Here is a 63280-nt window from a genome sequence, read left to right on the forward strand (position 1 = left end):
GGCTCCTTATCGCAATCGATCAAGATGGTGAAAAGACTCTCCACTCAGAGAGCTTTAGAAATGATTTTAGAAGAGAGAGAACTTTTGGAAGATGAAGATGAAGATGAAGAGTTTTCACAATATTAGGATCACATTTCTGTCAATTCAGAGTCTGACAGTGAGTATGAAGAAGAGGATGAGACTGACCATTAGGCAGCTCAAAAACGAGCCCCTCAGCAGCCAGCAAGTGGAGAAATATGGATGTCAAAAAATGCAACACACACACAGTAAAACTCTGCCCCTCATGTGTTGTATAAGCTGGCATGAATAGGCTATGTGTTCAATGGGGTTGGTGTTGTGTAGACTGACATGAATTTCTAATTAAGTTCAAAGAAATAAACATCAATAAAAACATTGTTTCATTTATATTTGTTCAAGATAAATGTTTTTTTCCACCCATATCTTCATAATAATGATTTTTATTTTTTATTACATTTTATTACAAAAAACAAATAGCACTTTTGTTCATAAATAATATCCTACAGAAGTAAATGGCAAATATTAACCATATGCTGTCTATATTGCTTGTAATTGGGATAAAGTAAACATCTGTTAAGTATTTTTACATAAATTGTTATGGTTGTATTGATTTAAAAACCCAATAATGGGGTTGGTCCAACAGACGTATTGTAGTGGAGTAAAAAGTACAACATGTTACTTTGAAAGGTAGTAAGGTTCAAGTATAGAGTACGATAAAATGTTCACTAGAATGAATGTACTTGCTTACACCACTGTCTACAACATTAAAATACTTACATATATTAAATGCATCAGTCACTTGATAGTGTGAGATAATTATTCATTATGAGTCCTTTTTCGATAATCTAACAGTAAAATTCTGAATACAGCTTTTGTCACATGTTACATGTAGTTCTTTTTTACATGTTGCTACTTGAGTGAAGTGATTTTAGTGTTTTTTCCACTAATGCTCCGAGCACACTTCAGACGGTGGGCATGAGGCATCTGGCATGCAGATGTCCCTGCTGCCTGAGGCATGTGATGACAGCCACTGGCAATGGCTCAGTGAAGTAACCAAGTACCACATGCCATCATCTTGCCAAGTACAGCAGATAGGACGGTGCAGAGCCATGAGGGGTTAGGGCCACAGGAGAGAAGGGTAGATGCCACGCACTCACACATAATTAACCAGATCCAACCACCTGTTTTAATACTCTGTGTAAATTAGAAAGAGGAAATCTGTCAAAAGTGTTTCTGTCAACGTTTTGAGGAACAGTGTTCCTGTAAAAGTTAGACTTATTCTTCGTTCAGATACATGTGAGCTGAAGGTCCCCAGAGCACATGATTGTGGGGCGAGGTTACGGCCTGGAAGTGAGATGTTTTCCTGTGTCCGCTGTTTGTCTTCTGAGCTTTGCTGACTCACCTCACCATGTCATCAGTTTCTCTCTCTGTGTGTGTTTAAGGAAAATGCAGAGCGTGAACGACCCATGTGAATGAGGAGGGGAGGGAGAGGAACAAAGGAATAGCTCGGCTTTTCCTCTACTCTCAGCTTGCCTTTGACCTCTGCCTCCTGAACGTTACATCAGCACAAGTCAGGGACCATCAGGAAGCGAAAACAATGGCAGGGAAACTGGAAACACGCCCTGCCACCTTCACTTTGCATCCCAAACACTTAATGCATTGCGATACATTTGGGTAATCGTGTGAATTGGTAAACTGGGATGGAAGGAATTTCATTTGAACAATTGGGTTTGACCTTAATACATGTTTACTTCCTCATTTGCCTTGATTCTGCTGGCCAAAATAAGGTAAAAAAAAAAAAAAATTGTATGTGAATACATGAAAATATGGCAGAAAAGTACCTACGTAAATGACCCATAAGGCCTCAAAGACATACCGGTATACACATTCCACTGCTTCTGTTGTATCTACTTTCTTGTGGATTTATGTATAGATTAGAAACACAGGATGTTACCGTATAATTTCCTAGAGCATTATTTATTTTCTTCAGTGGTGTAAAGTAACTGAGTACATTTACTCAAGTACTTAAGTACAATTGTTAGGGATGCAGTGACACCGATACTGGATCTGATATCGGTGACAATGGGATCAATCTATTCAACTCAATTTAATGTTTTTATATATATATATATATATATATATATATATATATATATATATTCACTGATATTTTAATTTCTGTATAAGTTTTGACCAATTTGTTGCTGTATTAAACAATTTAATTGTAATTCCTGTTAATTATGAAGATTTTCCAAGTCGCTGGTGTACGATTTATCATTTTAATAATAAAGAACAATTAAATGAATTTATATGTATTTATTTGTTACATTTTGTTTTACAAAGCAATTTTATATCAAGCCTGATGTTTCCTAACACATAAAAGAATGATCCCAGTCACTTCCACACAGTGAGGCATACATCTTATTAATTAAACACTGGTATCGGGTCGATACTCGGTATCGGCCGATACCCAAAGCCCAGGTATCGCTATAAGTATCGGGAAGGAAAAAGTCAGATCGGTACATCCTTAACAATTTTGAGCTACTTGCAACTTTACTTGAGTATTTCCATTTTCTGTTACTTCATACTTCTACACCACTACATCTCAGAGGGAAATATTGTACTTTTTACTTTTTACTACATTTATTTTAAAACTTTATTTACGTAAATTTTGATTATTGATACAAAATACATAGTAAACTAATAAGTTATAATATATTAAAATTACTAACCAGCAGTATATAAAGTAATTAAAATGAGCTCCACCTTTACCAGCTGCATCATTAAAGTGATGTACACATTAATGCATCAATAATTATAATACAATAATAGAATATATACTATTCTGCATAATGTGTTCTCTTACTTTTGGTACTTTAAGTATATTTTGATGCAGATACTTTTGTACTTTTACTTAAGAAACTTTTTGAATGCAGGACTTTTACTTGTAGCAGAGTATTTTTAAACTGTAGTATTAATACATTCACCAAAGTAAAAGATCTGAATACTTCTTCCACCACTGCTTTTCTTTCAGTTACTCTGTCATACAGTGTATGATCACGCTCTACCTCAGTAACATAATCCAACTGTGAATAGAGATAAAACAAGCCCTGCTGTTTTACTTTAAACAGCATGTTAAGTGATCCCAGAGAAAACAATATATCTCTTTTATTGTTTATAATTCAAAGCATGTTTTAGTTCTTTTTCAAGGCTGCTGGTAATTTATAACGACTATCTCCCTCAACCACAGCCACATGGACAACTTATCCCCTTTACAAGACACACTGTATACATCACAGAACACATTGTACGGATCAACAGAGCTATACAGTGTCATATTCATTATGTTTTCAAGTATGCTTTATAAGAAAGGGGCTCATCCTTATTATATAAGCCGGACTTTTAGCAAAACATCAAAGACCACTGGAGAGGAAGCACATCAAAGTGACTGACCTCTGGCCCAAAAACACACCCGACCACATTCCACACAATTACAGACACCAGGGACCGACTGCAGAGGAAGCCCTACCCATGTATTGTGGGGATTTGTCAACTATGCCGAATTATGTTTACATTGCTATTAAAGTCTGATACTGTGCCAGCTGGCAACATTAGCCTCAACCGGTCACAATTTAAGTCTTTGAAGATTTCCATCAAACGAGATTTAATTACATCTTCAGCCTTTTTTTGGAAAGTCTAACTGCGCAGGATTATCATTAGAGGAAAGAGAGTGAACATACAGCATATGACACAATAAACATAATCACACAGGAACTCATTTAGTACAGGTGTAGGTTTCTGCCGCCATCTAGAGGTGGGATACCTATGTTATTGAAGTGTAAATTAACTGTATTTCACAGTAATGTCTGCGGATTATCTCCATCTTTGCATAATAAATAGGCAAAAATGAATACAAATCTGGCTTTAGTTGCTCACAGCAGCTTTACAGCTCAGCAAGGCTGACTGAAATTCAAGAAGGCAATGAGGAAAAAGCTAAAAATAAGACTGGTGATATCAGGGTTATACTTCCAGCTGTCATGGAAGTACAGGAATTGCTGACTACATTTTTTAAAAGTGGCCACTTGATTGAATGTGAACTTGTCCATTCACTTCCAGCAAACTAAAATGATTACACCGCGTTTCTTTCTGGATCGTTGGCGACTGGTACTTAAAGGACCAGTGTGTAACATTTCAGGGGATCTATTAGCAGAAATGGAATATAATATTCATGATTATGTTTTCATTAGTGTATAACCAATCACCTGAAACTAAGAATTATTGTGTTTTTGTTAGCTTAGAATGAGTCCTTCATATCTACATAGGGAGCGGGTCCTCTTCACGCTGTCCGCCATGTTGCTCCGCCATGTTTCTACAGTAGCCCAGAACGGACAAACCAAACACTGACTCTAGAGAGAGACTTTCATGTTTTTCCGCTACATGAAGGCCATCGTAGTTCTCCGACACGCTTGTGATACTGCGGTAACGAGAGCCACATAGTGCAAAACTTCTGACTGTAGAGTGCCTACTACAAACACTTCTGATGATTCTGAAGTATACATATTAACTTTGAAGCCGGGTCAGTGATCTTGAGAAACTAGCAAGAGTAGATTTTTTTAAATTATCCAACCGAAAAAAAACGAGCTTGATGTTGCCAACTCTTTTCCAATAAAAGTAGCAAGCAGCACTAGCTCCAAACGCCCCTAAATCTAGCTAGAAAGTCGTCAAGTCGGCCACCGCCTGACTTCCGTTGCTCCTAAAGTAGTGCTATTATGGTAAGGATGGCCTCTGAGCGAGGCGAGCGGCGTTACCACAGTTTTGCACTTAACTGCCCAAGTTACCGCAGTCCTGTAAAGGGAGGAGTGAGCGGAGGGGTACTCAGTTGCAATCTGCAACCACTAGATTGGTTCTGCCCAAGGTTTCTACCCGTTAAAGGGGAGTTTTTTCTTGCCACTGTCGCATAACAACGCATGCTCATGGGGGATCTCTTGTTGGGTCTCTAAATTATAGAGTCTGGTCTAGACCTGCTCTCTATGAAAATAGTCTCAAGATAACTTCTGTTGTGATTTTGACGCTATATCAAAATAAATTGAATTGAATAGATGCTGCCGAATCCTACACACTTTACCTTTAAATGAATTGTTCTACATTTTGGTAAATACGTTTATTTGCTTTTTTGACAAGAGTTAGATAAAAAATACTGGGTAACACTTCATTTTACAGGTCCACAAATCTCATAGTAATTAGGTGATAATTAGCAAGTGACCTATTAGGAATTTCTTTGTAATTACTGCCAAATTACCCCAATATTTACCTCAAAATGTATAGAAAATGACTTTATTATAAACATTATTTAATAATTATATGCAAAAATGGCATATAATCATTAAAATAGGGCCTTTAGGCTTGAGAAGCGGCTGTGCGTTGCTCTTCATTGGAGATGGAAAACCAAAACTAATAAAACTAATAGAAGACACTTCTGATCAGGGACAAATCTCACTATTGTGTGACTTATTGTCTCAACAAATGTTAACTGGTAGCTAATGTCATGATTCAGGGAGTTTTAATAGAAATTTCAAATAAGGTATTTGCTAATTATTATTTATTTATCAGCAGACATGGAAATAAAGCATATCAATTAACTTTGTATTCTTTTCCTGGAAATGTATTAAATAAATTACCAGCTATTGGGAAATAGCAGTATATAATTATTAAATAATGTTTATAATAAAGTAATTTTTGATAAATTTGAGGTTAATATTTGGGTAATTTGGAAGTAATTCCAAAGAAATTTCAAATAGGTTACTTGCTTATTACCAAAGATTGATACCACTCTCATGTCTGAGCATTCAATATGAAGCTAGAGCCAACAGCCGACTAGCTTAGCTTAGCATAAAGACTGTAAACAGGGGGAAACAGCTAGCGTGGGTCTGTTCAAAGTTAAATCCACCTACCAGCACCTCTAAATCTCACTAATCCACGTGCTATCTTGTTTGTTTAATCCGAGAGTACCAATCATGTCATCCAACTCTCGGCAAGAAAACAAATATGCTTATTTCCCAGGATGTTGAAATATTCCTTTAAATGTGCACCTTTTCATCAGTTAACATCCAAAGTAAGATGTGTATGAAACCAAGTAGTCAAATATTGTTATGTGTGATTGGACACAACTCAACGGTAACAGGAAGCAATGAACAACATCATAGAAAAATGCCTTGACTCAAGATATTCAGCTCAGTAAACCATTTATTCAAGTATTTCCAACTAAGAAATCTGATATTATTTACAATACATTATGTTCACTAGTGCAGGTCTGAGCTCCGGTAACTGAGACAGACTCAGACGTGACAATACAGAACATGACTATATATACAATAAATTTCACAATCCTTCATTATCCTACCCTGTAACTACATCTTCAGTCCCTCTCTCACACACAGTCACTCAAACAAACCTAAGTGCACACATGTACACATAAAGACACATACAGTTTCACTCTACGGCTCACAGAAGGCATAAACCATTAAAGCCTTTTCACATCAAGGATGTTTTTCCCTGCAAAGAAACTCACAAGAGAAATACAACTTCATTTGATGTATTCTGCTTACATATCAGCTGGGTAGTGGACACACAACCTGTACCGACACTACTTTTGTGAATATCAAAATATGGATTTTTTGTGAACAGGGCACCATCTGACCAAAGTTGAATTCAAATGTATAACATCTCATTCAATATATATCAGTTTTATACGACAGTTTGATTTTCCGTTTTCTCTCCAGACCACAGCTCCAGTCTTGACTTGAATGCTTGGACACTAGGACAAGACTTTGCTCCGAGAAGAGTACACCTGTGGATGCACTTCATAGTAGATCAGTCCTGTGCAACTTCTCACACCTCACAGAGGACGACGGGGAAATCTACATGTATACAGGGGTGGTCAAGCTTCACCATTCCCTAAAAAAATAAATAAAAATAAATATTAAAATTGACAAATTGTTCGAAACATCCTTCAACCAGATGGATTCTGCCAAACTTTGAGCCCAGCTCACCTGTGGAATCAGATTTTTCTGGATCCTCTTCAACTTGGACTTTTTTCTGCCATTTTTTGTCACCACCGTCTCTTCATAGAATTCATGGGCGAGGTCACCGTCCTCGTCGTAGTACAAAGAGCTGCCAACACAGCAAGTAACCGTCAGTCTAAAACTGCAAGTCAGAAAAGGAAACTTGCACCAGATCAGAGATAAGTGAATATTATATGGTCAGTAGTTTTGTCAAAAATATCGAAGTATTGAGACGTATTGATACTGAATATTTGAAACTGTTTCAATACTCATTTTCCACAGTATCAATACATGGGTACCAGCTGTCTCTCTTCTCTCCGACAGACAGTTGACACACTAATATTTATCACTCACTCACTCACTCACTCACTCAACCTTCAACCGCTTATCCGGGGTCGGGTCGCGGGGGCAACAGCTCCAGCAGGGCACCCCAAACTTCCCTTTCCTGGGCCACATTAACCAGCTCTGACTGGGGGTTCCCGAGGCGTTCCCAGGCCAGTGTGGAGATATAATCTCTCCACCTAGTCCTGGGTGTTCCCCGTGGCCTCCTCCCAGCTGGTCTTGCCTGGAACAGCTCCCTAGGGAGGCGCCCAGGGGGCATCCTAACTAGATGCCCGAACCACCTCAGCTGGCTCCTTTCAACACAAAGGCGTAGCGGCTCTACTCCGAGTCCCTCACGGATGACTGAGCTTCTCACCCTATCTCTAAGGGAGACGCCAGCCACCCTCCAGAGAAAACCCATTTTGGCCGCTTGTACCCGCGATCTAGTTCTTTCGGTCATGACTCATGACCATAGGTGAGAGTAGGAACGAAGATTGACCGGTAGATCGAGAGCTTTGCCTTCCGGCTCAGCTCTCTTTTCGTCACAATGCTGCGGTAAAGCGTATGCAATACCGCCCCCGCTGCTCCGATTCTCCGGCCAATCTCATGTTCCATAGTCCTCTCACTCGCAAACGAGACCCCGAGGTACTTGAACTCCTTCACTCGGGGTAAGGACTCATTCCCTAGCCAGAGTAGGCAATCCATCGGTTTCCTGCTGAGAACCATGGACTCAGATTTAGAGGTGCTGATCCTCATCCCAGCCACTTCGCACTTGGCTGTGAACCGATCCAGTGAGTGCTGGAGGTCACAGACCGATGATGCCAACAGAACCACATCATCTGCAAAAAGCAGCGATGAGATCCTCAGCACACCGAACTGCAAACCCTCCTCCCCCCGACTACGCCTCGATATCCTGTCCATGAATAGCACGAACAGGATTGGTGACAAAGCGCAGCCCTGGCTGGCGTACAGAGATTGGATGGCCCTGAGGACTGACCCCCTCAACCCATACTCCCGCAGCACCTCCCACAGTATCTCCCGGGGGAGATATGTTTTATCTTTTTATAGAAATCGAAAATTTGACGCCCTCAATGTTGTGTAAATTTTTTCCCTGTGGTATCGAAATCGATATTTTTCAAGGTATTGTATCAAAGTTGGAAATTTCAGTATCATGACAACACTAATGGTCAGTTTACTCAAAACACTATAGTAAATTTCTCCCTTACCCCCAGTGGCATCCAGCGAAGTTTAATGTGAGGAAGTTTTGAAATTCCCAACTCCTAGCGCTTTCAGTTGTTACTATGCACGTTTAACTTTTATGTATTTTAATTATTTATTGTATTATTTAATATTTTCTATGTTTTATTGAGCTGTGTGTGTGCTCTGCTATCTACTCTTTTTAATTGCCCCACTGTGGATCAATAAAGTTATTAAATTGAACTGATCTGCCTCTGAAACTCAGTATAATCCACATGCTTCACTGTGGACAGTTTTACATTGGGACTATTTTAGTTTAGGGCACCCTGGTGGCCTACTGTAGGGGTTAGGATGTTCACCATGGATCGCAGCATCCCTGGTTCCATCCGTCCGCCCTGAGACCTTTGTTGCATGTCATTCCCCATCTCTCTCTCCCCTCGCTTTGTGTCATCTCTCTACTTTCAACTAAGGCTGACCTGAATGCTTCAAAGTTTCGAACGTTGCCATAGTAATCAACCTCCAAGTCAGTTTTCGAATGCTTCGTTTTTGTTTGTTATTTTATCTAAGTATGTAATAATAATGTATAACTCCCCAAATAGCCCATGAAATAAAGTATAATCCCACAGCATTATTCATATTCAACGTTAATTATTATTAGTTATTCTCTGACGGATATCAACGTTTGTTGTGTGAAGAGGTGCGTTTGTGCCCAGTAGTGCGACAGCAGCGCTGTCTCGGGCATTGAAATGGGGGAGATGGAGACAAACAGAGAACATATCAGTCTGCTGCACTGCGTCGCGAAGCTTCGAAACCCCAAAAAAGGTATTCGGGGACAGCTCTACTTTCAACTATATAATAGAGGCATAAATGCCTTTATTACATAGCTGTTCACCTCCATTGTATTTCCCAGATATTGATATCTCGTGTTAGCGCGGGTTTTTCTCCGGCTTCCTTCCACAGTCCAAAGACATGCAGGTTAGGTTAATTGTTGACTCTAAATTTCCCGTAGGTGTGAATGTGAGCTTGAATGGTTGTCTGTCTCTATGTGTGTCAGCCCTGTGATAGTCTGGTGACCCGTCCAGGGTGTTCCCCGCCTTCGCCCAATGTCAGTTGGTATCGGCTCCAGCCCCCCCACAACCCTGAATGGGATAAGCGGTTACAGATAATGGATGGATGGAAAACCTCAAACCCAAACTACCTCCACTAGGAATACATAATAAATATGTTGTAATTTGAGTGAACCCAACCTTTACCAGTTTTGCAATCATGTATAATTTACCTCCTCCTGGTAAAAACAAACGGTGTTGCACTTCTGGACCCTTTGAGGCGGGCCACAGACTGCTCGTTCCCATCACTGGCTGAATCTCCTCCAGCTCCACTGCCCGAGAAAGGCCAGACACCTTTGGCTTTGGATCCACTTCCACCCATTCTCTCAGAGATAACACATAGTTAGTCTCCAGGTAAAGCTTTCAATCTGGTTTGGAGGCCAGACGCTCTCTCAGTTCCTAACCAAAGCCAGGATCTGAAAAGTAAAAAAGCACATAAAGAAAAAACACACATTCCCAATCAGACTTTATCTGCTTTACTGCTTAGTGTTCAGCTAGTTGTGTGATTACCTGTGAGACTTTGATGAAAGGCTATAATACACTAGATTTAATGCACAGTTAATGCTATTGTCACAGTGATGAATGATCATTTGACGCTGTGAAATGAGTCAGTTTGATTCAGAGACTGTACTGTACTGTACTATAACAACATCAGCTCACTAAACCTGACTGGTTTCTTAGGTTACGTTATGCTAGCTTAAGAGGAGGCTAACACACCAGGCCATACAACTAAGCTACCTGACCATAAACGCAAGCAATCCTATTAGTTACATGTGCATTTGCTATATTAATGCATAAACACAACATTCATGTTATACCTAAAGCACAGTCCATGCCTCGTTAAAGCACCCTCTCGATATGAGGCCAGTGTGGCTAATAACAGCTGGCTAACTGGAGCTAACGGTACCTGCATACTGAGGTGAGTTAGCCTGTTAGCTTCCTTAGCCACTGACGCAGGTTAGCTACACTAGCTAAGCGATAACTAGCTAAGGCAGGGCAGCAATGTGTCTCCTAAACAAACACAGGATCATCATTAAACTACATGTTTCCTGGTTAATGTCCTACCTTATCGAACAGGATTAAACGCCATGTCCTTTCATAACTTCTACCAGCGGCTACGTTGAGCTAGCGTTAGCTGTTATGGTCCCTTACGATGTGATCAGCTGATATGTGACAGACAGGCGGTACCTACACTGTTAAAGCAAACACACTGTATTTACTACTTAATGATCATCATGTCAGGGGGGTTAATATATGTTGTTTGACCTAGAAGCAGAGTCAATCGGGAGCTGTGTGTGTTTCTGATTATTCTCACTTTAACGTTGGCTTCATTAACACTTGATTTTAATGTGTTTTGTATGATATTATGTATTTACTTTGCATTTGTTTTATGTTGTGGCAGTCTGAAAGTTCAATGTATGTTTAAATGCTGCTGTCTTGGGCCAGGTTTTGTCTTGCAAAAGAGATTCTTAATCTCAATGAGTACTACCTGATTAAATAAAGGTTAAAAAATAAATAAATAAAGATAAACATGCATTTTGACTCGAGGTTTAGAAATGTGGGGGTTAAGGGTTTGTTTTCTGAGTGTTTAATTAAGGGGCAAGGTCATAAAATAGGGCACATATTTTACTTTTAGTGCTATTTTAACATTCATTTATGATATCTGAAGAAATACAAAAGCTTATATGAACTGGGAAATTCTTTACTTGAACGCAGTTCACGTGTCACGACAGTTTGAATTGTTGCTTTAACATGTAAATATGTGCATAGACGGATACAATGATAGTGAATATTTTCTTTAAAGGACAGAAAAACAACAAAGATATAAAGGAATGACAAACAGCTTCTAGTGAAACACATGTATACCAATATTCATTCAAGATTCCAGTCAACCAGAGTGACACTGCTCTCTCTCTGACATTCATAGTTGCATACAAATGTCCATACAAATGTTCATACATCAGTCAAACTCGCAATTTGACGGTAAAATAAAAAAACAACGAGTTGCACCCATCAGGGGTGTCGAGAGGACACGGCAGATTTTTTGAGGCCTGGGTCAAATGAAAATCCAAATACCTTTCAGCATCAAATGTGTATTTAACTTTCTAACAGGATAGATGAAAAATGTCAGTATTAAGAAGTGTGGCTTTCATGGTAGGTTGAGTTTATCTAAACTTGGCTGTAATGTCATGATTGGATTGGACACGTTACCAATTTCGTATTCTGGAAAAAAATGAAAAGGAAATGTTACTTCCAGACATGTGATTATCACATACTTGCCAACTTCGAGACCTCAAAAATAGGGAGGATTTCAAGACCAAAGGAGGGGAATCTGGGGGTCTAGAGTTTCAGAGACTTTGTTTCCTGCATCCTGATTCCGATTTAAAAGAATTAAAATAACAAAATAATAAGTATACTGCAACAGCATTTTTTGTTTAATAGGCCTACTTTTAATTTTACTTTTAATTCTCAGGAAAGAAAACGGAATAATTCATCCCTCTGGCATAAACTTGTGTGAATCTCTGAAATAAACTAATATTCATCAGTTTTCATTCATACATTCTTTGCCCGCGTGAGTATTTCCTTCTCTTAGAGCTCTCCATCTCCCTCTCCTTCTCTCACTCACTGAAGGCCCTTTCAGACGCACCACTGCGCTCTGAAACACGTTATTTCCAATGGCTTGCGCTAGCTTTGCGCCGGCTTTGCTGTGATGCTTTGATGTGCAGCGAGCACAGCTCAAAGCCTGTACACGCTGTACAGTGCCAGAAACAAATTGAGATAGCGGAAAAAGGGAAAAAAAAGGTGTGAAAAATTACCATAAATCGGGAGAAATGTGGAAGAATTGGGACCCCCGGGAGGAAACCGGGAGAGGGCAATGAAAAAGGGGAGTATGCCGGGAAAATCGGAAGGGTTGGCAAGTATGGATTATCAGCTCAATTACTACTCAGGGCTCGACTTTAGCACCTCATCTACAAATGTATAATAAGCATATTTTTTTTATACCTAAAAATGCCAAAACCTTCACTGACATTTTCTTTAAAGTTAAAGTGACACAGCTGAGGTACACGGGATAATCAGATGGTACCCAGTAGCAATTACTGGATACAACCAGCGTCTCATCTGCCAGTGTCGCTTCTCTCAACTCAATTCTCTCAGGCACATCAGGCACATCAGACTCTCCAGGTGTAAGGCACTTCTCATCTCTCGCATCATTTCACACGCACATTCGCGCTAGCTCTCTCTCATTGTCTTGCGCCCTGTCTCACTCTCTCGTTCACCCAAGAGGTGTTTTGAGTTGCATTATCTGGGATCTTTGGATGCAGCGATGACTGGTCATCTTCCAGATGATTTTCCAGCCAAGAGTTGCACGTTTAACCCCACGAACGCAGAGTCGTCTCAGCCGGGGGTTGAGCCAGCCAGAGCGTCCCGCATCTTAGCGCGGGCTATAGCGTACCGCTGCACTATCTGCTTGACGTGCTCCTCTTCTTCGCGCTGCAGCATGCGCACGAAGTTCTTCAACTCGGGCATGGAGAAGGCATGCCACTGTAAGGAGAGAGAAAATTGCATTAGGGTATGTACAGTTTATAAACTAACCAAATGGTTTGGATCCCTTAATTCTCGTATTCATGTTGCACTCACGTTGACTTCTCCAGTTTCATTCTCCTTCAGAACATAGCTGAGGACTTTCTCATTGGGCCCGGCATTCAGACGCAGCCGGAGGGGACGCTCATTATCAGACACCTTGCGAACATAAACTGAAAGAGGCAGACAAAAAGACTCAATTTAATGGGCACATTTTCATTTAAAAACACTGCAGGAGTTCAACGTGTGAACATAATGAAACGGGAGTGATACCTTGCTCGTGACGCTCGGTGCGCTCAAACAGAGCGAACTTGCCAGGATTGTCCACCACGGTGAACTTTTTCAACAAAGCCTCGATGACCTCGCGAGCCGAGGTGCGTGAGCTTATGTGCAGGTGCTTGGATGCGTCCTTTGGCAGGTAGAAAGAGGTGCGGCGCTTCACTCCGCTGCCCTTCTTCCCTCCAGCAGCATCGTGACTTCCTTTCTTTGGAGGTGGAACCGACACAGGTCGCGCCAACTTGAACTGCACCTTTATGAAGCCAGTGTAGGATCCATCCTTGTTCTGTAGAGGAAAATAAAAATGTTACACTGAAGGAAAAAAAACCTTCACATTAAAATGCATGGATTTGTTGTGACTCATCACTACCCACCATGTTCATGAACAGGTTGCTGTTGATTTGAGCATTGTATTCCTTCACCTTCTGCTGGATATCTGCAGTTGTCAACTCCTGCTTTCCCCATTCAATCTGTTCATCCTGGAGGGGACAGGGAGGAGTTACAGTGTTAGACCACCAGGTGTCAGTGCTCACCTCCAAACCACACGGCGCAACACAAACAACACACCAGAGTATGTGAATGGACATTGGATACGTCCACAAGTTGTGACATTATGTTCTTAAAAACGTCATGTTTTGTAAAAATCTCTTTACAACATGCTGCTGTTGTATAAAAACATTGTATGTCTCAGAACAAGTTTTTCAGGAATTGAGAATGGGTGTTTTTATTGCATGACATTTAACACAGGAAGTTGGAAGAAGGTGTGGCGCTATCATGTTAAAGCAAGTCTGTAATCCAAATTTGATTTTAACAAGTTCTTCTTCCAAAAATATTGCTTAATGTTACTTAGCAGGGATGGGCGGGATACTCACAAGCTACTCATATGGTATCAATTACTTTAAAAAAAGTATCGATAATAAAATTATATAATTTGACACACACCTGTAGATAAAAATACGACAAGATGCACTATTTGTGACAATAAAGTGCCACACAGCAACGCGAGTAGCCTCTTCAAACATTTAAAAACAAAACACCCTGAAAGTTATAAGGAGGCTCATACATTTGAATCACAGTATTTCTATAAAATAGTGGAATTTTTTTTTTTACACTCACAAACATTTTTTTTTTTTTAATTATTGTAGTCACATTTGCTTTTGTAATAAATCTTTTGTGATTTGCCTTTAAGTGTAATTATGGGGTTCTTTTTCTCTAAAAATTAATTTTGAAAAATCACGTACCCATTTAAGAAATGATCAGTATCGGTATGGGTATTGGTATCAGTGAAATTGTAACAAAAAGTTTGGTATCGCCCATCACTTTTGGTTAGAAAAGGGAAGTGTTGCTAATTGACTCTCTGGTAAGCCCCCGTTATTTCTATCAGCGAGCACCAGTTGCATCAAACTCTCAACTTCCTGACAACGTAGCAGAAGCAAAAACGATGATGTCAGCTCTGTCCAATCCCATTGGACTGCTCTGATTCCTCTTCCTATGAGGGGGTTAGAGGAAGGAGGGGTTCGTCCAACTTGCAGCTGTTTGCCATGACTGCGACAAACGGTTCTGCGTTGCATTCCTAAACTTGGTATTCATGTAAAAATAGCCTCCCCTCTCCGGCTCCCACAAGTGGGGGGGAGACAAAGCCCTCCCTTGTTTTACAGACACATCCTGTGAAGTCAGCTGCCTCATCAACCGCACAATCGCAGTCATGTTTCAGTCATGCACATTTGGCCTATACCATCTGCATGACCGTTAGCTCTATTAGGGCTTGTCCTGAGAGTACTGACCAGTTGGTATTTCCTGTGTAGAGAGGAAATTCAACAGAACTGTGAAGCAGCACTAATTTATTTTCCACACTGTATGCCAGATAATTCCCCGAGGGAGGAGCAGGGGGTTTCCTGAGGAGTAAAACACAATTTCAATATCCAGCATCTATGGATGCTGCATTGATACTTTTCTTATACAAAATTGTGAAAATGCATTGAACTCTACCCTGCCTCCATCTATTTTCATGACCCCGGACTGTCTAATGAAAAACAAATCAGGCAAAGTTGCAAGCTTTAAAAGGGCCGGGTAGCTTATAAATCAACGTCAAGCAGAACAAGATCAATAGCAGCAATCCTCAAGCAGATTGAAGGACTGCAGAGTTAATGTGCTGCTGTTAACAAGTCAATAAATCAATATGAGGAGGGCCATGTTGAGCTTTCTCATATGGTAACAGGAGGAGGAAAAACAGATGCAACAACTGTGTTCCTACATGCCCGCAGAAGAATTGTGTTATCGAAAACACAGTCGACAGTGCCAACAACGCAAATAATGGCTTCTGCACAGAGACAGAAAAGGTTGAATGTTTCTACAATAAACCGCATCTGTTTCTCAATAAAGAAAGCCGATCCCTTAGTGGGTGTGGGTGACTAAAAGGAACAGGACATGAACATCTCCAAAACAATACATGAATCATCTGTGATTGAGAAATGAGTGTGAGAAAAACCTGAACGGTGGGTGTTGTTGGCTGGAAACTTGAGATGTGAGGGTGTGTGCGTCAGAAAACATGACATTTGGGTAGTTCTAAGCTGTGGGTGCTCCTTACAATAAAAAAAGATGCACTGACTGATTGAGTTTCTAAGCTAAAACCAGCAACTTCCTTTTTTCCCAGTACTGCTTTTTATTATAGGTTCCCACAACTTAAGTCTGTTTCCTCAAAACAGAAAAGAGGAACCTGAACTCTCCTGCAAGCTCACATGGCAAGCACCCTGTCTGCTGGGGTACCTTTGAGCAAAACACACACACAGCAGCTCCACATGGGTGCTGCTGAGCAACACATCATGACATTTGACCCCTAAAAGTGCGGATAAAGTACTCAATTTAAGTCACAGAGCAGACATGTCAAATATCGCGAGAGTAATGTTAGTTATGATGAACCACCCATCACCCATCTCTCTGCTCTCACTTCCCCTTTTTTTACATTAAGGCTTTATTAAAGCCCAATGTTTATGTTAGTCATATTTGTTAACTTTTCTCTATTTTCCCAGTGCTCAAAGGCTTTTTATTATAGGTTCCCTGGAGGAACCTGAACTCCCCTGCAAGCTCACATGGCAAAAGCTTCCCGTCTGCTGGGGTGCCCATGAGCAAAACACACACACACACACACAGCAGCTCCACATGGGTGCTGCTGAGCAACACATCATGACCCCTAACAGTGTGGACAAAGTACTCAACTTAAACAAGCTGTCACAGAGCAGACATATCAAATATCGCGAGAGTATAACGTTAGTTATGATGAACCACTCATCACCCAGCTCTCTGCTCTCACTTCCCATTTTCACATTTTATTAAAGCCCAACGTTTATGTTAGTTAATTTACTTTACTTTTCCTACTTTCTCACCTTCTTCACGTTAGCATTAACGTCAGCTTTAACGTTGTCTTTCCGTGTTTTGGGGAAGAAGGAGGTCCGGGCGGTGAAGTACTGCTCGAACTCTGACTCGGGCTCGTCGTCGCTGCAGTAACCGGAGCTGGTGGAACTGCCCCACGTCATCTCGAAGGACGGAGACTTGTCCGAGCTGCTGGCCGCGTCTGTCATGCTGTCTACCGGTACTACCTTTAACACTAGAGCCCAAAACTAAAGATACGACGAGTTAAAGTGTGAAAAAGAATCACTCAGTGAGCTCAATACTGAACCTTACGAGCACAAGTCTGACTGGAATGTTCTGATTAACGGAAATAAACGGCTAACTTTCAACGGTTAACTGTCTGGTCTCTCTAACGGCTGAATATCTCTGTATCGCCTTGACAACAACGGTCTAACCGACTTTTTCTTCTTCCGCTGACTTCAACCGGGCCACGTTTCACTGTACCAACTGAGTCTGTGTGAAACAGGATGTATATTCAGGCCCCCGCCCTGTTGCTTCCTTCCCCCGCCGAGCCGAGGCCCCACCCAGACCCGGAGCTGGGGCCGCCCCATGGGGTCGCCGGGGCCGTTGAGCTGAGTTTGGAAAATACACAAAACCCCCGGAGCCGGTCTTGATTGGACGGAGAGGGGCAGTACCAACGACTTCATCCCTCCCTCTCATCACGGGGTCGTGTCCAGAAGGGAGCCCGCAAATTGAAATATCGCGAGACTCGCTGCCCGACAAACTAACTATTCGAGCCCAACTTTAACAATCTCGCGAGAGTGCCCACAGTTTGCTGGCTCCCTTCGAGCCCCCACCCTCAACGGATGCTGCTGCTCCCTCCAGTCTGTCATGTGATGATAGGTCAGTGTGGTCACACCAGCGCACACACAGCCACAGACAACACGTGAGTCTTATTATGCCTCAATTTATGAGTTTGTAAGCAGATATGTGAACTCATAGACACCAAACATAAATTCTAAAACTTAGACTGTCGAGTAAAGTTAAATTTCTCCTTATCTAGTTTGAAAAGCTTGAGTGTGGTGAAAACCATGCCATTAATACCATAAATATGCGAACAGAATCACTTGGGCCCTGTTCAGACCTGGCATTAAAGGGACTGTTTGTGAGAATCAGAAATGCTTGTTAACAGCGACACCTGTGGCCGTTAACTCAACGAAAGTCAGCGTCCTGTTGCTCGCGCTTGTGCTCGCTCTAAATAGACATGAACGAGCATCGCTCAAAACAGTGAGGCGACACACGTCAGCTAAAACCATAATATCACTCTATATTTTACCTGCTTGGCAGTAATGTTAGCTGACCAGACGAAGGTCTCTCCATGAATCAATGCTGATCCTAGTGTTGGCTTTTCCTGCTTCAGCCTCCCGACCGCGGCCGGAGGGAGACACCGGCACCCGGTCGGAGACGATAACGTTTCTCCCTGTGGAGCCCCGTCACTTCACAAGACACGGAAAACCTCTGTTGGTCTGGAGGAGCTGCAGCATTTATTTCTGCACAAACGTACACTGTACATTTACTAGATATTCTCAGAGCTAAACTAACTCTTCTGCAGTGTGTAGTGTGCGCATATGCACGTGAGGTGGAGCGAGCTGGCCAACACTGTTTTGCAAGACGAGCTTCACCAGATAGAAATTTGCGGTTTTGGTGCTTCTGTGTAGTTTGTGTTGGCGTCTTGCCTGAACAGCGTAGCCACGCGAGAGCGCACATGGGACACCGACCCGGATTGATTTATACGTGGAAGAAGTTACAAACAGTCCCTTTAACATGTGTCCTCAGTGATCGGATCACAAGTGGACAGCTTTAAGTACGTCTGTTCACACCTGGCATTAGAATGCGTGTCCACATGCATCTTGAGTGACCACTTGTGATCATATCTCACTTCCCCGCTCTACATGCAAATAAACACTTAGTAAACAGATTTTACGTTGTGACATAATATTACATGAATGTCAGTAGTAACATCCTTTTGATAAACATACAAATATAAGGTTATTGTATTAGCGGTCCCCGGGGACCCCAGTGCCGCCGGCACCGCTGCCTTTGCCCGGCAACAGCGGGTTCAGAGCTTCAGAGAGCCGAGGATGAGAGCGAGCAGGCGGATGTCAGGTCCGTGCAAGGCACCCGAACAAAAACACTGACACATCTTCGACAGTATGATAATAATGCACTTCCTGTGCCTAGTCTGATAGTCTGTAGATATGTAGCCTATAGATAAGATATATTTTAATTAAATACATTTGTACCGACAGGATACAGTAGAGCACAGAGCCTGTCTAGTCACATGAGGAGCGCAGTGAGATCCCACAGATCCCAGCGGGACATCAGTTGAGTAGGCGATCCTTAATGTGGCCCAGGACACATTCACGTACACACTGCTAAAAGAATGTGGCCATATGTGGCTCAGACCACCTCTCAATGTGGTCTGAAAGATCCGATCTGAATCCGTCCTCAATGAGCCTTGAGTGCGTTCACACCTGTAGCCTACTTAGAGCTGTCCACTTGTGATCCGATCACTGAGGATGCATGTTAATACCAGGTCTGAACAGGGCTTTAGATATGCAAACAGAATCACTGAGTTGATGTGGTTGTGATATTTCTGTCAATGAATTGATACGTCGATCAACAGAAAATAGGGGTAGGCCTACCACAGTGATTAGACTTCCATACTAGGGGACTCAAGGAAGAGGAAGACAAAAAAGAAAACAAAATCAAAGCAGCAGAGGGCGAGATATCCTAACTTTTACTGCTTAGTAGCTCTTCAAACACTGGATTCTACAATTCCCATAATGCAACTCAATAGGATCCTTCATTATGCCGCCTAAATGTTGTGTCCGACTTATTGTAAACAAGTAATTACGACTGGGAAACTGATTTATTTGAAAGCTCTGATATATACGACTTGGCATGGACTGATAGGGAAGGGCCTGAAAACCAATTTCTTTTCATTTTTTTCTATCATTATATGTAAAATATTTTGGAGTTTTGGACAGTTTGTCGGAAAAAAAATTTGCAATATGAACGTTACTCTGGGAAATTTTGAAAGACATTTGTCATATTTTTCTGACATTTTAAAGACAAACAATTAATCCAACAATTAATCAAATAATTGAGAAAATGCTCTGGAGAAGCCAAAGCCATTGAAGTCAATCTACTGTATATAATTAAATCAACAGGGATGCCAGATTTATATTGATCCACAATAAACAGTTTCTTTGTCAGTGTCATAAAATGATATGTTTATGTAATCAGTTATATTCCCGTTGACTCATGTTAAATAAAAATGATTCCAATGAGTTTGAAACAGTGAGATATATAGATTTTAAATCTGTTATCAGATCAGTATTCAACAGATAACAAATAAACACAACAAATAAGTTACATCCCTAATTTTCAGTTTGCATATGCTGCAATGTAAACTCTTTTTAATCTGATACTGTGACTAAGAATACTCAGTACCACGTTTATAGCTTTTGCATTGAGAATCTGGTTACGGAAAACTATGAACAGGTATGTTGATTAAAAATTAATTTCTGCATTTAAAGCTGAGATAAAACGCTTTTTTTCAGTAACTATGGTTTTGACACAAATAAACAATCCCCTTTTTTCATTTGTACATCTGGAACAAGCCACCCATAGCGTACTCTTTTAGTTAATTCAAGTAATAACACTGAGAACATAAAAACCAAAGGGCACATGTCCAACAGGTGAAGACATTTGTACATTGGGCATATCTTTTTTGGCTATCAGCACCAGTATTGGCTAATGTGTACTAGAAGGAAATACTCCCAAGTTATGAGTTCACATAGTTACACCCAGAAACCCTCCAGCTGTTCTTACATTAAACTCTGATTGAACCAAAGGTGAAACATCTCAGTGGTACAAACCTTGACGTGAAAATAATTGTCATACAATTGTCTTGCATGTTTGTTTTTTTTGTTAGTTTGTAAGTTTTGCCTTTTTGGTAATACAGTGTTTATTGCAGATATTTTAGGGCATAGCAGGACAAACACAGATGTAATTTAATGACATTAATTATGGCTCTGGTACTTTAACTAGCACTGCACTATAACAGAGCCATCATCAATGGAGTATATTAGTTCCACCTGTGCTTTTTCCTGCTATGTCAAGTGAAAACATCTGTTGTGTAAAAGGCCTATGCAAACAAAAACACAAGCACTGAGAACATATCCAGCCATGTCGTCATACCGTTCATACACTGCTGAACAGCTTTCTGGAGTTTTCACATTCCAGTCATCCTCTAATAAGCAACAGGTGTTTTGATAGAGACGGAATAAAAACCTGTTACCAAGAGACCAAACCCTGCTGCCTTGAACAGCTACTGGCTCGTAGCCTTGACTCCCCTCTTCATAAATAACTCTGTGGTGCAGAAAAGCACAGTGAGGAGTCTTCTAGTAAGATTTTAGATTCACAGAAGCCAGGACTTTATCTGACTGTTCATCTGGATTGGGTGTATTTCAATGTTTTTTTGCCCCTATAAAAACTAGCAAGGGCTAATAAAACATAAAACTCTACAACTAACAACACATTTTATGATACAATCTGATAAAAAATGTCATCTGATTTTTATAATTTAAATTTGTTGTTGAGTTTGCTTTCATAAATGTATAAAACAATGGGTGTGACAGCATGCTCATGGACTCTGCATAAGGATTTTTCACTGTAGTAATTAAGTAAGGGATAATGTACAGCAAGCTGGTCATTGTTGAGAGAGTTTATTTCACAGCAATGACCTGCTCGCTGTACATTATCCCACTTATTACACAGCTACTTACTTAAGACATCAATAATTTGAGACAAAAACTGTCCACCAGAGTCCGACATCAGAACTGCGCCCATAGCAACGGTCTGTTATACATAGCAACATGCTGCTATAAAGAAATAACAGACTGTAAAATGCCATAATTGACCAATCGGAATCGAGTATTCAGCAAAGCTGCGTAATAAATAAACTGAACCAGGTCTTGCAGAAGGTGATCCCTGTAACATTTTGTGTTGCTCAACAATAACAAACTTCCCCAGTTTGCAGTTACTGGAACTGGATTTATTGCCATGTGAAATGGTTCCCATTTTTGGCCATTAAACAACTGATTTTGTTCCCTAAAGCAGTCCAGCAGAATTACCAGTCAGCACATAATCTAACATGCAAACTAGAAGCTACCAGATTCCTCACTCACTGTCTCATTTTGATGGTAACCATAAGTGGCACAAGATGTTGAAAAGCAAGTAAACACAGTGACTACGACCACTTTTGTGAAGAAACTGCTTATGATAGAAGATTACTAAGCTAGTCATACTGCCAAAATACAAAGGTCCTTACCACATTTGTGTCTGTTTCTATGGTGTGCTCCACAACGCATGTGTGGTCGGACACGGAGCCTCGGTCCCAGCTGCAGTCCAACCGGATCAGGGCACGACAGCGGTAGTGGCACGTGAATCTACAATCTGTACGTGTAGAAGGTCACAGAGTTAGGGCTTCCATAATAAACAAAAGTACTGGACAAAGTAAAATGTTGACCTGATAGTGGTGCGATATATGAAAAGTCAGAAGGACACCAAAACCAGTATACATTCTCTGGAGACTATGAATTTCTGTACTAACTTTCATGACAATCCATCTAATAGTTATTACTGTAAGATGTTTCAGTCTGGATCAAAGCGGTGGACAAACCGTACTGTCCAATCTCCTGCTATTGCTATCACCTAGACAAACACTGCCATATAAATATGACATCGTCAACAGTAAACATGCATGTGTATTGTACTGTAGAGGGCAATTCTCAATAGATGATGTCCTCCTCTGGCCAGTACTGGTCACTGCAGGTACTATACAGAAAGTTGGCTTTCCCCTGCATTTTTGTTGACATTGTTGGAAATGTGTAAAATCAAATGTATGTTTGTTATTGAGGTCATAGTTAAAGGTGGTGTTGTACTGGACGTCTTTATGTAGTGTTTCTATTTTTTTGTCCTTCCCATTTACATAAATGAGGGGGTAGAATATTAGAATGACCTCTGAATATAATGCATCTCAGTACAACACCACCTTTATATTAAACGGCTTTGTTGAATACTCGATTCTGATTGGTCAATCACGGCGTTCTATGGTCTGCTGTTTCTTTATAGCAGACATTTGCTGTGGACACCGTTCTGATCTCGGACTTAATATCCCTTAAATATGCTATGACCTCAATAATAAACATACTGTATAATTGAAATTACATATTTCTGACAATGTCAGCAAGAACTGAACATTATAGACATCATAAAGGTAGACTTTATGGTAGAACAGTTGTATTGGATTTAGGGCTATCAAAGTTAATGCGATAAGACTGTCATGGCCATTTTCAAAGGGGTCCCTTGACCTCTGACCTCCAGATATGTGAATGTAAATGGGTTCTATGGGTACCCACGAGTCTCCCCTTTACAGACATGCCCACTTTATGATAATCACAAGCAGTTTGGGGCAAGTCATAGTCAAGTCAGCACACTGACACACTGACAGCTGTTGTTGTCTGTTGGGCTGCAGTTTGCCATGTTATGATTTGAGCATATTTTTTATGCTAAATGCAGTACCTGTGAGGGTTTCTGGACAATATCTGTCATTGTTTTGTGTTGTTAATTGATTTCCAAAAAATAAATATATACATACATTTGCATAAAGCAAGCATATTTAACCACTCCCATGTTGATAAAGAGTATTAAATACTTGACAAATCTCCCTTTAAGGTACATTTTGAACAGATAAAAAAATGTGTGATTAATTTGCGATTAATCACGATTAACTATGGACCATCATGCGATTAATCACGATTGAATATTTGAATCGATTGACAGCCCTAATTGGATTGCATTAGATTGTACGGGTGTACCTGATTAAGTGGCTACTGAGTGTAAAATATAGTATAAATACATAAAGAAATAGCAAATACTTGTCTTCAGATACACAATTAGCAACACTGCGTTTGTTGAGTGGAATTGTGAAATAGAATAGAACTAAGATATACAATACTGGGATCATGACAAAATACCAGGTGTCATATAAATGTCCAATTGTATAAATATATTCACCGGGTGGTCAGAGTTATTATTGTGATTTCATTGCGGTTTAATATTTAGATTACTGTTAAAAAAAACCATTTCCTCCTGCACACTAAATGCTTTACACAAACCGCAGCTACATTTCAGTGGGTTTCAGTTGCTGAAAAGGAAGTTCAAGTCTATTGCAACACTAAGATGAGTCTTGAGCAAGAAGAGCGTATAGGCCTGTAACCAACCAGTCTAGATAAGGATCACATCACCAAAACCACTAAAGCAACTGCATGCATGCATGCTCCTTCCGAAATAGAGAGCATGTATGGCGGGATTTCTATGTTATCAGGCTGAGTAAAGGGTTATTCTGGCCTGCACCTACATCTTTCTCTGTCTAACCACAGTTCATCCTACTCTCAGTGTTGCTCTCATTTCTGCTCATGCATATGCACACACAGGCTACTCACTGACACAGCGCAGGCTCTGCTTGTACAAGCCCCAGATGAAGTCTCCACACAGGTCACACCACGTGGGCTGAGCGTGGCTGCAGGGCTGGAAGTTGTGTCCCTCTCCCTTCTCCTCAGTGAGCTGGGGGTCCTGGGTGCTGCTCAGGACTCTGATGATGCCCACCCGGCTGAGCAGGTCCGGGACCTTCCCCGGGCTGATCCTCAGGGCGTTGGCTCTCTCCAGGCGTGGAGGCGAGCAGGGCGATAGTGTGCCGTCCGTCAGCCTTATCTGCTCTGCCCTGTCCAACCTCAGGTCACGGAGCTCGATGAGCTCCCCGAAAGACATTGTGTCACTCAGAGGCCGGTTTCCTCCATTATCACTGACAGGCAGAGAAACACACAATAACACACGCTGGTACCTGCTTACGACGATTTGGCACCTCTTTAACATTTTAAGCAATGTGATCTATCTGGTTTCACTTTGTGGGTCAGACACGTCAACCTGTCAACCTGTTGTTGTTCATGTGGTGTTTCCATTTGACATACATTTGAGTTTCTGAATGTTGGGTCTGCTCTATCTGGAAACAAAATGTGTTTTTAAAAATAAACCATAGGAACTATATACAATAGTGGCAGTCAAATGCAGTTCCTATACTAATTCTCTCGTTTTTGTTATCCTTAATGGCCTCTGTTTTTAATTTCACTAATATATTTTAGCATCTACAGTCCTCTTATTGTGTTATTTTATCGCCAATATCATTTGATTGAAAGTGTGTCATTTTTATTTTTATTGTATGAAAAGTGCTCTATAAAGAAAGCTATTATTATTATTATTATTATTATTATTATTATTATTATTATTATTATTATTATTATTATTATTAAATGTATCAATACCACAATTTAAAAATACTTAATTACAAGTTAACATCCTGAATTCAAAATGTTACTTTAGTAAAGGTGCAGAAGTATTATCAACTATAAAGTACTCATTAAGCAGCAGAATAGCCCTATTATATTATTGAATTATTACAGATGCTTAAACATAATTTTAAGCTTATAGTCTGTCAAAGTGGAGCTGATTTTAACTCATTTATATACTGTTTGTTTATTACCAATACATCATATTTTATAAACTGTCTATAAGCTGTCGTGCAGTGGAGTAAAAAGTACAATATTTCACTCTGAAATGCAGTACAAGTATAGCAGTCTAGCATTGAATGGAAATATAACTGTACTGAAGTTCAGTGCAGGGTAGATGTAAGTTACACTGACGATATATTGCATACGTATTATATAATGTTAGTTTCGTTTTGGCCAATTTCATATACTGTATATAGGCTACAATAGATTTCATACATTAAATTGACATACTATTATTTTGTAGGCTATAATAGTACATTATTTTGTAGGCTATATGATGGTTCAACCATGTTTTGTATATGACACGTTGGTTTGTCATACATAACATACTCTATACATGTAATTATATAATATTTGAAAAGAAAAGCAGGGTATGAAAGTAGCCATAATAGCGAAATGTAAAACATGTGAATGTACAAAATGTTCTGTACGCTTTACAAAACATGAGCAGCAATAATTCTTATTATATTATTATTATTTGTATTAATAAACAACACCACAATTTAAAAATACTTTATTATAAGAACATCCTGCATTTAAAACTTTACCTTAGTAAAAATAAAGAAGTATCATCAGCTACAAAGAACTCATTATGCAACAGAATAGCCCCTTTAAATATTATTGAAAAATGATTACTGATGCTTTTACGTGTAAATATAATGTTATAGCTGTCAAAGTGGAGCTAATTTTAATTTTAACTCATTTAAATAGTGTTGGGCAATTTTAATTTGTACCAATACATCATATTTTATAAACTGCTCTTATTCTGTACAGCTGTGATGCAGTGGAGTAAAAAGTACAATATTTCAATCTGAAATGTAGTATACAGTACACTATAGTATGGAAATAGTCAAGTAAACTGTAGGAAGTACAGACATTTAATTTATTATTTTGTAGGCTGTATGATATTTAATAACCATAGTAACCTAATCATATAATAGGCCTGTTGGAAAAGAAAAGCAGGGTATGAAAGTAGCCATAATGTAAAACACGTGGATGTATAAAATTGACAAAAAGTGATGAGTGGCAATAATTCCTGAGAATAAAACAAAGCATTTACGAGCGCTCGTGGGGTGAAAACTCAAATGTTTAGTCCCAAACAACAACAGGCTTAATGGTAAATTACTCTCATTACTTTATGAAACTTCAAAGTAAAGTGAAAACTTCTTACCAAAACAGCCCCGCCGTGGCAACCGCCTTGTCTCAAAACTTCTTCCATCCGAGGAGAAAAACTTTCCGCAGAAGAAAGCCCCGGTTTCCCAGCAGCAGTTACCGGAGGTGTGCAGCAGCAGCCGCGGTACATCTCTGGAAATAACCTCTCATCATCATTATCAGCGGCTGCTCACAGCGCCTACTGTCCTCTCTAACATCAGAGGAGCACTTCTCAAGAGACTAGACACATCTTCTGCTCTGATCCTGTCACACTGTGTTGCAGGAGGAAGCAGCTTGTCATGAAAAACAGAGAGTAAGATGATCATGAGGCTGCACCGACATCCGGCATGTTTTCACATAGGGGGTGATACTGAGTCCGGAGCAGCTGAGTGGGCGTGCAAAGTCCCCCAAAACCTCTGTCTCAAGCTGGGGTGGATCTGAGTCTCATTTACCAACCACAGCAGGGAAAACCTTTAAAGCTGCAGTGGGTGGAAATGGAGCAAATATGATTTAAAAAAGTTGTTTTTTATAAAACCGTCACTATATCGTGACAGTAGTGCATGAGACAGGTAATCTGAAAAAATCATGTTCCTCTGGTGTCCTCATTCTCCTAATGGCATCTGCAAGATTTCACAGATCGCAGGAAAACAACCAATCAGAGCTGAGCTGGAGCCTGCCATCTCTGAGCAGCTGTCAATCACTCGCAAACTCCGGTCAAACTAGTCAGCGCTGATCAAATATGAATCAATATTCTGTTACTGTAATGCCTATCTCTTGCATACAATGTTTTCAGAAGAAGAAGAAAGAAGAAGAAGAAGAAGAAGAAGAAAGGCACTCTATTGATCCCCGAGGGGAAATTACATTTTTTCACTCTGTTATTTTACATATTACATAGTACACACAGGCCCAAAATACACACACATGCACAAACAGGACCTATATACATGCATGAATGGAGAGATGTCAGAGCGAGGGGGCTGCCCCTGACAGGCGCCCCGAGCAGTTGGGGGTTTGGTGCCTTGCTCAAGGGCACCTCGGCAGTGCCCAAGAGGCAAACTGGCACCTCTCCAGTGACCAGTTCACACTCAGTACTTGGTCCATGTGGGGACTTGAACCGGCGACCCTCTGGCCATGTTGAGACCAGTTGTGGAAATACCATGGATGTATTAACAGAACTGGATACAGTGTTGGAGGCGGGGCCCCGTTCACTCCTATGAAAGTTGCTCAGTGGCGCATGAAGCTTAAATGGCTCGACTTCCCTCTGGGAAAGTACTCGGATCTTGGGTACATGGAACATGCGCAGTAGCGTCCGCTCGGTCACATGACTCGGTCACGGGGTCCCAACGTCAAGCTGTCGTCATTGCTTGCGCTCCAGCCTCGGTCTGGGTCTCATTCACATGAACGGAGGAAGGGAAATAACTCTGTATTCAGCTATTAGTTGATTTTACATCTTTAAAAACTTAATTTTTAAATAAGGGCTATTAGAGTGTTCGTACTGGGAAGTTGAATCACCTGAAAAAAATTATCCGCTGAGTTACAGACGTCTCTTTCCCAATATAAGTCTAACGGAAAAAGTATTTTTGGGCCCAATGCATCACGTGACTGACATGGAAGTTGCAGTACCGCCGTTTTGCCCCTTACGAAAGTCGGAATCGACGACCGGCGCACTTCCTGGGGGCTTGAGAAATACCAAGCACCAGCCGAAGCAAACTTTCTCATTTTACAGCTAAACAGTACACTAAAAGATGTTTCTGAAAACATTTGAGGAGAGAAATAGGCATTACAGTAACAGAATATTGAGTCATATTTGATCAGCGCTGCCTAATTTGATCGTTTGATCGTAGTTCGTAAGTGATTGACAGCTGCCTCCGTTGAATGAACAGCCAATAGGAACGCTCTCTCTCTGAAATGACGTGTGATTGGTCAAAGTCTCCCGTCACGGGCTAGATTGATTAAATCCTGAAAACAGAGCCATGAGGAGGTGCAGAAGTTTAGCTTTCTCTCAGAGCACTTGAATTACAATATGCTGAAAGGTTATTATGGGATTTTTGCCCAATGAGGCCAAAAATATTCTGCCTACTGCAGGTTTAATACATAGCCAGCGTATTATATACTGTATATAAACTGCAAAACTTCTTTGAAATATGTATAATGCTAAAACCCACAGCCAATGCCAACATGTATTTACTGACAGAAAGTCAACAATCCAACATTCATTGAGGGTAAAGTCTGAACATAACTAGCAGGAATATTAACCAAGAAGAGGAACCACTCATTCACAGCCACTTTAACTATGTGAGACTATAAATAAGTGATTCTATCTGTTGATGTTGTCATTTGAAAACCTGCTTACCTACATGCTTAATAACAATGGGCAAGAAGACAAGGTTGCTGCAGGTGGTGTGTAATGAAGATAAATGGATCTCCATTGTGTCAAATAACACAAAGGATAAAATCTCTTGACAGAGAAGGAAGCTCTTTTATCAATTAGACAATTGATTTATTGGTTAAAACAGTACTCCACAGGGTTAACATAAACAAACACAACAGTAGACTATCCAAAACAAAAAGGAACAACAATCTTCTGTAACTGGGCATAAACTTTTCCCGCTTTAAAAGAAAGATTTTAAATGTACAGGAATGCAAATTTGCATCGTGCACATGCAGATTTCTTCCCCCATCTTTTGACTCAAGAGTCTTATCTCCTGTCCACCACCAGTCCTTAGATGAGCTTCAGCAGACTCTCTCTGTTAGCTGTTGATGTTTAAGTCCCTCTGGATCTTCTCTGTGGCCTCAGCCATCAGCTGGCAGGCTCTCTTGTGTTTAGACCAGTGGTTCACCTGGCATTCTCTGTGAAAAACAAGAAGATGAATGAGGCTTTACATCAGCAGAAAACTAGGGCTGTCAAACTGTGATTATCATAAAGTGGGCATGTCTGTAAAGGGGAGACTCGTGGGTACCAATAGAACCCATTTTCATTCACATATCTTGAGGTCAGAAAATGGCCATGACAGTTTTTCCTCACCATAATTTAGCGTAAATTTGGAGGGTTATTTAGCCTCCTTTGCGACAAGATAGTATGATATGGATTCTTTAGGTTTTCTAGTTATATATGATACCAGTATCTTCACTCTATCTTTAAATCTGAGCCTGCAACAACCTCCAAAAGATCGATAGCGTTAAAGAAATTAGTGACGTTAAAACAAATTTGCATGTTATTATCGCATTAACTTTGACAGCCCTTGTAGAAACCTATCACACATTTAGTGTATGATATCAATATAACAAAAACATTTATTTATTCATTTATTAAGATATTCAGTATTACAGGAAAGTATGTCTGATGGTCATGGATCAGATGTAGGTTTATGTCTGATGTAGAAACACAGACTTATTATAGTTTTTCAGACGGTTGCCGTGGCAGCAGGCTAAGCAACGTAACCCCTACGTCCTTCTCCCCTAGCCACGTCCTCCAGCTCCTGGGTGATTCACGCCATCTGGGATAAATTATCCCTCAAGCATGTTCTGGGTCTGTGTTCTACATGAGCTCTATCTGGATGTCGGCACAGGAAATAAATTCGGCAGCTTACATCCACGATCTCATTCTTTTAGTCATTACCCAAAAGCTTGTGATTATAGGTGAGGATTGAAAAATACATCCACCGGTAAATTGCGAGCTTTTGCTCTCAGGATCACCACGACGGTCCGGTACAGCTTTCGCATTACTTACTCATATCTATAGGTATGTCTTACCTGTGACAGTACCATTCTCCCTGACATCGAGAGCATCTCTTTGCAGCCTCTTTCCCACAGCATCCACACTTTGGCTTCTCGGGGAGTAAACTCTCCATCACATCCAAATTGTACACCTGGTTCAACCTGGTAAAAAACATTCTCAATAATAATCACAGAGCAATTGGATTGATTTCTCTGTATCTCAGACTTGTGTTTTACAAGTATTACCTCTGTGCCTGCAGCCTCAGGTCACTCTCAGATGGGCTGAACGCTTCTTTGACTTGATACTTTGCTATTGCCTTCCACTTCCCAGAATTCTCTCTCACAATATGGCTCCACATTTCTGGGATCTGTACATAAAGCAAAGCTGAGGGTAAATACACAGGGGACATAGTTACTGTAGGTATAGAGATACTGTATGTGTGCACATGTACTGTACCTGCTCCAAAACGAGTTCTTTTTTTGGAGGGGCAGGGTCTGTAACGGTGAGATGAGCCAGGAAACGCTGCAACTCCACCAGGTTTGGCAGCTGATCGATCAACACCTCTGTTAGGAAACCCCGGAGCTGTGGCACATGAACGATCAGCACACAAATAATACAGCAGCCACAAAAACAATGTCAACTGCATCCGAACTTTCTACAATAAACTACTCAGTCTGCGTAAGAAACTAGATTACCGCCTTGCGGTTGTTTGCCTCCGCCAACCAGTCAAGTAGCGCTTTACATCCATGTCTGTTCAAAATGTCATCACCTCATCTTTTTATCCTGTTAGACATTTCTGTGAAATTGTCATAATTAGCATATGAATTCTTGAGTTATGGCCAAAAACATGTTTTGTGAGGTCACAGTGACCTTGACTTTTTACCTTTGACAACCAAAATCTAATCAGTTCATCCTCAAATCCAAGTGGATGTCTGTGCCACATGTAATAAAATTCCCTCCAGGCGTTCCTGAGATATTGCTTTCACAAGAATGGAATGGATGTGAGGTCACAGTGACCTTTGACCACCAAAATATAAACAGTTCATCCTTGAAGTCCAAGTGGACATTTGTGCCAAATTTGAAGAAATTCCCTCAAGGTGTTGCTGAGATATCGCGTTCACAAGAATCAACCGTCCGTACATCCATACTGTACATATGTACGTATGGACATAAGGACATGGCTGTCACCGGCATGGAGGCACAACAACATGTGATTACAGGAGGAGGATGCACAAGGCTCTCTGGTTATATAATTAATGCAACAGGAAGAGGATGAGAAAGCGTATAATAGGAGGAAACATCTTAGTCAAAACAACCAAGGGAAACTGAATCTGTGTTTTAACAAGCGAGGAGATCAGATATGTTGTTGGAAGACAATGATCTGGCACTTGCACACTTCCTGAGCTTCAGTTTACAGCTAATGTACAGGAGCCAGTTGGATTCAGGAGGAGTTGATTGATATAAAATCATTGATTAACTAAAATTACTCAAGCAGCACAGCACAAGAAGATAAAGAAATGATGAAAATGGCTGTCAACATTTTGTTGTCAGTATACCTTTAGAAGCTGGTTCTTGTTGAAGTTGTTGAAGTCATATTTCCTCTGGCAGTCTTCCTTCAGCAGCAGATTGAAAAGGGAAATCCACACCTGACCATCTAGTTTTGTCATCTTCAAATGGTCCTCAGCAGGAATCTTCTGCCATCTGCCATTTATGTACTTTTCTACTTCACCTTCAGCGGGAGACAGAGAGAGTACAAAACTGAATGAAGGGTCACTTTGAAATTTGTTCATGCACAAATTTAAAAATGTGTTTGATATGCAGGAGTTGTGATATACCTTCTTCACAGCGACTCCAAGGGCAGCAGTCAACCAGCTGAACCAGCACACAGGGCATGTTATGGGTACACATCATGCGATTGATGACACTGATGCTGTTAAGAAAAGAAATGTCCTTCTGTCAGCAGCAGAGGTGAAAGGTACTGGTAAATTAATAAATTAACAGAAAACTAATCTGCAACAATTTTGATAATTGATAAATTGTTCATTTTCAAGCAAAAAAAAAAAAGCAGAACAATCCCTGATCCCAGATGAGAATTTAAAATGTTTCGGGTTTGCTGTTGGTTGGACAAAACAAACAATTTGAAGATGTTAACCTTTGTTAAAAATCCCAACAAGCATTTTTACAACTGTCTCATGTTTTTTTGTGATCAAATATGTTTTAAATTAACTGTCTCATGTTTTATAAACAAAATGATTAAAAACGTATTTTAAAACAATTATAAAATCAATAATGAAAATAGTTAATTCTCTCCTGTAAACTTCTAATCCCTAAATGTATTGACGGTTCAGACCAGTGGTTCCCAAACTTTTTCACGTCAAGGATTCCTAAACTGACAAAAATTAGACAAAGGACCCCCATTTGATTTTGTCCCCAGTTTATTATTTTGCTTTTAGATATTTTATTACTAGGGCAATCGATTAAAATATTTAATCACAATTAATCACAAGATGGTCCATAGTTAATTGGATTGATCCCAAATTAATCACACTTTTTTTATCCGTTCAAAATGTACCTTAAAGAGAGATTTGTCAAGTATTTAATACTCTTATCAACAAGGGAGTGGGCAAATATGCTGCTTTATGCAAATGTATGTGTATATTTATTATTGGAAATCAATTAACAACACAAAACAATGACACATATTGTCCAGAAACCCTCACAGGTACTGCATTTAGCATTAGAAAATATGCTCAAATCATAACATGGCAAACTGCAGCCCAACAGGCAACAACAGCTGTCAGTGTGTCAGTGTGCTGACTTGACTATGACTTGCCCCAAACTGCATGTGATTATCATAAAGTGGGCATGTCTGTAAAGGGGAGACTCGTGGGTACCCAGAGAACCCATTTTCATTCACATATCTTGAGGTCAGAGGTCAAGGGACCCCTTTGAAAATGTCCATGACAGTATTATTAACTTTGACAGCCCTAAATCCAATACAACTGTTCTACCATAAAGTCTACCTTTATGATGTCTATAATGTTCAGTTCTTTCTGACATTATCAGAAATATGTCGTTTTTCCTCGCCAAAGTTTAGCGCAAGTTTGGAACATTATTTAGCCTCCTTCATGACAAGCTAGTATGACATGGTGGTGGTGGATTCATTAGGTTTTATAGTTTCATATACCAGTATCTTCACTCTAGCTTTAGAACTGAACCCGGTACAACCTCCAGAAGATCAATTGCGTTAATACGTTAAAGAAATTAGTGGCGTTACAACAAATTTGCGTTTACGCATTATTATCGCGTTATCTTTGACAGCCCTATTTATTACAGAAAGTGTATGAAACCCATGACCAGAATAGTAAGATATTCTCTCACTGTTATTTATGGGTGGAATAATAGTCAAAATAAATTCTTCCCCTTTCCTGGGGACCCCCTGCAACCTCCTAAAGGACCCCTGGGGGTCCCCAGACCCGACTTTGAAAACCACTGGTCCAGACATTGCCCTACCTCTCGGTGTGATCAGTGATGAAGCGCAGCACAGACACAGCCTTCAGGGAGATTTCAAACTCCTGTGCAGCACTCTGCATCTGCAACTCCTTCATCAAGTCAGATCCCAGAGGGTCATGAGTCGTGGCGCCCTCCCTGGTCGCTTTGCTGGCCAGCAGGGTGAGTTTGCGGTGGCAGTAATCCACCAAGTCAAGAACAGAGTCACCAGCTGCCTCACATGACTCCTGCACAATACACAAAACTCTTTCAACTTATCACATAAAGCTTAATTTATAGAGAAGAAAGAGTCTAAACTGCCTTGCTGCGTGATCACTTCCATGCTTTAACATGTATAAAAATATGATGCAGATTAATATAATTTCGGGGTATGTATTTGTGTACACACTGACCTTATGATACATTATCGTTTCAAGTAGGTTTATGATCGTGGCTTCATGGTGGATCTGAGAAGGAAACATTAAAGTGCACACAACATCAGTTATGAGCGCTGCAATCTGATCATCATTTTACATCTCATTTCACACTCACCACCATGTAAAGAGGAAATGTGTTCTTGGGATTAAAGTCCTCCAGCTGACATAAAATGGGGAACACTTTGTGCTTCCACACTTCAACAAGGATCATTTCATGGACCAGAACAGGTATCTAGAGAGGGGGAGGGGGAAAAGATACCGTCGATAAAAGCTTGTTTTGATGTGTTCATTGTGCTATCAAATTTAATTCTAAACAATTGAAACAACCAGAAAACTTGATTTTTGCAGGGCTTCTTTAAATTCCACTGACTTTAACATCACATGTAGAGAGGTAGCATTCACCTTTCCATATGACACCAGGAGCTCCTTGACAAACTCATCGTGCATGGCAGAAGCATTCAGTATTGCCTGCATGTTAAGTTTCTCGATGTGCGCATGCTGTCTGAACCACCTGTCAACACACAAAGAGAGAAATCATAAAAAGCAGTGTTAGGCTTTATGAACAGGTACTTTATGAACCGTGTAGACATCTCATGTCGCCTGTGACAGGTCCGCTTACTGTCCCTAGAGTCAAAACTAACATGCAACAAGCATCATTCAGTTTCTATCTGCCACATATCTGAAATAAACTCCCCAAAAAACTGAGGTCCACTCCAACTTGACTATTAGTTCATATCATGTTTATATCTCACTCATTCACATATTTTATATCTAATGTAAAGCACTGCCTTGTTGAAAGGTACAAATAATGCATCACATATATGACAAAAAAGGCCTGTTTTTACTGGACAGTAGCAATTTAATATCAAGGATCCAACATTTATTTATTCTACCAGTCAACAGAACTTATAGTCACAGTAAGAAATGTCTCCTGGAGACTTTATTTCACAATCAGAAAATGTTACCAATGTATTTATTTACAAATCTGTTGTATGTGTGTGGTAAAATTGATCAAATATACTATTTAATTTCAGTTGTTTAATTTGTATTATCAGGTAGCAGTTTTTATTTAGGCCTACATTTCACTCCTAACACTCATATTGGCTATACTGCAGATATTACACATTGCTAACTACTACTACTACTACTACTAGTAGTACAACTACTAAGAATTGAGTATTTTTGTGTGTGTGTTTTTGGATATCCCAACCCAAGATCTATCTATCTTCAGGACATTGTTAACTACTACTATTAGCTACTACTACCACTACTAGGATTTGAGTACTTGTGTATGTGTTTTTGGATATCCCAACCCAAGATCTATCTATCTTCAGGACATTGCTAACTACTACTACTAGCTGCTACTACTACTACTAATACTACTACTACTACTACAACTACTACTATTGGTACTGCTAGTTGGATTTGAGTACTTGTGTGTGTATTTTTGGATATCCCAACCCAAGGACTATCTATCTTCAGGACATTGCTAACTACTACTAGTACTACTAACGTTACTAGTGTTTGTGTGTGTGTGTGTGTGTGTGTGTGTGTGTTTTTGGATGTCCAAAGACCTATCTATCTTCATTTAGAGGACGGGAAACAGTATGTGACACAACACCTGGTTTAGGTAGCTATGTTAACCATATATACACGTATGTATACATATATGTAATTTATTAAACACACTCACACACACACATAAAAAAGTGAACATCATCTTCACATATCACCTGGAATATAACCCACTGCCACTGAGTCAGGGCCTCATCAGTTGGAACATGTTTATATTGACAATGAGAAAACATAAAATAATGGATAGAGAATTAATTTCTTAGTACAGTTTTTCTAGTTTTAGTATTATTTTGTGTTTCTGCTGCTAAGAAAGCCATTTACAAACGGCCCCAATAACAGAATCCAATGCAAGGCTCTGAACATTCTATCAGATACAAACTGCATATAGTTACGTTTATTCTGATAAGAAATGTTGTTATTGTTGTTAGTCATATAATATATTATTTTAAAGCTCTTTTTGTGCTCTTTATGCTGGAACTATCCATGGGCACATCCGATCAATATGGAGTTAGTTATAAGGGCATTTGGAGTTGCATTCAGAATTTGCCCCATTGCAGCATTAGAGGTCAAAGGTCAAATTCTCTTGACCTCAGTGTCATGACAATGTGACTGAAGGATAGATTGTAGTCTAAGCTTTACAACAATATATGACTTCATGATATGGTGTGTTGGTTTCCCTCTTTTATACTGGATCTATGTGTAAAATGGTGAAAAAAGATGGAACAATTTAATGATGGAGGGATGAAAAAAGGAGTGATAGCACATAGAAAGCTACCATTGCTGTAATGCTATCATGCATTTTCCAACACTAAGGATATAAACCTTTAAAAAAATCACTATGAGACATGGTCCCTCCAGAGTGGCACGACCAACCCCCTGGCTCATGGACTGTAAGCTCTGTTGAGTGTTGTGCTAAGCTTAGCTTAGGTGTTGATCTCACCTCTCAGAGCCCACCTCCTTCAGGGAGAGAGTCTCCAGACTCTCAACAAACCCCTCTGCTTCCACAGGGAGAACTACAGACGGGTCCATGTCGTTGTAGGAAACTACTCAACAAGCTATCAAGCAAAAGAAAGGATGATTTCACTCTCTATCTCTTCAGTCAAGTTGTTGTGGAGTTAACTTCGTTTCCTGCGGTTGTCATGGTGACTGTAAACCAAGCGCACCCAGGCCAGGCAGTTCCTCTGAGCCGCCGGAGAGGGGCGGTGCAGCTTCAACATCAACAGAGAGGGGCGGTGCAGCTTCAACATCAACAGAGAGGGGCGGTGCAGCTTCAACATCAACAGAGAGGGGCGGTGCAGCTTCAACATCAACAGAGAGGGGCGGTGCAGCTTCAACATCAACAGAGAGGGGCGGTGCAGCTTTAAAAGAGAGGGGCGGTGCAGCTTTAAAAGAGAGGGGCGGTGCTGCCTCAAGTAAGGAGGTTTAACATCAACAAGTACAGTATCCACAGCTGCAGTGCCACACTGTAAAAATACTACATTACAGTATTACAGTGCTAGGAACATGTAGCCTACTTCAAGTTCAGGGTCCCGAGGCTGAGTCACTTAAAGGTCCCATTTTCAGGTTCATACTTGTATTTTGTGTTTCTACTAGAACATGTTTACATGCTGTTATGTTTAAAAAAAACCTTTATTTTCCTCATACTGTCTGCCTGAATATACCTGTATTCACCGTCTGTCTGAAACGCTCCGTTTAAGTGCATTTCAAGGGAATCGAAACGGAATTGCATTGCTGGGCAACAGTTTGGGTCCATGTTTACTTCCTGTCAGCTGATGTTATTTACATACACGAGTCATATCTCGAGGGGTATAACACATGCGCAGTAAAATCTCGTCCGCACTCGCCGAAATTGAGCCAATCGCAACGCACGACTGCAGCTTCAGTTACACTGCGCATGTGTTATACCCCATACCACAAGACCGATGCCCGCCCGTGACCCAGCCTCCTTTCCATAGGCTTTGCACTGCAACAGGAAATAAACTGGGACGCATTTAGAATGCTTACATTTAAATCTGTGTAATGGTCTATATATTGTAGACTTGTGACATCACAAATGGACAGAAATCCTAACGGATTGTTTCAAATGCACAATTTCTGAATATGCGCTGTGTGTATTTCTCCGTATATTGAGCGTTTTGATAGTTTAACAGTATTTACAGAGCACTTTAACTTACTTTATAATATGAAAAACATGAGAATCTCACTTTTTACAATATGGGTCCTTTAAATCTTTGGCGGAGAGCCTTTCCTGACTTTCTTGAGTTTTAATTTCCTTTGAACTGTCTTTTATTTCCTTTTTTTTCTATTCGTACCTTTTACTACACTATGTTGATTTATCACTTGTTTGTTTTATTTTGTTGCCTTTGTGAAGCACTTTGTAAAATGGACTTTGAAAAGTGCTATTGATGTAAGTGTAAGTTACATGTTTGCTGTTTAATAAATTGCTAGGTAGTTTAATCTATAATAATGTATCATATTTTATAAGCTTATAAAATGATATATTACATTATGATTTTATACACCAAATTGTTTATCTGATCTGTTGGTTTTATTTTGCTGCCGTGGTGAAGCACTTTGTAAAGAGGACTTTGAAAAGTGCTCTATAAATAAGGACTATTATTATTATTATTATTATTATTATCAAGTATCAAATGTAGAAGTACTTACTGATGTAAGTGTTAGTTACATTTTTACTGTTTAATAAACTGCTGGGAAGTTTAATCTATGAATATATATACATAACGATTTATAAAAGAATAAATGTTGTGGTGTAAAAAGTACTTTTTCCTCTGAATAATTGAAGACATGATATACAAAAGTGAAGTACAAGTACTTTACATCTCTACAGTACAAAAGTAAAAATTAATGAAAATTAATGTTGATAATGTTTCTTGTTGTAATTTCAAAGATAGATAATTATTTTTTTTCCACAGTCTGATAACATGAGATCTTCTGTATTCACTTGTTCCAGTGCTTCAATGTGAGGCTCATTTTTTATGGCTTTTTATTTAAGACAAACAGTCACATTGTGGTCTAATATCTTTTATTAATCACAAATGATCTTTTGTACAATATTAATAAATATCACCTTCCTCACTTGACCTAAACAGAAATGTATGCTTCTTGATGAGATTTGTTTAAAAAAAACACTAATCTAACCTAAAAATTACAAAATACTACTTCACTTCCACTCTTCCCGTCACTGAAGGCATCTTTGGTTGAGGCATCTCTGTATCTTTCAGTCTGTTTTAAGTTCACGTCACTTCCAGCACACCACGATGTTGGGATCATTTTCCAAACGTTCGTCCAGCTCCTGGTAACTGATCCCTGTAAAATGACAACATTGTAAGCAGACTTGTTTTCTACCATTAGTTATGAGTTATAATAAACACACAGAGAGAGAGAAAGAGCGTTGAATGAAACCTGCCTGTTTTGCAGCAGATCTCATCATAACTATGGCAACCGGTATAGAGTCGAGGCAGCCTGCTCCTCTCGTCACGGATCACCTTCACCGGATATTTCTGCAGCCGTCGAATAAGAGACTTCATCAGTCCAAATTGGATCAGCCTCCTGAAAGGCAGCGCATGACATGACACACAAGTCAATAAATGTCACTCTAACCTGACTTTTCAAGAGTCAGGAGATTTCAGAGATTGATAAGGTGATTGATGGCGACCTCTCATCAACCCTTTGAAGCTGCTGTGCGTAGCGAGAACAAAGGTCTCGGACTGTGGTTCCTGGACTCAGACCGCAGTACAGCTGGAACACATCTCTCAGACTCGCACGCTTCTGACCTGACAGACAATTAAATACATGTCAATGACAACAGAAAAAGATAAAAAAAGAACACTTGTGTTCAACAATCGTGACATTTGTTTACCTTGCTTAGTGACGTAGCTGAGGCACTCCTCCTGAATGGACTTATCATCTATGAGGCTCTGGACTTTGGGGGTGGTGCAATACACATTAGAGTACTGGAGGTAGGTAAAAAAAAAAGGCACAAGACGATCAGCAAACTAAACAAACCCTCTAATAGTTATGAAGGAGAGTTGGGCCACTGTTAGGAAAAAGTAGTAATATTACCAGAAAGAAAGTTGTATGTATAAAAAGATTATAATTGTATTTTTTTTAGGATTAAAGAGGAAAATGTATGAGAAAAAAGTCATAATATTTCTAAATTTGAATTCTCTTAAACAGGAGAGCATTGACATGTCAAAAGAAAGATTTGAATGACCTTAAGTTATGTATTCTTTTTCCATTATCGCATCATGTTTCCTATTTATATTACTATTTCATTATGCTTTATTTTAACTTTATTTTCATATTTAAGTTGTGCTTGTTTTAGTATTTCTATATGCACTTCTATATATGTTGCACTTTTATCTGTTTTGAATTCAAGAATTTGTTCTTTCATTGGCACTTTATCTGCTTTATATGAGATCGCTTCTGATATTTGCCTCTTATTTTTTATATATATCAGGTTATTTTCTGTACTTAAATTTCACCTGCTTTATATGGGCTTATTTCTCTTATCCATATCTTACTTACCTATATGAACTATTTCATTTATTCTGCACTTGCACCTCCATCTGTTTCTAAATGGGCTCAGTGCTGCTTGATATACTCTATGTTTCATTTTATATCCTGTAAACTGTTTCTGGAAAGCACTTTGTGCTTATGCTTGAAAAGAGCTATATAAATAAATAATATTATTTTTAAGTTATAAGTTTCACCAATAACTTTTCTCTCACAATATTACAACTTTTGCTCATAAAAATCAGACTTTATTATGAAATACTATGACTTTTTCTCGTAATATTACGATTATACTCTTTAAATCACAGTGGCCCTAATATAAAAAAATAGTGCTGCCATACTTGGAATATTGACACCAACGTCACGGCACCATAATACCTGTGAAGGAAAAGGAGGATTTCAGTGTCTCTCTTTCTGTTTCTTTTGGAAATAACAGTCTTACAACACTGAAGTGCAACACACAAACACACACAGCATAATTCAAAGAGAGAAGATGTGTGCTAACGACCATCAGCGTCACCACAGATAGTGGTTTGTCATGACGTGCTGGTGTGGATCAACCTCCGGGCTAACTGTACATAGAAAACAACGGATGAGGGTGTTTTAACGCACGTCAGCTGCTGCTGGTGTGTGTTGCCCTTTATTCAATGAAATGTACTCACAAGAGATTCTGCACCGCAATGCGAACAAGATTCAGCTCTACATCCGCTTCAGCAGAGATTTTCTGGATGTGTCTAAATCCATCAATATATGGCAGGATCTGCAGTAAACAACACGCAGTGGAACATTACTGGCTCCTTCTAAACTCCATGACCTGAATTGCTGGGTTAATAAGAGTACGTTGTACCAGCAATAACACATTATTGTACCGATAAAATGCCACCTTCTCCTAAACTTATGCCTCCTTTTCATCCATAAAATAAATGGGATGTGAAACAAGACGTCCATATCACGCCATGTGCCACTGATAACAGACCTTCTATCACTAATCTTTCTCCTCTTCTTAGAATTTTGGCACATATCTTATCACAACGTCCCTTGATATCAGCCACAAGGCTTACAGTACCTGTTGAGTGGTGAGATCCCATTGAGATTTGATAAAATGGTCTTTGCATTGGGTGAAGACGGGCACATCGTACTCCTGGACAATCGGGGGGTCCTTTCGTAGCTGGATCAGCTTTAAGTGGATGGTGTTGGACTCATCTAACAGCACACACAGAACAGAAAAAGAGACTAGATAAAAATGAAATAAAAAACTATTGTTGCCCCCATACCAAAATGAGGTTTTCAAATGCCAAACCATGAACTTCAGTGCTCAATACTTTTCAGTTAGAAGTCTCAACTGAACATTTACTGACATGTCTCATTCTAAAACAGTTATATTGTATATATTTGTTTTAGTATTTTTTATAGTATCTTTTTTAATACTTTTATTGTAATTTTTCTATATTTATGTTCTTGATATAGTATTTTTATTGTATCTTTTGGATATTTTTACTAAGAATTTTCTATTCTATATTTATGTTCTTGTTATAGTATCTTTTTCATATTTGTATTGTAATTTTTTCTATTCTACATTTATGTTCTTGACTTCTGCAGTACTTTGCCTGTATTTTCATTTTCTCTTAATATGTTTACTGTAAGCACCGAACACCAAGGTAAATCCCTGGTAAGTGAATAACCTACTTGGCAATAAGCCTTATTCTGATTCTGCGCTTTTTACCGAAATGAATCAAAGTTAAAGATGAAAATAAATTAAAGCACTGGTTAATAATTATGTTTACACTTTTGAAGGATCAATATGATTAATAACTGTTTCGAGAAAGGACATCCATTTCTTATAATCAGTTTTAGAAAAGGGTCTAATTAATCTGTTAGATACCACATCTTGAACATATATCATTGTCTGTAAATAAATTATGGAATATTGTAGGTTAATTTTTCATAAAATAATAAATTTGAGTTTGAAAGCTGTCTTTAAACAGCTAGAAAAACAACTAGTATTACAAAATACAATGAGTAAACTGCCGAAAAAGCAAAATTTTGTTGTTGAACATGTCTTTACAATACGCACTTTACACTACTGCTTGCACCGTGGTGGTAATGAAACCGAAGTATCACTAAATAAAATTTATGGTCAGTCACTTTTGGTGCTGCGGTGACAATATCTTCAAAACTAGTTGGAAGAAAATGAGCAGCTGAACAACATGTTTTCTACTAACACTTTTTCAAAACACTTTTACAGTCACTCACTAAATCAGAACTGTTTCCTGCAAAACACACACACACACACACACACACACACACACACACATACATATAATTTGCATTTCACCACCACCCTCCGCATGTATATTAAAGAGTCAAATGGTTGTTTGTCACAGATAAAACACAGTAAAATACAGAATAATGTACCTATGGGTAAGGTGCAGGCTCCTGTGGCATTAAGTTCTTCTAACAACGTCGACATAATGGGTAAAAGTTTCTGCTTGCTCTCCTCATTGGATATAAAGCCACTCTCCAGCTGCAACACAGCGAGGCACAAAGATTTAAAATCATCTCTGAGATGTCTGAAAACTATCAGCAAAACATTAAAGCAACCAGATGTGACAAGTACAGATGTGAAAATGCATCATTCACTACCTCCAGGGTCGTGAGGTACCCAGACAGCTTCTTGACAATTGGCTCCAGAGCACACGTGTTGGTTTGGGCGTCACAAACAAGGCCAAGGTTAAACAGGAGGGCATTTCTGCTGTACTTTTTATGCTCGATGCACACAGGACACCCGATTAGCTTCTTACCCATGGCCGTGCTAAAACAATAAGATAAAAAGAGCATAGAGAGGATAGTTTGATACTGAAAAAGAGCAACATATGCATAAACATAGATCTCAAAGGGGCAAAAAAACAAAACAATGAATTATGTCAAGGAGAAAGAGTAGATTACATACACTGTTATCAATTTGTTTTGCAGTTCTGGCTTGGTGATGATATAAACCTGAACTGTGTCAAAGAGCTCCCGTGATATGTATTCCTCTGGGACCTGTCACGAAAGGACATAGGGGACATAATACATCCTATAAGATACCATAAGAAGATTATGTACTTTTCACTTCCAAGGTCAACACCACAATAAGAAGAAGAAGAAGTTGAGGGTTTGGTGCCTTACTCAAGGGCACCTAAGCAGTGCCCAAGAAGCATTCTGGCATCTCTCCAGTGACCAGTTCACACTCAGTACTTGGTCCATGCGGGGACTTGAACCATCGACCCTCCGGTTCCCAAGCCAAGTCCCTATGGAGTGAGCTGCAGTGGCTGAGGTGTCCTTGAGCAAGGCACCAAACCCACAACTGCTCGGGGCGCCTGTCAGGGGCCTCACTCTGTCATCTCTCCATTAATGCATGTATAAAGGTCCTGTTTGTGCATGTGTGTGTGTGTTTCTCGTTCCTGTGCATACTATGTACTGTGTAAATATAACAAGAGTGAAAAATTGAATTTCCCCTCGGGGATCAATAAAGTGCCTTTCTTCTCTTTATGTTTCTGATATCAGAAACATAATCAATGCCTTTATATGTAAGGCATTGATGTATGTATATATCTATATTAATATTTATATTTTTAATATCTTTTAATCCTGACTTTTTACAGTGCTTCCTGTATTGTAATGAGATATATGTAATGTATTGGTTTTCTTATCTGGACTTTGACTCTGCAATAAAGTTTGAATTGAAAAAAATTGAATATCAAATTATGACTTAACAGACATAATTTAACTATCACAACAATAATAATTAGGCCATGTTTTATAGTGACTATGGTAATTATTAATAAGACAGTTGTGCTCATTTTATTACTTCTCACCTTGTTAAAAACACAGTATTTGCACACTTACCTGGTATGTTATCTTTGGACCCAGGGTGGGGTGAAACTCACTGAAGAATATACACTCTATTCTAGTGGTCATGCCCATCATAACCCCAGATACACTACCAAATGATCAGCTTAACACACTTTAACCAAACCCTCTCAGTCTCCTGTGTGTGTGTGTGTGTGTGTGTGTGCGTGTGCGTGCGTGTGTGTGTGTGTATGTGTGTGTGTGTGTGTCTGCCCTGATTTGCCTCTAACTGTTATTTAGCATCTGAAGCTAGCTTCCTGTTGTGACGTCTTATAACAAGCTAGAGACCTCTGGTGAAACACATTTAGCAGTTCTTACATCTGGACAACATCCGTACAAATGTGTTAAGACTGTATTTTGGGATTTAAATGCTGTAAACCTAATAGCAAACTATAAAACAACAACTCTCCAGTACTCGACTCACTCACACACACAGCAGATAGAGGAACAACAATACTGGTGTCTTCACGAGCCACTCGGAATTTACTAACTCAGATAACCGACCTCGTAAATACTACGTAGACAGTGAATGAAAAAGCGGAGAATGCGTCTTTTTTACCAAACAAAAAATAGTAAGATTATCTCAATGTATAAAATCAAAAAAATGTCCGGGTTTTCAGCAACTATCACCACTTTTCAGATGGTCAACATGCTAAAATAATATATATTCAATAGTCCCTAAAGGCAGCACTAGTCACCAGGGTTAGAGCTGCGCAGGTGCGACGCAAGTGGAGACGTATTGCGTCATGACGTCACCAGTTGGAGAGGCGTGCTGGCTGCACCATGTGTAGTTCAACCTTCAACTAGCTCTCCATCCGGTTATAGAAAATGTAGTTTAATGTCCATTTAACCGATTTAGGGCAATACAAGTGACCCAGACAGTGTTCATACAGGATAGCACAGCTGATGGCTACACAAACGATGTGTTCCTGTTAAACCAAAATAATAATAACAATGTAAAAAAGGGTGTGTTTGTTTAGTTTGTATCTGTCATGTGGAGCAGATCTGTGAGTGCAGGCTACCGATGCTTTGGGTGCAGGAGTGTTGGACCAAAGGTAACTATCACATAGATTTGTGTTGTTGTTTTCAGGGAGTCCTCTAACTGTACAGTAGTTTCAGATGAGAACTGCATTTGGCACAATGGAGTAAAGCAGGCTGTTCAAAATATAATATTACACTAGACGTACATGCAAAGGGAAGAGTAAGAAATTAGAGACAAATGATCACCAAAGAAAAAATTGCTTTCCCTACTAAACTTTGAGGGCTATAAGGTAAGTTATTTGTAGCAATAGACTATGGAGGACCACAAGAGTCATTGTAACAAGGCATTTAATTGAATAATAACTAATTGTACAGTAAAAATAGCCATTCATACATTTTTACTATTTTTTTATGGCCCATTAAAATTTCAAATAATGAATTACTTTGTAATCTAGTCCATTTATTCATAGATTTATAAATCAATTTTTAAACTAATTTATTAATGCCCATTTTTTTATTAGTTATTAATCAATTAAATGCTTTATTACTATTTACATGACTCTAGTGGTCCTCCATAATAGACAGCCAAACTTACAAACTAGTGCACATACAAGCAGAGTGATCATGCTTTGTTTATTACTTATTTATTGAGCCATTTATTGGACGATGTGCATTTACATATGAGTAAGATCTTTGTTAAGTGTGTGTGCGTGTGTTATATATATACACACACAATGATCAAATGTGGGTAAATAATTACACTAACAGACCCAGCAGTCAATCCAAAGATAAAGCTGTTAAGGAGTAATAGGCATGTATGTATGACAGAAAGTGGGATGGATGTTTATTAATCCACAATGCAGTGATGTAGGGTCTAATACTAAAATTAAACCCTATTTATTTGAGTTTAATTTATCAAAATGGCTCGACAGTTCAGTAAATTGTTGATATTCAGAGTACTTTCAAACAAGTGAAGGAGGCGCTCATGTGTTTGAATTAAGTATATGACAGACATTTTTTTTACCGCTTTTAACCTTTGAGGGTCAAGACTCCCTGTGTGTCCAAAGTTACAGCTGTAGGGCTGCAACTAACACTTCATCATTGATTAATCTATAAATCATATTTTAATAATTGTTTACAAATTCCCACCACATGTTTGTAGAACCCAATGATACGTCTCAAAATGGATTATCTAGTTTGACTAACTCCCAGAGGTATTGTGATGGCTCAGAAACACAAGCTTGAACCCAAAAGTAGTGATCGTCAAAGACTAGATGTTTTCCTGTCATTTTACAGAAAATCCATTTACACACAGTACATGAGAAACACCTCTCTGCATCATGCAGTTTTGTACTAGATTGCATTAGATTGTGAAGGCAGGCCTCTGAAATTTTCAAATTTGACTCCTCTGAGTCACAAGGGGCCCAGGGGAAATCAATAAGTGCCTGTTAAACCACAGCTTGAATGCACGATAGCTGTAGATTTGTGGTTAATTAGAAACACTCTTTAATCTTTTAGGGTATTTGGGGCGTCCATGTGGTGCGTACATGCAGCGGTCCAGCCGTACCTGCCGGCAGGATCACAGCACTTCAGGCAGTGGATTTATGGAAGAGACACTTTGCAGAGAGAGGCGTGACGGAGCCGGACCACTCCAGCCTTTACATCATTGCTCATCTGTTCGGGGCTAAAACTGTGAGTGGACATTTGCTGAGCTCATTCATTGCTTGACATAATGAATGAATAGAGACATTAACATTTAACAGCATCCCTTTCTGTTCCTACATGCCATTTCTTTAAACAGATAGAAAGTCTTGGACAGAGGAAGTTAACGGAGGTCCTCAGCCCAGAAAAAACAGAGCAGATATGGAAGCTCTGCTCTAGACGCCTATCCAGGTATAAAGTGTCTACATACACCTCTGTATAAATACGTATTCAGATGTATTTTTACTGAGAATACTCATGTGTGTGTGTTGATGCAGAATGCCTGTGCAGTATGTGATTGAGGAGTGGGACTTCAGAGATCTGACACTGAAGATGAGGCCTCCTGTGTTCATACCAAGACCTGAAACAGAGGTTTGAGAAGAGGAAAACCAAACGTAGACTGAAATATAAGTGATCAATCACACACGATCAGTGTTTTCTGTGTGTGTGTGTTGATGCAGGAGTTGGTTGAACTCGTGCTCGCTGATCTGGAAATGAAGCCCGGGACTGGAGTCTGTGCAGACACCCACCATACATGCTTGGAAGTGGGATGTGGCTCTGGTGCCATTTCTCTTAGTCTGCTGAAGAGTCTGCCTCAGGTGAGGTTTGTGTTTATTGTAGGAAATAGATTTTTAGCCTCTAGGAATGTCAGTGTCGGTGCATCAGTCCACCACTTTGATCCAGGCTGAAATATCGTAACTACTGGATGGATTACCATGAACTTTGGTACACACTTTCATGTTCCCCAGAGGATAAAGCCTGCTGACATAGGTGATCCCCTGACTGTTCCTCTAGCACCATCAGAAAGTCAAACTTGTCACTTTTCACAATCAACATCTGATAGATGTATTGGCACCACATTTTGTATTCATAGTCCCCAGAGGATGTATCCCAATGAATCTAGTGTTCCTGACCTTTACGTCTAGTGACACCATGAGGTTGACGTTTGTGGTTTTGAGTGAAAACAGATGGAATGCCATTAAACTTGTTACAGACATTCATGTTCCCCTCAGGATGATTCTGAATAACTTTGGTTGTTCATTAGGAGGTTCAGTATGAAAGGTTCCCCATCATCATGGGCATCGGATCAGAATGTAAAAAACTAAATATTTGAATCTGAACAGTTTATTTTTCTTCAAAACTCAAGTAGTGGCATTTAATGAACTTAAAGGGGAACTACACCCATTTTCAAAATTCATACATGTTATTCTATATGGTTTAAGACCGTTCAAAAATATTAAACATGAACGGCCCCCTCCCAAATCCGAAAAAGACAAGAGTGCTAAAACTATTTGTTGCTCCACAGACAATGAATGGGAGACTGATTTTATGGACCCACAGAAAGTTTGTTTTCTTTTTTTATACCCAAATGAGCTTTATTCTAGGGATGCACCGATCCATCTTTTTCAGTCCTGATAACGATACCTGTGGTTTGGGTATCGGCCGATACCGAGTACTGATCCGATACCAGCGTTTAATTAATAAGCAGTATGCCTCACTTTGTGCAAGTGACTTGAATCATTCTTTTATGTGTAAGGAAACATCCGGCTAGACTTGACTTTCCTAACTTTGCAAAACAAAATGTAACAAATAAATACATAGATATAAAATGTAATTGTTCTTTATGATTAAAATAATTCTGCACCAGTAACTTGGTAAAAAAAATCTTCAAAATTAACAGGAATGACGATTCAGGTGTAAACATTTTCAATGCAGCAAAAAATTTGTCAAAACTTTAACAGGAATTTAAATGCCAGTATACATTACTATGTATGTAGTGTATAAACATAGAATTAAATTGAATAGATCAGCCCCATTGTCAGACACCTAATCTAGCTATTTGAGTCAGTATCGGCCTGATATCCGATCAAGTAATCAGTACATCCCTACTGTACTTTATTCTATTGTAGTGTTGTCAGTTGTGAAACAGAAAACAGATCATCCCCCTGGGTGCTCTCAGTGTCATCTTGAACATCTCTCCCCATTCATTGTCTATGGCGCAGCTCCACAGTTTTACACCCTATGACATCACAAGATTGAGATTTAGCCTCAGGTTTTTGGATTTGGGAAAGAGTTGTTCATCTTTAATATTTTTTTGGACTGTCTTAAACCAGAGGAATAACCTGTATGAATTTTGAAAATGGCTGTAGTTGCCCTTTAAGCACAAGACACACATGGGTTGGCATATCTGAAATAAACCAAATACAAGATTAGACATTAACACAATAAATCAAATCAGTCTCAAATGTCCATCTTAAAGAAATAACGCTAAATAAAGCTCTCAATTAAACATGGACATAGGAAAGAAGTAAAGCGTAATACAAGGAAGACACACCTCTTACCAGACCTGCCGCTGCCCCATGTGAAGGTGAAAAAGAGTGCAGTCTTTAAATAAGGAGTGAGCAGGTGAACTTAATCAGGTTAATGAGGGGCGACAAAGAGTGGAAACAAGAGCCAATCAGTGATGAGGAAAGGAAGTGTAAAAATACAATAATATACAGTAGATATCTTTACTACATTGGTGATCCCCTGACATTTCATCTGGTGCCAAATTCATTGCAAAACTAATGACATCCCCATCAGCTGTTAGCGTGCTGAAATGTTGAGCATGCTAACACGCTAAACTGAGATCTTGAACATGTTAAATATGACACCTGCTAAACAAAGTTAGGTTGGAGATTCAGGTGTGTTATGCTAGTAGCAGCTAATGTTTTATCATTTTTTTTCATTTTCAAACTGAAATGGTGAAGTGATCAGTTGGCTCCGAGAGAATATATTTATTACAATTATGACTAATCACTGGTCGGTCTCAGTTTAAAAAATGTGAATAGTTTGTCAGTTTCCAGTCCTTATACGTTGAATACTTTGGGTTTTTAGGCTGCTGGTCAGACTAATGAAGTAATTTTGTTTTGGTATCAGGTGATGGCCATGTGTCAGTTTTGACATAAAGACTAAATGATGAATCACTTAGTAGAATAGTTAAAGGTCCCATATTATGCTCATTTTCAGGTTCATACTTGTATTTTGTATTTCTACTAGAACATGTTTACATGCTGTAATGTTAAAAAAAAACTTTATTTTCCTCATACTGTCAGCCTGAATATGCCGGTATTTACCCTCTGTCTGAAACGCTCCGTTTTAGTGCATATTTACGGAATTGCAACAGAATTGCGTTGCTAGGCAACAGTTTGGGTCCATGTGTACTTCCTGTCAGCTGATGTCATTCACATACACTGCAACCAGGAAAAAACTGGGACACATTTAGAATGTTTACGTTTAAAATTGTGTAAAGGGTCTAAATATTGTATATTCGTGACATCACAAATGGGCAGAAATCCTGACAGCTTGTTTCAAATGCAGAGCTTCCGAATACGGGCTGTGTGTATTTCCCTGTGGATTGAGTGTTTTGATACTTTCACGGTATTTATATAGGACTTAAGCCTGCTTTATAATAAAAAAACATGAAAATCTCACTTTGTATAATATGGGACCTTTAAATAGAACAATAGAAACATCAGTAGGTTAACAGATAATGAAAAAAAACATTAGTTATCAGCTGTAGCATAGATATACATGGTTAAGTCGAAGGCTTCGTAGTAGAATACACTATTGACCTCACATCACAAAGCACAGTAAATATTGTCAGCTCACTGCTGACTCATACTCTCTACCATCCTGACATCTGGTTATCTATGTCTGTTTATTTGTCTTTCTCCAATGTTAGCAGATCGTAAAGTTGTAAAAATGTCTCCTCATGCAGACAAATAGATCCTTTTCCCTGAGGTACTTGTATCCAAACAGAAAACAGCACTTTTAATTGCCGTGTTTGTTTCTTTTTCCCTAGCTTAAAGTCATCGCCGTGGATCAGAGCCAGGATGCGGTGGATTTAACAGGGGAGAATGCGTTAAGGTAATTGTACCATAGCACACATAAGCAAGTTGTCAATATCCTTATTGATTTACTTTTATTAAAGACTTACAGTTTAATTGGGGCGTATAGAGTAATGCATAAAGTCTGATGAAGGACTTTTCTCTGCAGGTTGGGGCTTCAGGACAGATTACAGATTCATCATATAGATGTAATGAAAGGTAAGTGAAAGCAATGCATTGCAATTATTAAAAAATGCACCTAAACATACTGCTGATTTTTTTTTTTTAAGTTTAAATTTGTGTTTTGTCAGATGCAGAAGCTGTGTTGAGCCTCTGTAGCCATGTCTCAGCGTTGGTCAGTAACCCCCCGTACCTGTTCTCAGAGGATATGACGACGTTGGAACCTGAAATATTACGGTGACTTAATCATATTCAACCTGTCTTAATTAATTTTTTACTTAACCTCTCCCCATAGATAGCCTTTATAAACAGTATTAACACTTAATAATATGCTAAACTATAATGCAGTTTGAAAGTGTGTATTAATGGATTTGTCAACAATTAGGCAACAACTCTAACTGGTGTATAAACATTTAATGAATGATTGATTGTAAAATAGTTGTTATCATTGATAATTATATATTACATGCATGAACAAATCCTTATAGTGTGCTATGAATAATCTATTAACTGTTCACACATATGACTCACTCACATTACAAAATGTCTTTATATCTGCCTACACATTAAAGGCTGTAGCATACTGCCCTACAAAGACAGACAGCAATAACTACAGAGAACCTGAAGTTCAGAAAGTAGTGGTTAAAGGGGTTAAAGTTTTTCAGGCTGACTGGGGATATGTGTAATAAATGGATATGATAATGTCTTTTCATTTGACAATGTGACTTAATAACACCGAAACATGGATTTCACTAGAGTCAAGAGCAAGAACGTAGCTGCTACCTTATTTATGTTGGATAAGAAACTAAATTACCAAGATATTAGTTAATAAATATGAATATATTTCAATAACAGGAAACGGCTATGCGGGGAAAGTAAATGTAGCTTTAGCCTCTCACTAGCTAGCTTTAGCTTGATTTGGCTCTCTTGCTTTAGCTGTGTGTAGTTCACTGTTTGTTTTAGCTGTGTTTTGTTTTAACTGCACATTTAACATACTGTTTTCTTCTAAATTTTACATTTCTATGACATAATGAAATTATATATGTCAACAAGTCAAATTCTGGTCTTTTCTAAATTTTGACTAAACACTTTTTACTTAATTGTGGCTTTGCAGGCAGTATAGTGTGTTATAATGTGCTATAAACCACTTCATTAACTGTATATATACTGTTTATAAATGCTAAACAGGTGAAATAAAGTCATACTAATATTTAAGATTTATTTAAAAATAAATTTGTATGTACTACATTTTATCTTTGTGTCAGAGTAACCAAAACAGCAGGTCAAACCTTTGAAAACGCATAAAATGTATAAAATTAATTTGCATTAGTGCATTACGTGTCTTTAGAAATGTATTTTTTTTTTGGAAATATGTGACATCAAATGAATTTATTCAAGTGATTTATGGATGACTGTGTGCCCAGGTTTGAAGACCACGCTGCTTTAGATGGAGGTGAAGATGGCCTAAAAGTGATCAAACAGATTTTGACTCTGGCTCCACAGATTCTATCAAATCATGGGTAAGGAACCCCACCGCCCGACACACACACACACACACACACACACCTGGGTTTAATTCCTAACGGCGGCGGCTTGTCACTAGAACAGCATGTTCAGAAAAACACACGTATCGTGTTGCCTTTTTAATGAGTTAAGCTTTTTAAAAGACTTCCAGTGAATACAGCTCCCGACTCGTGCCACTGCTCTCATCCCAAGGTTGCTTCTGATCATTCTGTCCGGTCGATAATGAATTTTTAATCCATTTTGTGTTCTCTGTTTCTGGTGAATATAACAGCCGTGTTTACTTGGAAGTGGATCCCAGACACCCCCCGCTCATTCAAACGTGGGTGGAGGCGAACGTGGAAGAGATACGTTATGTGGAGACACGGCACGACATCAGCGGCAGGTTAGAGCAGACCTTTATATGTCGTGAAATCATTTTGTCATCATTTGACCTGCTGTAACTTCATGCTAAAGTGTTGATCTTTTAACCCCCATCACTGTCTATCTGATTTAAAGTAAAATGCTACACTGTTAAAATCAGATCTTAATTACAAAATGAAGCACAATACACCCCTCCTGTGGGTTTCTTTCAAATTTCAAGTCCAAAATTCAGTGTCTTATTTGTTTGTTTTTCAGGCCGCGATTCTGCATCCTCCAGAAAGAGGAGTCAAACAAGGAGCACAAGCTGGATCAGGATTGAGAAACTGAGATCCTATTACCGCTGGCTTTAGCCCAGGTCGCCACAGCCCTCGTTCTCCCCTACCCCCACTGAGCCGCTAAGCACGCGCCCCCACCGGCTTGATCACTCTAAATGCACAATTTGCAGAAGCTCAAATCATTTTCACTGTCACTGTTACACTTTTAATCCAGTAACATTTGTGATCGCATCCCTGCGCCACAATCAAAAAATGTGTGCGAGATGGCACAAAAGCAGGCTGAAAGCTGAAGGTAATTACTGAGGCTTTTCTTAGAACCCTCCCTCTCAGAATCTCACCCTCCTCCCAGGAAGCATTCAGCAGTTCTGTGAATCCGCTGATGAACGGTCCTCCCCTTCGCTCGTCCACTCGCTGACTCAGATGCAGGCTGTACGCATTGTTGAGCAAAAAAACGCACACACATACACACACACGCTCACACAATGTGGCCTTTACTTCCTCACACAATCTGCGCCTCTCACACACTTAAAGCTCAAAGTCTTTGTGTTTCAAAGGTGATTTGGAGCAGAAAATATTTCGTAACAAGTGTCACAAGGGCAAGTCATCATGTGGTGCTTAATAATAATGATGATGATGATGACAGTATTTACCCCTGTGAGTAACACACGGAGAAAATGATTTAAAAGGACAGCGAGTTAGACTCCAATTGGTTGTTTTAATAGAAAAAATGAACACATGTAAAAGGTAGAAAAACTGAGAAAAATAAAACGGCGTAAAAGATGTCTCAATGGAATCAGTGTACTTCTTAGGAACAGTATGTACATCCAGAACTGATGAGGGTAAAACAGCCACATCCATCATGAAATAAGTGATTACAGTACTGAGGTTTGCTCACGAGTTGTCTTTTTTTTTTTCTGGGGTACTTCATCACCCAGTCCTCGACAAATTGAGTCTGAAAACCAGGCACGTCAACTGAATTTGTACACATTTTCGCCAGCACAAACGTGACCCTGTGTCCAGTATTTTTTCGTGACTGGCCTCCAGCTGCTGGAGCAGCGATGTCATTTACAGGCACTAAGGGACCTGTTGGACAGTTTTTTTCCCCTGTAAGTCATATTAATGGACTTGAGGGACCCCCTCATACCTTGAAGGGATAGTCCTGTATGTAGCGCAGCAGAGGCCTCGGGAGTGGTAGCTGGTCGGGGCAGTCAGAATGTCTGTTGATGACGAGCCGTGTGAGGTGCTGCAAGGAGGGGAGGCCCTGGGGCTTGAACACGGCCCGCTTCAGTTTCAATACCACAGATGTGTCCTGAATTATCTGCTGAGAGGGTTTCGACGGAGCCTCCTCCACCACCTTCCCCTCCTCCGCTTTCCTCTCTGGTCCCATGTAGTGCTGCACCAGGCTTGGCACGTTGGGGAAGGACGACAGGCTGGGCCGGGCCGGCGAGCTGGAGTCCAGCAAGAACTGGGCACCGCTGTACTGGATGCGTATACTGGTGGGGCCGCGTGCAGTCCTGACCGAGAGGGTCAGCATGTACAGAGGGTGGCTGCTGTCCCGTACCAAAAAGGCTCCTTCAGATGCCTCTTGAAGTGCAGCGTGGGCCTGAGCTGCCGTCACAGCTCCCCAGTACCATCCTACACACACACACACGCACATTCCTAAATATTAGTCATCAGTCCTTTTCACTGTCCTCTACGCTGCTTGATTTTACAGTTCACAGTCCACAATCAAACCATTTAACTAAATCTTTTACAAAAGAAGACAAAATATGCCCCCTGGAACGTTTGTGGATTTTCAAGAATCTTATTTGTGGCTGTAAAACGTGAAACAATTTGTACCTGAATTTTCTAGATAGCAGAAATTGCTGGCAATCGCCCGCAGGTCCTTTGTGGGGTCCCATAGCGGAGGGGTGCTTTGAAGGCAAGGGGTAGGATGTGCAGTTCCTGCCCGCATGCCCCGAGGGGATTCAGTGGACGGAGAGGCGGGCAGAGGAGCTCTCGGACTGGAAATAAAAAGGAAAATATGGTTTAAAAACACATACGACAACACAGTCACAGCTTTTGCATATTAATGCAGGATTCTACATCATTATTTTTTAGTTCAGTGTCTATTGCTAAATTAGAAGAAAAGGTCACTTCACTGTCCAGTTTCAACACACAAAATGCACACAGTGATGTGAATGTTTAGTCTTGTTTATGATTATATAATCACATTTTTAATTAACTCTGACTTAGTGACATATTTTGTGTTACTTGTCTTTTGTCTGTTATTGATTGATATTGAATCTTGGTCAGAACACTCATTAAATTAACATTTTAACCTTAAATAAGAGGTTAAATTTAAAAAGTACTGTATAATTACTACTATTAGTATTATGGAGTTTCTGATGAAGAACATTTTTTAGCTTTTATAATCAATGTAAAATAGGCATTTGGAAATGGTAGACTTGAGTAAAAGACAACCTTATAGAGAACATGTCTAATTTAAAAACTACTGTATAATTACTACTATTAGTATTATGAAGTTTCTGATGAACACCATTTTTTTGTTTTTATAACCAATGTAATGTGGAATTGGTAGACCTGAGTAAAAGACAACCTTATAGAGAACATGTCTAATTAAATCTCATCTCTTAAGACTTTAAATACAACTTAACACTAATTAAAAGTGCATGACTTCTACAGGTATAGACTTGTTTAGTGGTGTGTATTTTTTTAACACAGCAGACATTAAAAGAGAACAAAGAGAAGTGAACTCACCCTGGTACACAAAGAATCATGCTATTTGTTGAATCCTCTGTGTTAAGATCCACTCAGTGTTTCTTCTCCAGGAAATAACGAAAACATAAAGAGACTGTTTAAGAAATAAAAAAAATAAAAAACAGCCTTTAGTTGAAGAAAAATGAGCGTGAACGTCGTTATAAGCTGTGAATAGGAGTATAAAAGACTCCGTGTACCCGGTAGGGCTCTGGTCCTGTACTTTATATATAAATATAAAGTATATATATAAAGTTAAAAGATGAAAACACTAAATATAGAAGGTGTAAATGTCCGTAAAGCAGCGTGTAGGTTGTGGAGTGTGTTGTCACCAGAGTGGCTCCCTGTGTGTGAAGGACACAGTGTAAAGGCTTGGCTTTTAAAAATTACCGTTTCCTAGAAGTCTATTCTGAGAACAGCACCGGCGGCTCTGACGTCACACCGGCCGCACCAACTCCACATCCCGCACCGTCTCGCTCTCTCGCGCTCTCTATCTGTGAGACGCGCAGATGAAGACACGTTTCTCTCCGGTGAAACCTGCTTGTTTTAACCGGTTAACTCTCCTTTTTGACACCGCGCCGCACCTCTCCTCTCCTCCCGGTGTGTTTCAGTCTCATCTCCTCCTCCTCCGATCCACCGGGTTTTGTTTCCAGCCGCCGGCTCGTGCCTTCGCTGAACTGTGCGCTCGCTCCCAGGAATCGCGCGGCAGCTTCTCCCTATCCGCTTTCCAGGAATCCTGACCGGGTTGACTCCGCCCCGCCGGGCCAACCCGGTGGAGCAGAGACAGCAGAGCAGAGAGTCAGAGAGTGTTTCTGGGAATCCAGCGCCTCGACATTAAAGATAATAGGAATGCACACAGGCTGTTTCCACTAACATAGATCCCCCCTCCGATCCACCGTGGAAAAACACCGCCAGAGCTTTTCTCGGAGGTTTGTTATGCTCGAGAAAGTTATTATGACAATAAACTACAGAATGGTTACTGTTTGGTCAGAGGAAATGTCATGTTTGTTCCTCTATAACCGTGTCTTTTATACTGCTTGATGTGTTGAACCATGTGTTTGTTAAACTGTATCTCTGCTCATGATCTCTTTTCTAGGGAATCTATCTAGGAAAGCTCGATATCTATTAAGCTTATTTTAAATTAGGGATGCACCGATATACTGATACCGGATCGGATATCAGGCCGATACTCGGTGAAAATGGGGCCCATCTACTAAATTCAACTTTATGTTTATATACATTATATATTGGAATTTTAGCTGGTGTACGATTTATTATTTTAATACTGATGCTGGAGGTTTTCTCGGAGGTTTGTTATGCTCGAGAAAGTTATTATGACAATAAACTACAAAAACCGGTTACTGTTAGGTCAGAGGAAATGTCATGTTTGATCCTCCTCTATAACTGTGTCTTTTATACTGTTTGATTTGTTGAACCATGTGTTTGTTAAACTGCATGATCTCTTTTCTAGGGAATCTATCTAGGAAATCCACATCAGCTCAATATCTACTTTAAAGTAGTGATGCACCGATACTGATACTGGATCGGATATCAGGCCGATACTCGGTGACAATGGGGCCGATCTACTAAATTCACTTTTATGTCTATATAGATTATATATTGGAATTTTAATTCATGTTTAAGTTTGGAGCGATTCGTTGCTGCTTTAAAAAGGTTTACACTTGAATTGTAGTTCATTTTGAAGATTTGTTTTACCAAGTTGCTGATGGTGTATGATTTATTATTTTAATAATAAATAAGTCAATTAAACTATCTATGTATTTATTTGTTATGTTTTGTTTTACAAAGTTAGGAAAGCAATGTTTATAAGTCAAGCCTGATCTTGCCTTACACATAAAAGAATGATCCCTTCCACATAGTGAAGCTTATTAATTAAACACTGGTATCGGATCGGTATACTCGGTATCAGTCGATACCCAAAGCCCTGAAGGTATCGCCATCGGTATCGGGACTGAAAAAGTTGGATCGGTGCATCCCTACTTTAAATGACTAGATTCAGGCCAAATAAAGGCTTCTGAGTATAACACTGAGGCTGGAGGTTTTCTCAGAGCTCAAGAAAGTAACTTGTTATTTGGACAATAAACCACAAAACGGTTACTGTTCGGTCAGAGAAAATGTTATGTTGCTCACGGTTTGTCCCATCTTCTAATCTTGTCTTTTATACTGGGTTATGCTTGATTTGTTAAACCATGTGTCAAGTATTCTTAAAGCATACTTGAATAAACTTCTTTTTTGTAAGAGTAGCTTTGCCTGAGGTTAAAATTGTATTTCTGCTCATGATCTCTCCTGACATTTCTTTTCTAGGGAATCTATCGGAAATCCCCATCAGCTCAATATCTATTTACTTTAAATGACTAGATTCAGGCCAAATAAAGGCTGCTGAGTATAACACTGATGCTGGAGGTTTTCTCTGAGGTTTGTTATGCTCAAGAAAGCAACTTGTTATTGTGACAATAAACCACAAAAACGGGTTAACTCTACTGTTAGGTCAGAGAAAATGTCATGTTGCTCAGTGTGCTCCACCTCCTAACCTTTGTTTAAACTATGAGAAGTATACTTCAAGTTCATTTTATGAAGTAAACTTAAATATAGTTCAAGCATATTCCCAAGTATAATTGATATACTAATATCAATGTACTGGTAGTATACTTGTAAGTGTACTACTTCAGTACTTCTTGGGACTAAATTGGCCCCATTTTTAGTTTATAAAAGTATACTTTTAAGTATACTTTAAATGGCAGAGTAGTACATCAGTTGCATTTTGTACTGCAACTATACAGTATATGAACTATACTTCAAGTGAACTTATAGGTACTGTTAGTTTACTAGTTAAATACTAGTTACCCACTTTGTAGTTTATGAAAGTACTGTTTAAAGTATACTCTCAGTAAACCAATAGTTCAATAGTTTTTTTAAGTAACTACGTTTTCTTTAAGTTATCTTTTAGTACTTATCCAAATATACTTATACTTTCTGTATACTTTTCAGTATACTTGCCAAGTACTTTAACTCTGATAATAAAAAGTGATCTGAAAGCTTCATTTAAGTTTAAAAGAAGTATACTAATAGCATACTTGAATAAACTTCTTTTTTGTAGCTTTGCCTGAGGTTGAAATTGTATTTCTGCTCACGATCTCTGCTGACATTTTGTTTTCTAGGGAATCTTTCTAGGAAATCCACATCAGCTCAATATCTGAGGGGGGAGTCGGGTAAAGTGGGCCACTTTTTGGTAAATGATTTATATGACCATCAAAAGACCTATGCATGAGATCTAATGATATTTTTTATAAATTGGCATGGTCTCTTAAATATTTATTTGTTAAAAAAAAATCTGAAACACTTACTATTGTATTTGGTATGCCATAGTAACAACACCATAAATACATTTCATGCAATAAAAAGCTGAACAAATATTTCATTGAGTAATGCATGTAAACAATAACTGATCATGTTGTATGGGTGTGTGTTAGACATATAGATTCAGGCCAAATGAGGGCTTCTGGGTATAATACTGATGCTGGATTTTCACCTTATTGTTCAGGTTTTCAAAACAATACCACACACATAACACACACACGTGGTAGATTGAAGCAGCACATGAAACTCTTCTGTATCATAATCATAGCCACATCCTGGACGGCCTGCTGATCCAGAATAGCTAAATCTCAACCTTTTCCAAGAATTCCTGAAATGTGCTTTTCTTTTCTAAGAAGTCTTGTGGACTTTTATCAGTCCCTGCTGGATGCGGTCGAACAAATATGGTTTTTAAGTTCAGGACGAAGAAAGAACACCACAATTATATTTGTGTTTTGCTTTATTCTATATTGTATTCATCTCTTTTGTTAAACCTGACCAAACTGGCAGCAAGTGTATAGTCTATTTACAACAATCACGTGTAGCACATTAAAACAGGACCTGACAGACATGAGAAACCATATTTAAAGAAATGACATACCGCATAAAGGATTGTTTGAATGCCTGATACAACAGCAACAGCATTTCCAACTGTGAGTGTTGTCTTGGGGTGTATAATATGAAAAGGCAGTTTTGCTGAGAGAGAGAAGAGACTCCAGGGACAGGATTTAGTTTGGTAACTGGAGAACGCAGCACGTTTTACTAGGTAGGCAGGGAAATTACCAAGAATTTGAAGATGAACAGGAACATACTGTATGAACCTTCCTAGCTGTATGTTCCCATTGACTCAGCTAAATTTAATTAAATTTTTGAGTGATTACTTTTGTGAAGATAATTGCACTCACAGCACATTATTAAAGATGTATGGAGGCCAAAAACAACAAACATGGAGAAAGGAATTTTCTGCACACATTAGTCCAGATACAATGTTAATTGTATCTGTGGATATTTCATTGTATTTGGACTAAGGCTGCATCTAATAATTACTGTCATTACTCATTAATTTTCTTGATAACTCCAACATCAGCAAATATTAAAAAAAATCTTATTGTCTGATCAATCAGTAAATATTAACATTTGACAAGCTTGGAAGCTGGATCTTTTTGCCATTTTTGCTTTACAAATGTCTTAAATGATCAATTGATTATCAAAGTGCTGCTTATTTATTATGTTGATGACCTAATGGAGTAATTGACAAATCATTTCAGCTCTTGTTTGGACTTTTGGGAACCACAATTATCCCATGATTCCACAATTGTTTGTGTTTACATATTTTGCAAAAATTAAGACTACACAAACATAAACAAAAAATAAATAATATACAGTGCAGAAAGAGGCAAAAAAAAACACTGGGCTTATCTGAAGCCTCCACCTAGAGACAAGATTAATATACTAGAAATAATATGACTACATAATAGTAGTATAATAATCCCATGTGTACTTGCATGGAAAAGCTTGTTGTGCTTGGTGTTGATGTCATTATAAGCTTTCCCTCATGTCAAACAGATCGAGTGTTTGGCTTTATTTAATATTTTTTTCAATTACAAAACCAGCTCCAGTCTGTGATTTGCATCATGTGTTACAGCATCCTGATACTAGAACTAGAGGCACACAAAGGCAGTCATTAACGGATTTTTATTAACAGTTTTTATTTTATGATTATTGGCCACAGTTCCTGAAATAAACAGCATGGGCTCTGGGCTGTTTATCCACAGTTTTGTTGCTAGTTGTGTCTTTTAATGGTGTGAGTTTTCCAGTAAATTGTAGTGATTTTTCATGTTATAAATAAATCAAATTATGAAGTTGCTGTCTACTTTCTCTGCAAGCCAGGCAATGTCTCTGGAAAAAGAGTGGAGTTCACAGCATTTATTTCAGTAAAGTCTCTTATCTTCTGTGTCCAGGTACAACAACACATGTTGTGTATCAATGCAGAGGCAGTATAACAACTATTGAGGCTTCACACAAAAGTTTTTATAGATCTTCTCCTAACATGGCACCTATGTATAACCACTGGAAATCTCTTGCAACTGAAAAAAAGCACATTATTATTGTTCCTTCAACAACAAGTTATTATTGTTACTTGTTTGCAAAATCTAGTAATTCATCACCAGTTTGTTACTTTTGTTTTCATTATTAATATATGAACATATCCGAGCCATTGTTTGTATATTAATAAACCTTATATTGTGAGAGAAACTGCTTATTAAACAAAATATTCTTCAAAAGATTTTATATATTTTTTTGTTTGTTTTCCAAGATGTTCCTGAAACTATAGAACCAGCTAAGTTAATTTTAATAATTTTCATCTGTGACAGACTCTTTTATTTCTATTTATGCACTGGATTGTAGCACAATAGTGCCTCTCAACACCACACACACACACACCACATATTTGCCGATATGTGGAATATACTTGTCCTGTGTGAACACGCTTAATACCCAGAACTTACTAAGAATTGGTAAGTGGATTGATGTGTGGGACACAATGAATTACTGTTGTCCTCTTCCAACCGTGGAGGAAAAAAAGCTGGATGTTTTCCAGAGGATTCTGAGAAAAGATTTAATTGCCTGGAACCAGCAACATAAATCCACCTTATTCATCAGCAGAGCTTTGCTCACAGGGAGCAGGCCGACTGCTGAGTGAGGCTGCTGTCCGCCACCAAAGAAATGCTTTGTCAACAACTTCAACTAATGCATCATTTTAAAAATGTGTCAATGATTTTTCTGCCATAGCAGCATTGTTCTTGATCAGTGGTTCTCATCCAGGGGTTCTTGAGGGGGTCTTAGAAAAATAGGGAATAGTTCATTTTCACTATAGAAGTGAGTAAGAGTCATAAGAGTGACTATTCTGTTAAGGTGACCGAAGTGGCGAGGGCTGGAGACTCTGTATTGGACATGAGGAAACCCAAATCAGGCAGAGAGAGAGAGAGAGAGAGAGCCAGGATATCCCACCATAAAGGAGACTTTATTTGAGATGACTCTCCCCTTTAACCTCAACAAGTGTTGGCGTCTGCATTAATACACAAACCAAGGCCTATTGAAGGACGCTGGGTCACGCATCATCAATGCGTCATATCTTTGGGGTATAACACATGCGTAGTAAAATCTGGTCAGCACTTGTGAAATTGAGCCAATTGCAACGCCCAACCGCAGCTCCAGTTACACTGAACATGCGTCATATACCCCCTTACCCCAAGACCTGTGGCTGCAGTCTGTGGCCCCAGCCTCCTTCAATAGGCCTTGGGACACACAAGGAAGATGCATGACATCAACACTGCAGAATTGCACATGCATCTAATCATCATCTTAATTATCAAAGCAAGTCAGATAATATTTGAACACAAACATATATTCCAGCTAAACCTATGTATCTAGTCATAAAGTGAACAAAGGAATGGCATTATAAGACACTTTCGAAGACGCACCTGATGAAGGCTGAAGGATGAAGGGGATCAGGTGTGACTGGTAGCGGGACAACGGAGAAATGTTCTTCCTCCTCCTCTCCTACTTATAGGAGCACAGTGTTCAGATTGGGCTCACCTGTGCTGTTCAGAGGCAACTATAGGCACAGGTGAGCCGTTAGCTGCTCTCAGAGCTCAGTAGGGATGTAGGTAGACATGAAAGACTTTCCAACATATTCTGATCATAGGTTTCACTTGCTCCACGGTTACCTCCTCCACTAACAACCCAAATCTTAAGTGCTATATAAATACTATGAAAGTATCGAAACACTCAATCCCAAGGGAAATACACACTGCCCGTATTCGGAAACTCTGCATTTGAAACAAGCTGTCA

At 39.3% G+C, this 63280-nt stretch overlaps 6 protein-coding genes across 15 annotated transcripts; 1 reads left to right on the forward strand and 5 right to left on the reverse strand.

Annotated features, from left to right (window-relative positions):
* Positions 1 to 6243: 6243 nt before the first annotated feature.
* tusc2a (tumor suppressor 2, mitochondrial calcium regulator a) lies at positions 6244 to 11115 on the reverse strand. 2 transcript variants are annotated; one of them, XM_037767200.1, is made up of 4 exons: positions 10769 to 11115; positions 9877 to 10119; positions 7068 to 7188; positions 6244 to 6972 (listed from the first exon to the last, which is right to left on the reverse strand). In XM_037767200.1, the coding sequence occupies exons 2-4, from the start codon at positions 10023 to 10025 to the stop codon at positions 6907 to 6909; spliced, it is 336 nt and encodes a 111-aa protein (XP_037623128.1). In that variant the 5' UTR covers positions 10026 to 10119; positions 10769 to 11115; the 3' UTR covers positions 6244 to 6906. The 2 variants fall into 2 exon arrangements, with proteins under 2 accessions (XP_037623128.1, XP_037623136.1); XM_037767208.1 differs by having other exon boundaries at positions 10522 to 11115.
* Positions 11116 to 12272: 1157 nt separating this feature from the next.
* On the reverse strand, positions 12273 to 27109 carry LOC119486786 (ras association domain-containing protein 1-like). Of its 2 annotated transcripts, XM_037767177.1 has the most exons (7): positions 26777 to 27109; positions 24484 to 24842; positions 22308 to 22432; positions 13936 to 14040; positions 13559 to 13847; positions 13343 to 13458; positions 12273 to 13246 (listed from the first exon to the last, which is right to left on the reverse strand). In XM_037767177.1, the coding sequence occupies exons 2-7, from the start codon at positions 24806 to 24808 to the stop codon at positions 13100 to 13102; spliced, it is 1107 nt and encodes a 368-aa protein (XP_037623105.1). In that variant the 5' UTR covers positions 24809 to 24842; positions 26777 to 27109; the 3' UTR covers positions 12273 to 13099. The 2 variants fall into 2 exon arrangements, with proteins under 2 accessions (XP_037623105.1, XP_037623115.1); XM_037767187.1 differs by lacking the exons at positions 22308 to 22432; positions 24484 to 24842; positions 26777 to 27109 and adding an exon at positions 16945 to 17589.
* A 2123-nt stretch (positions 27110 to 29232) lies between these two features.
* zmynd10 (zinc finger, MYND-type containing 10) lies at positions 29233 to 37128 on the reverse strand. The gene is made up of 11 exons (XM_037786091.1): positions 36917 to 37128; positions 34804 to 34912; positions 34517 to 34633; positions 34378 to 34431; positions 33989 to 34212; positions 32311 to 32405; positions 32032 to 32204; positions 30932 to 31057; positions 30721 to 30842; positions 30511 to 30636; positions 29233 to 29607 (listed from the first exon to the last, which is right to left on the reverse strand). Exons 1-11 carry the CDS (start codon positions 37003 to 37005, stop codon positions 29508 to 29510), a joined length of 1335 nt encoding a protein of 444 aa, XP_037642019.1. The 5' UTR covers positions 37006 to 37128; the 3' UTR covers positions 29233 to 29507.
* Positions 37129 to 39002: 1874 nt separating this feature from the next.
* Positions 39003 to 44985, reverse strand: nprl2 (NPR2 like, GATOR1 complex subunit). Of its 4 annotated transcripts, none has more exons than XM_037773516.1 (12): positions 44597 to 44982; positions 44401 to 44554; positions 43463 to 43554; positions 43156 to 43324; positions 42928 to 43036; positions 41579 to 41715; positions 41175 to 41272; positions 40854 to 40890; positions 39857 to 39950; positions 39653 to 39770; positions 39404 to 39546; positions 39003 to 39303 (listed from the first exon to the last, which is right to left on the reverse strand). In XM_037773516.1, the coding sequence occupies exons 2-12, from the start codon at positions 44479 to 44481 to the stop codon at positions 39236 to 39238; spliced, it is 1146 nt and encodes a 381-aa protein (XP_037629444.1). In that variant the 5' UTR covers positions 44482 to 44554; positions 44597 to 44982; the 3' UTR covers positions 39003 to 39235. The 4 variants fall into 4 exon arrangements, with proteins under 4 accessions (XP_037629444.1, XP_037629427.1, XP_037629436.1 ...); XM_037773499.1 differs by having other exon boundaries at positions 44401 to 44564; XM_037773508.1 differs by having other exon boundaries at positions 44401 to 44558; positions 44597 to 44981.
* A 191-nt stretch (positions 44986 to 45176) lies between these two features.
* On the forward strand, positions 45177 to 54075 carry hemk1 (HemK methyltransferase family member 1). The gene is made up of 11 exons (XM_037773535.1): positions 45177 to 45458; positions 46903 to 47076; positions 47186 to 47277; positions 47364 to 47457; positions 47547 to 47684; positions 50930 to 50994; positions 51124 to 51173; positions 51266 to 51371; positions 52559 to 52654; positions 52930 to 53040; positions 53274 to 54075. Exons 1-11 carry the CDS (start codon positions 45396 to 45398, stop codon positions 53335 to 53337), a joined length of 1053 nt encoding a protein of 350 aa, XP_037629463.1. The 5' UTR covers positions 45177 to 45395; the 3' UTR covers positions 53338 to 54075.
* Positions 53989 to 56817, reverse strand: cish (cytokine inducible SH2-containing protein). 5 transcript variants are annotated; one of them, XM_037773573.1, is made up of 5 exons: positions 56635 to 56817; positions 56441 to 56544; positions 56054 to 56115; positions 55133 to 55296; positions 53989 to 54928 (listed from the first exon to the last, which is right to left on the reverse strand). In XM_037773573.1, exons 3-5 carry the CDS (start codon positions 56071 to 56073, stop codon positions 54432 to 54434), a joined length of 681 nt encoding a protein of 226 aa, XP_037629501.1. In that variant the 5' UTR covers positions 56074 to 56115; positions 56441 to 56544; positions 56635 to 56817; the 3' UTR covers positions 53989 to 54431. The 5 variants fall into 5 exon arrangements, with proteins under 5 accessions (XP_037629501.1, XP_037629510.1, XP_037629493.1 ...); XM_037773582.1 differs by having other exon boundaries at positions 56054 to 56118; XM_037773565.1 differs by having other exon boundaries at positions 56441 to 56817.
* Positions 56818 to 63280: the final 6463 nt, after the last annotated feature.

The sequence above is a fragment of the Sebastes umbrosus genome, chromosome 1 (genome assembly GCF_015220745.1).
Source record: "Sebastes umbrosus isolate fSebUmb1 chromosome 1, fSebUmb1.pri, whole genome shotgun sequence".
In the NCBI taxonomy this organism is placed as follows: domain Eukaryota; kingdom Metazoa; phylum Chordata; class Actinopteri; order Perciformes; family Sebastidae; genus Sebastes; species Sebastes umbrosus.

Excerpts from the sequence above, each read along its gene's own strand:
- tusc2a (XM_037767200.1), bottom strand. The coding sequence starts at position 10,025 with ATGGGTGGAAGTGGATCCAAAGCCAAAGGTGTCTGGCCTTTCTCGGGC. Across the intron at positions 7,189-9,876 it reads TTTGTTTTTACCAGGAGGAG|CTCTTTGTACTACGACGAGG; the intron begins GTAAATTATACA and ends CTGTGTTGGCAG. Across the intron at positions 6,973-7,067 it reads AGAAAAATCTGATTCCACAG|GGAATGGTGAAGCTTGACCA; the intron begins GTGAGCTGGGCT and ends TTATTTTTTTAG.
- LOC119486786 (XM_037767177.1), bottom strand. The coding sequence starts at position 24,808 with ATGTCTTTCGGGGAGCTCATCGAGCTCCGTGACCTGAGGTTGGACAGG. Across the intron at positions 22,433-24,483 it reads GCAGAGCCTGCGCTGTGTCA|ATTGTAGATTCACGTGCCAC; the intron begins GTGAGTAGCCTG and ends CTACACGTACAG. Across the intron at positions 13,848-13,935 it reads GCAACCTGTTCATGAACATG|AACAAGGATGGATCCTACAC; the intron begins GTGGGTAGTGAT and ends TTTCCTCTACAG.
- zmynd10 (XM_037786091.1), bottom strand. The coding sequence starts at position 37,005 with ATGGACCCGTCTGTAGTTCTCCCTGTGGAAGCAGAGGGGTTTGTTGAG. Across the intron at positions 34,913-36,916 it reads AAGGAGGTGGGCTCTGAGAG|GTGGTTCAGACAGCATGCGC; the intron begins GTGAGATCAACA and ends GTGTGTTGACAG. Across the intron at positions 29,608-30,510 it reads GGAGAATGGTACTGTCACAG|AGAATGCCAGGTGAACCACT; the intron begins GTAAGACATACC and ends TGTTTTTCACAG.
- nprl2 (XM_037773516.1), bottom strand. The coding sequence starts at position 44,481 with ATGATGGGCATGACCACTAGAATAGAGTGTATATTCTTCAGTGAGTTT. Across the intron at positions 43,037-43,155 it reads GGTACCTCACGACCCTGGAG|CTGGAGAGTGGCTTTATATC; the intron begins GTAGTGAATGAT and ends GCTGTGTTGCAG. Across the intron at positions 39,771-39,856 it reads CAGCTACGTCACTAAGCAAG|GTCAGAAGCGTGCGAGTCTG; the intron begins GTAAACAAATGT and ends ATTGTCTGTCAG.
- hemk1 (XM_037773535.1), top strand. The coding sequence starts at position 45,396 with ATGTGGAGCAGATCTGTGAGTGCAGGCTACCGATGCTTTGGGTGCAGG. Across the intron at positions 51,174-51,265 it reads TCATATAGATGTAATGAAAG|ATGCAGAAGCTGTGTTGAGC; the intron begins GTAAGTGAAAGC and ends GTGTTTTGTCAG. Across the intron at positions 51,372-52,558 it reads TTGGAACCTGAAATATTACG|GTTTGAAGACCACGCTGCTT; the intron begins GTGACTTAATCA and ends CTGTGTGCCCAG.
- cish (XM_037773573.1), bottom strand. The coding sequence starts at position 56,073 with ATGATTCTTTGTGTACCAGG. Across the intron at positions 55,297-56,053 it reads ATGATTCTTTGTGTACCAGG|TCCGAGAGCTCCTCTGCCCG; the intron begins GTGAGTTCACTT and ends TTTTATTTCCAG. Across the intron at positions 54,929-55,132 it reads CTGCTATCTAGAAAATTCAG|GATGGTACTGGGGAGCTGTG; the intron begins GTACAAATTGTT and ends GTGTGTGTGTAG.